Raw genomic sequence first — 69,863 nt, forward strand, 5'->3', positions numbered from 1 at the left:
ACGAGTTACCTCCATAATTTTCTTGATTATTTTTGGCTCCACAAATGCCCCCACACCTGCTGGGTTGCTCGCTGGAAAGGGCAACAGGTGTAAAGATCTTCTCTTGTTTTAGGAAATATAGGATTGTTTCCTATTTTGATTAGATTCCCTCTTTAATTGGAAATTAGATCCTTCTAGGAAAGGGAAATAAATTACTTCTAAAGTCTATTTAAGTCTACCTTAAGTAGATAATTAAATCAACTTCAGAGAGCAATTCATTCTATCCTACAAGAGAGAGAAAGCTAGAGGATATTTGTTCTCCTCCTATAGCAATCTTCTACACTTGCCCGTGCAAAGGACTGTCTTTTGTTGCTTTCTTCGTCTTCACGCCATACCAAGGTAAGAAAAAATTATTTTTTCCTCGTCTTCATAATTTTTGGTTGCCTCGAGGCTTGAAATTTGGCTCGATAGGGGTCGAGAAGGTGTGAGAAATGGCTGGGAGAGGCCACGACACTATTGTCGTGGGGTAGCATTAATTGATTGTCCTCTTCTATTTATGAAGATTTGGAATTTGGCTCAACTCCTAAAACTTCTCCAGATATAAAGAAGGTGCAGGTTGCATTAGATATCCCTTCTGAGTACCGTGATTGGCATTGGCTACTTAGTCATCATCGCTGGGAGAAAGGTGGGATGCCCTCGAGAAAGGAGATAAAGCAAATCAAGGCGGAGGCATTAGCTCGTCTGATTGTCGTCATGGAGCCTACTGCGAATGTGGAAAAAATAGGTCTTCCCCACCTGCTCAAGAGATGCCGGCTAAGAAAAAGCCAAAGACTTCCTCCATTGCTCGTGAGGGTCCTGATAAGTTTGTGATTGACTTGACTTCTTCCAAGGGGAAGAAAGATAAGGCTGCTAGATCTAAGCCAGTGACACCTGCCATGCCCAAGGTGGCTAGTACGATTACTGATATGATTGCTCAGTGTAAAGGTTCTGTCGTGCCCTCAGTGTCGAAATTTATGCCAAAACGTCGGTCGGGGGCTAAGTCCAGTTCACCTTTGGAGATACTTGTTACTATGAAGAGCGACAAGGTGGACTTTGTTGCCAAAATGGCACCAAAACCCATTCCTCTCGCTACTAAGACTGATTCACTTGCTGAGAAAAATGAGACTATTTGCGTAAGCAATTGTGAAAAATCCACCAAGCCTATTTCTGGGGAAGCTGCTAAGATTTGTGCGCTCTTGAAACCATATATGCTTGAAGATATGGATGTGTGTGCCAAGCTTGTTGATGGCGTTAAAGGGGTTGTCTACCTAAGTTCCTTAATATTATTGGGTACTGCAAAATAAACAGGAGCATCGTTTACCAAAAAATAAAAAAATACAAAGGAGCATCACACCAACTATTGGTATCCGACAAAGAGAGAAACTATTTATCCATCTAGTGTTATTTCTTTTCGTTGTGTCCTATTGTGCCCAGGAAATCCTTTAATCACATCCGTTCATCGTATGTTATGTGGTCAGAAATTATTGTAAATTTTTTTATTTAAAATTGAATATAAATAATACCTGATAAAAACTGACCGCACGATATACGATGAACAAATATGATTGAAGTATTCACGTGATCCTCACAAAGAGGATCATCTCTCCTATTGTGCACATAATCAAAGTACATAAATTTCAATTGAAAATTCCCACAATACACTCCACTGTTAGGAACAAACATCCTAGAGGGATCATATACTAAAAGTTAATCCCTACTGAATGAAACTAAGGTCATCTCCAACCGAAGGGTCTAGAGGGCCAGAGGGCCGAAAATAGCCCAAAAATCATCTCCAATCCAGGGCTAAGCCAGAGGGCTGTGGAATCTGAGAGGGCCCTACAAAATCGAAGAGTGCTAGAGGGCTAGAGGGCTGGCTACATGCAGCCAGCTAGCTTGGGGCTGGCCAAAAAAACTGGAAATCTTGTCGGTTATAACCGATAAGAATGCTTTGATTATTATTTTTTTTTACCGTTTTATTATTATTTTTTATTTAAAATTTTTTTCCTATAACTTCTACTTTTCATATTTTTTTTAGATTCTATTTTTTCCCTATAACTTTTATTTTACAAAATTTGTTTCATATTTTTTTTAAATTCCATTTTTTTCCTATAACTTTTATTTTACAAAATTTGTTTCATATTTTTTTTAAAATTCCATTTTTTCTTATAACTTCTATTTCACAAAATTTGTTTGATTTTATTTTAAATTCTATTTTTTTCCTATAACTTCTATTTCACAAAATTTGTTTCTTATTTTTTTTAATTCTATTTTTTTCCTATAACTTTCTAAGCCATTATACAACATTAAATTAAATTAAGTAACATGAAACAATATTAAACAATATGAAACAATATTAAATAACATTAACCAACATAAAAATTATACTACATAAAAAAAACATTTAACAACATAAAACTTAAACAACATTTAAGTTGTAGTTTTTAAATAATAAATTATGTTTGGCTCTATGGCCCTCGGTTGGAGACGGTTTTTTGTGATAGGGCTAAAACGAGCCCTCTGGCCCTTTGACCCTCGGTTGGAGACGGAAGCAAATATGGCCTTGTACTGTTTATTAAAATATTAATATCTTGGGGAATCTTGGAGGGCCAGAGGGCTACATTTTAGGCCATCTCTAACCGAGGGCTGGCCAGAGGGCTCGTTTTAGCCCTCTGGCCCTCCAAGATTCTTCAAGATATTAATATTTTAATGAACAGTACAAGCCCATATTTGCCTCCGTCTCCAACTGAGGGTCAGAGGGCTAGAGGGCTCGTTTTAGCCTTGTCACAAAAAACTGTCTCCAACCGAGGGCCAAAGGGCCATAGGGCCAAACATAATTTATTATTTAAAAACTACAACTTAAATGTTGTCACATCCCGCCCCGAGGGGGGACCACTTCCCGACCCCGCTCCACCACCGTAGCACGATATCGTCCGCTTTGGGCTTACCATTCCCTCATGGTTTTGTTTTGGGAACTCACGAGCAACTTTCCAGAGGGTCACCCATCATGGGATTGCTCTAGCCTCCTTCTCGCTTAACTTCGGAGTTCCTACGGAACCCAAAGCCAGTGAGTTCCCAAAAAGCCTCGTGCTAGGTAGGGATGAGAATATACATATAAGGATCACTCCCCTGCGATGTGGAATATCACAATCCACCCCCTTAGGGGCCCGACGTCCTCGTCGGCACACACACGACCAGGGTTAGGCTCTGATACCAAATTGTCACATCCCAGCCTGGGGCGGATCACTTCCCGGGCCCGCTCCACCACCGTAGCACGATATTGTCCGCTTTGGGCTTACCATTCCCTCACGGTTTTGTTTTTGGAAACTCACGAGCAACTTCCCAGTGGATCACCCATCATGGGATTGCTCTAACCTATTTCTCGCTTAACTTTGGAGTTCCTACGGAACCCGAAGCCAATGAGCTCCCAAAAGGCCTCGTGCTAGGTAGGGATGGGAATATACATATAAGGATCACTCCCATGTGTGATGTGGGATATCACAAATGTTGTTTAAGTTTCATGTTGTTAATTTTTTTTTTAATGTTGGTTAATGTTACTAATATTGCTTAATGTTGTTTCATGTTACTTAATTTAATTTAATGTTGTATAATGGCTTAGGAGGTTATAGAAAAAAATAGAATTAAAAAAAATATGAAACAAATTTTGTGAAATAGAAGTTATACGAAAAAAAATAGAATTTAAAATAAAATGAAACAAATTTTGTGTAATAGAAGTTATAGGAAAAAAAGAAATTTAAAAAAAAAATATGAAACAAATTTGTAAAATAAAAGTTATAGGAAAAAAAATAGAATTTAAAAAAAATATATGAAAAATAGAAGTTATAGGAAAATTTTTGTAAATAAAAAATAATAATAAAATTGTTAAAAACAAATATTCAAAGAATTCTTGTCAGTTATAACCGGCATGAACACATTTGTATTATTTAGTATAAATGTATTACTGTCGGTTATAAGGCCATCTCTAACCGATGGCTGGTCAGAGGGCTCATTTTAGCCTTCTGGCCCTCCAAGATTCTCCAAGATATTAATATTTTAATGAACAGTACATGGTCATATTTGCCTCCGTCTCCAACCGAGGGTCAGAGGGCTCATTTTAGCCTTGTCACAAAAAACCGTCTCCAATCGAGGGCCAAATGGCCATAGTGCCAAACATAATTTATTATTTAAAAACTACAACTTAAATGTTGTTTAAGTTTCATGTTGTTAAATGTTTTTTTTATGTTGTATAATTTTTATGTTGGTTAATGCTATTAATATTGTTTAATGTTGTTTCATGTTACTTAATTTAATTTAATGTTGTATAATGGCTTAAGAGGTTATAGAAAAAAATTGAATTAAAAAAAATATGAAACAAATTTTGTGAAATAGAAGTTATAGGAAAAAAAAATAGAATTTAAAATAAAATGAAACAAATTTTGTGAAATAGAAGTTATAGGAAAAAATGAAATTTAAAAAAAAAAATGAAACAAATTTGTAAAATAAAAGTTATAGGAAAAAAATAGAATTTAAAAAAAATATGAAAAATAGAAGTTATAGGAAAATTTTTGACACACCCCGACTCGGAATGTCCACTAGGACCCCAAATCGAGCTGTGTTGGCCGACACCTGGAAGGTGACGAAGCCATAAAGTGTGATAGTGTACAAAATGTGCATAAATTTGAAACTAAAAGTGTCTAAATACCAGAGTGCGCTATGAATGGGAGCGAACCCATTTCACACGCGATGTCAGAGCATAAGTAAAGTACATTAGTGTGGATAAGAATCATACCCTTAAAAGTAGCCACCAAAACTAAGATTAGCTATATATATCCTCGTCGATACGAACTCAGCAGTTTAAACCTGAAGGGGTACAAAACAGAAAGTGTGAGTAAGCTGTAAAACCAAATTTCCCAAAACTATTACCTTTCAAATAGTAATAACCCCTCACTGTAATTCCCTTATCGTTTTCTATAGGACAGTACAACATATATACATATATCCAAACCATACTCAGAAATGACCAAAACCACGACTTGCCATCAACTCCACCATGCATTAATAAGTAGGCCAAATGAACTTAATCAATACAAAATGATATGTCAGTCAGAGTCATCTAAAATGACATGTACAACTTATCCATATCTCATCAATCATGGCTAGCATATAAGTCGGAGTCACCTATAGTGACCTGTATGACTTATCCATATCTCATCAATCATGGCTAGCATATAAGTCGGAGTCACCTATAGTGACCTGTACGACTTATCCATATCTCATCAATCATGGCTAGCATATAAGTCGGAGTCACCTATAATAACCTGTACGACTTATGCATATCTCATCAATCATGGCTAACATAGAAGTCGGAGTCACCTATAGTGACCTGTACGACTTATCCATATCTCATCAATCATGGCTAACCAATAGCTCAAAGTATACCTGCACACGAGTCGGAACCATATAAAGTGGTCTGTACGACAGAACTGGGTGTAAATAAATACGCTCAAGTGCTACGATCACGTGAAGACTGTGCGAATAATCGCAGGTCACCTACGAGTCGGAACCACCTAAAGTGGTTTGTACGACAGTCGGAACCACCTAAAGTGGTTTGTACGATAGGACTGTGCACCTACCTTGAATCCAAGGTGAGCGTAAGGTGCGGAAGGTGAACATCACGTGAAGGACTGTGCCCTGGCCATGGGCGGGAGCACTAACATCGGGGTGCAGGTTTATGAGCTATACTATATCTCAACACAATCGTACTCACTACCATCACTAACATCAACATGTACTCACCTAAAGCTTACCTGGGTATCCTGCGTTCACCTTTGCACTTGAAGGCATTCCCAATAATTATATGCAAGTAGTATACATATGGATATACCATGATGCAATCTAATACTCAACCATGTTGTAGCATTTTCAATTATAAACAATACGGTGTGAAATGTACAATCAATAACGCCCTACTCCCTAACTACTTATTTTCAGAGATAATTATCCATGACAATCCAATTAACATTAATTAACTAACTAATTCACAAAACTAAAACTTGCCTTTACCAATTTCGTTCGCATTACTCAATTTCCCAAATAAGGCTTTTATCTCAAATATATTATGGATGCATTTAACGTCTCGTTAGACTGCCTACGTACCCTAAACAGGGATCAAATCATTCGTAGTTCATATAGTACTTCAAGCATTCACAATAATTATATATGAAAGTAATATACCTAATCAATTTAAAAGTGTCGATAGAACTCTCAATAATATGTACGATAAAAAGGAAAAGATGCACTCACCCGGAGTCCAGGCTACGATTCTCTAGCGCACGCATCGAGGCGTCCTGAATGATTGGTCCCTGTGACCAATTATCAAATCACATCTCAAAATTCTTATCCGTAGAATACATAATTCACATAAAACACAACCTCAAGGGCATTCTAAAATAGTTTGAGACCCATTGACCACATGTCAACAGTCGATCAAAGATCGACGGTAAGGTCTACAACCTTGTATAACTCGACCGGGAAGATCCGCATGTCAGATTTTCAATCCGTAACTCCCAATGATCCACAATATGTTTCTAGAACAACATATTAAAATTTCATTACGATCCAACGGTCGGATCTCCGCCAATTGCCTAAAACAAGTGGTCGTGAACTTTTATTTTACTAACTTACAAATCCAATTCAGGAAGATCCGTACGTCGGATTCTCGATCCATAAATTCCTATGATCTTTAAATATTACGTAATATAATGTATCCAATTTTGGTGACGATCCAACGGTCGGATCGTTGATTCACATTTTTATCAAGTAACGTATCGTAACAAATTTAGGTTCCAATGATCAACCTACGTCATTCAAATAACAAAACTGAATTCAAGACATTCGACATAGCTTAAAAATAGCATTGGCGGCCCACTAGCCACGCGCCGCCGCGGGTGGCGGTCGGCCGCCCCGACTCGTCGGAAAATCCAACTATTTCCAAAAATTCTCAAACTTCACAGAAATGAAGATCTCAGTGAGTGGAGCAACTTTCACACCTGACACGAAGTTCAAAAGTGGACGGAAGATGATCAATTTTGCCCACAAAGCCGGCGGGTGCCTAAAACTTCCCGATATTGATTCGTCTTCTACAATGGTCCAACGGGGTCAAGGTTGGTTGAGTTTTGCTCATGGGATCATGGGATACAAATCCCAAGTGGTGACATCGGCCATCACTTTGCCGATTTGCTGGAAAATCAAAAAGGGTGCTCGGAGCACCGTGAGAACCGCCAACTTTCGTGGCCTCAAACCGCCACATACCGTGGTTAATCAAGGTGGTTTTTGGGTGGGTTTTGTAGAGGGGAATGAGAGCTTCAAGATGGTGGTGGCGTCGAAAAACTCCACCGGAGTTGGCCGGAATCGACCTTGGAAAATGGGTGGTCGCGAGTTGGAAAAACCCACGGGAAAGCTGAGATTTTTTTTTTTCTTTTTTTCCTTTCTTTTCTTCTTTCTATTTCTGATTGGGTCTCACCCTCTCCCTCTAATTTAATTGGTTCTTTCCTACTTGTGCCTAAAATCAGATTGGCCACTTTCCCACAAGGTGGGAAATTCAAATAATTTATAACTAAATTTTAAATAGCCATTTTCAAACGTTCATAAATATACCGTTATAATCCGGACTCGCAAACGGCTTTCGCCTATGCGTTCACATCCACGAGTACTACGAGAATATGTTAAAAGAATAAGTCATACATCTCTCTAGACGATGGTCAACATAAGTCAAAATCTTTGCCTCTATATCATTTTCGTAAATTTACGCTTTTAAAATAAAATAAAAACGTAAAATTTAGAACGGGTTGTCATAATTTTTGTAAATAAAAAAAGATAATAAAACTGTTAAAAAAAAATATTCAAAGAATTCCTGTCGGTTATAACCGACAAGAATACATTTGTATTATTTAGTATAAATGTTTATATTAGTAATACAATGTATTCATGTCGGTTATAACTGACAAGAAATCCAACATAAGCAAAAAAAAAAAAAAATGGCCAGCCCTGGGCTAGCTGGCTGGCTGGATGTAGCCAACTCTCCAGCCCTCTAGCCCTCTCCGATTCCATGGGACCCTCTCAGATTCTAGAACCCTCTGGCCTAGCCCTCGGTTGGAAACGGTTTCCTCTGGCCCTCTAGACCCTTCGGTTGGAGATGGCCTTAGCCCTCTGGCCAGCCATCGGTTGAAGATGGCCTAATTGGACTAACTATTTGACTCTCAAAACTTAGATACAAATTTATACCGTTAATGTGCTTTCTTGCATGACGCCCACCATAGCAATGGCTCATGGAGACTAACTTTGAAGCCAGCGTCGTTTGTCCACTTCCAAGCAGAGAGGAGACCAGCTGCATCCCCTGTGAAGAATAGTCCTCCAGGACCTACCTCAACCGTCCTAACATCTTTGCGTCGCAAACAATCCGCCTCTTTCGGTAAATGAAGGCAATTTGTATAGCCGAACAGAATTATCACTGTAAGAGCAAAGCAAGATAGGCTCGACTTCTGAGTCTGTCATTCCAGAGAGATCAAGAAAACCATGCTCTGCACTGTGAGTGTAGATAACTTGCAAGTTGCCTTCTTTAGTAGCAGCCCAAACCTTTATTGCGCAGTCCAATAAGCATGATATTAAATACAGGTCCCAGCAGATAAGAGACATCACAACATCAGAGTGCTCGTTGAGTGTCATGACACATTGTAAGGTTTCAAGTTCCCACACCCTGATTGTGTGGCCGACAGAACCCTAGTAAAGCCGGTTGCCTCCGACAATTAAACATACAACAGCACGAGTGTGGCCTTTCAGAGTTGCAGCAGGACGAAATGGATTAGTTTCAGAACCACCTTTCCATACTAATATAGCACCATCCTGTGTGCCGGCAAAGAGCATTTCATTGCCAACCACCATAGCATGTACTTGGCCAATAGCTGCATCCAGGTTGAATTCAACATTCGTTTGAATGTTCCAAACCTTAACAACATTTGGTGCACCATTAAAAACCCAGGGGCCCTCTGTTATTAAGCAATCTGCTTCACCACCAAGATTAATCACACTGCCACACTGACCAGTATGGCAGTCCCAAACTCTGACTGAGCACCTTGACTGGCTGAATAAAGCTTGTTATGTCCTTCAGGATGTGCAATACCAGTGACGGCCGTCTTGTGCCCTTGGAGCCTTGACAACCTGGAGAACCCCTCACCACGAAACCACTTATGCAAATACAGGCATCGGTCGCCTTTCACACAATTTCCATCTACCCAGAACTTGCAGACTCTTTCTACAGATTTCTGAATAGCGTTACTTTTCTGAGCACCTTTCTGAGTAGAACTGCACGGATTTCCATTTCCAGTGGCAGTTCCCTCCTTTGTCCACACAAGACCCCTAGGCTTTGAAATGTGAGGTTTCATGGCTGAAGGCGATGCATCCGGGTGCGAGAACCTACAGAAATTCTTAGTGCATCTTCCAGCAGTCCAAGAGGCTTCATGGCTGAAGGCATTGCAAACAGTTTTACAATGTCATCCTACTGGCCGAGCATACGGTGAGTATTTATCAAAAAATAGCCAAATATTAGCTCTTAATTTCAAAAATGTTAATTTTTATACAAACTTTTCAATATATTCAAAATATCACTTAAACAGACACAAGTACCTTTATACGATTATTCTCTATTCTATCATGTTAACATTATTGTTATCCAAAAGGCAGTGGATTTATGGGTCTATCATTGAACCGTCTTTTTTTGTTTCAATCGTAGCTTGGAAAATTATTATTATTTGGAAAATTATGATTTATATTATATTCTCTTACCCAAGTTCACTGATTTTCATATGACAATTATAAATTTATTGTACGGTTTGTGACCACTTTAAAAGCCTTCAATTTTGCGACATCGTTGGATTTTGATAGAAATTGAAAGTTTATGACTGACAATTTATTATTTCTTTCTTATAAATGTCTCTCTTTATTTCACATAAGGGTCATTGTAGATTTAAGTACATCTAAAAGTTAAAAATGATCATAGGTTCGATTCTCACAAAGAATGTCAAAATCTTTTGTTTAAAAAGAAAAGGTTAAAAACGATCAATTGATAATCAACCATGACCAATTGTTATAAATCCGTATTTTTATTCTGACACTATGTTTCAACGAATAAAAGTAAATAAATAAGTTGAAATCATTGAAAAGAATATTAAAAGAAATTGTGAAAAATGCTACCAAAATCTGGCAACGGTTTGCCCAAATGACCTAATTAAAATAAAGACAGCTAGCTAATAAGAACGAATGATAAGAAATTAAAAATAAACCCTTAATTTTTTTTTTTTTTGTCAAACGATAGATTTTATTAGATTAAATGTTATATTAGTTAATGACGGGTTTGAATTCATGCCGTCATGGAAGAACTTAACACCTTTCCACCACTGTAATATAGTCCATCCGACTACACCCACCATCACCCAATGAGAAGAATCAAATAAAAATAAAATAAAATCCTTTTACTTTGTCCACCTTACAAGTCATTCGAACGGAGAGGTTTATGTGGAGATGGTCAGGCCACCAACTAATTAATTCAAGTAAATTAGAATTAATATTGTAGATTCTCTGTGTTTTCATTCGTCTATTTTATTATATTTTTCTTTTCTTAAAAACTTTTTTATTTTATTTTATCAAATGATAGATTTTGTTAGATTAACCATAATGAAATTTGAACTCATTCCATCATACAAAAACTTAACACCTTTTAACCACTGTGGTACGTAAAAGGCCACTTCCTTTCCTTAAAAACTTGTTGAAGATATAAACATTTCATCCAAGTGCACGAGTCCTCACTTAACGTAACCTACTTTAAAACAAGTCAATTTAATTTTGAGAAATTTTATTTGAACCCATATAACCTTTTTCTACACCCAACTTACTCTCTACACCCATATTATTTTTAATTAAAGAATTAGTATCTCTTTAAACCCAAATTTACTACCTAAACTATCCTCCCAAACCCAATTCAAAATGTAAATTTATCTTTACACCCATTTAGAAAATAAATCTCAAATTAAATAATTTGGTGAAGTTTCTATTGTTTATGGGAATGAAAGCTTTTTGGAATTCGACTTCTGTGGACAAGTTGAATAATTTGGCGAAGTTTCTACTTGTTTATAAATCTTCCATATACCTAACTCCTCAATTTCTTGTTTTTTTGAATATCTTTATCCCCCGTGATTTTATTTGCATTAGTGCCTTCGTTAATGTAGTACAACAATACGCCCATAGTTGATATAGTACAACACAATGGCATGTAAGAATTAATGGAATTGCTTTAGCAGCAGAAGATACTTCAAAGGTTGTGTTTTCGAATAAACTGGGTCTGCGTAAGAAAGAGGGACTTGTTCCCATAAATTTTCAAAGAAACTTCACTTTTGCGGCAAAAGATATGTCATATTACATTATGTCTTTTCTCAGAAACATATATAAGATTAGACTACCAAAACCTGATGCTAATATGAACCGAATCCACTGAAGTTTATGAACCAAAAACCTATCTTCCAAACTCTATAAAAAATTGAAATCAAATGTAAACAAATTTTGCATAAATTGCTTCATACCTTAGTTTGAGGATCCAAAACTTGAAAATCATTATCGATCGATAAAAAGAACTTGTTTTTCTCTATAAGAGCTCTTAGGGTTTTAGTTGAAATGAACGTAGGATAAATAAAGAATGATGGTAGAGATTAATTATTAAGTGTGAGTTTATTGATAAATTGTAGTTTCATTGTTAATTTTATCTTGGGACTTGATGGTAATTATGTAACAGGGTAAAAAAGATAATTAACATTAAAATTTTAAATTGAGTGTAGAAAGAGGTTATAGGGGTTCAAATAAAATTTCCCTTTAATTTATCCAAAGTGAAATCACTATGGTACATACTAATATGGCTTTTCAGCCAAAATAGCCCACGAGATTTGCATAACTCATCACTTTGGTCTCTAAGATTTGAAATCAATAGAAGTGGTTATTGAGTTTATTCATCATCAATCATTTTGGTATTCCATGAATAATTATATTTAATAAGGACCAAGTTGACAAAAATATCCTCATTTTAATAAACAATAGGCCAAATGATTTGACAAAAATTGAGGGTATTTTTGTCCTTTTAGCCTAATTTAATGGAGATTCTTCATGGAATGATCAAAATGATTGATGTTGGACAAACTTGGACTAGTTATATTGATTTTATATCTCAGGGACCAAAGTGAAGAGTTATGCAAATCTCAATGACCATTTTGGCTAGAAAGCCTACTAATATTAATCTTCTTGCATGTGGTCTAATATCCTAGCGAATATGGTACTATGTTTGTACTCATGTGTCTCGTGTTCAAAACTCTCTCCTAAATTATTGTACTAATTTCGAACTCTCCACCTTGTCCAAATAATAGCAAATTTCTTTTTTATAAAAAATATACTAGTATTAATCTTCTTCTTTTATTTATTTTTAATTCCATACAGGAAGCGGACAACATGTGGAGCCTAAGCATATAGACAAGATGTTGGATTTTCTTTAGATTCTTGTAACAATGTGCTTTTTACCTTTTTAAATTGTCTTGGTAGATAAGACGTTTATGTTTGATCTATGTTTTGGGATCAAACCCATTTCCCTAATTGAAAATATATGTAATAATTACAATACAAAAAATGTATTTTCGCTTATGATATAATTTTTTTTTTAAAAAAAGAAAAAGATATACAGATAGCATTTTAAGTACTATGGCCAAACCAAAAGTTTAGGACATGTTTGGTATCCTACTAAAAAACTTGAATTGTTTTTAAAACTAACTTTTAAGAACATTTCTTATAAAACAGTGTTTTTTTTTTTTTTTCAGGTTTCAAAAACTTGTTTGGCATTGAACTTAAAAACTATTTTTTAATCTAAAAATTTGTAAACTTGTTTGGTTTAACTCTTGAAAATAGTGTTTTTTTTTTCCCTAAGTATGTATTTGTTTTAAGATATACAAAACATATGAAATTAAACCTTAAACATACCATTTTTATATCCATGTGCTAATACAACACATATATGCTTGATAATCAAATTAAACTTCAAGTCTTAGATAATAAATATTACATTAAAACATTCTAAAAAACCAACAAACTTTGAGACTGATTGTTATTGACGTAATCAAGCCATATTGATTCGGCTATGTGGTCTTTAACATCATTCATAACATTGTCGTCATTCAAATGCATGTTTTCCCCTTCTTGATTCGTCCCCGAGCTTTCTTCATCTAACACATCAACATCATTGTCTTCAAATTGTTGAAACAAAGTATCATTCCTTGATTACATTCTAATGAAATTGTGCACGGCATAAGAAAATGTCTTAAACACCAAAAGACTGATATTCACTTTTACACACTTCCTGCTTAAAAAGAAATTCTTTATCATTTTGTGAAGTATAGATTATTGATGTTAAAATTCAGGCAATTACTAAAGATAATAGACCAATATCCAATCTTTCTGCATAAATATTAAGTTCACTAAATTTGGTGTTACTAGGTCAAAGAAACAACATCCTCTTCTTATGCCAATACATCAAGTTTCTCAATACATTAACTTTAGGTGATGGGGATCAACTACCGAAGGTTATGGACGCTCTATCAGAATTTTAGGGGGCAATTAGGTAACTACTGCAACAATAATATTATAATACATACATGTAAGAAATTCTTTTTCTTTGCAGTTTCCGTTGCATATGTAAACTTGGTGTTCTAAAAATTGAAAGCAATATAGTACATAGCAATAATATGAATGGCGAGGGTAACGATAAAAGGTCAAACCAACACCAGCATTTCCAATGAACAAAACGCAAAGGTATACAATGTTGACTATAGCAGCAAGCATGCAACAACATACTGAAAGCTTACAACTTTGCAGATGGTCATTGTGACTAACAGTAACAGTGACATAACAAGTCCGATACTACAATTCCACAGAAGACAAACGGGTGGAGACTATACGAAAGTAGTTTTCTTCAAACCACAAGTGAATATATTTACATTTTGAAAGTTGTTAAAAGTTCAATGCCAACAAAAAAGACCTTTTAACCGAAACAAACAAATAACCCACTAGTGTACCCAAGAATTAACCAATTAAATTACCCAGAAAACCAAGAAAAATCATATCAATACATTTTTTTTAACAAAATTGAAGAGAAAAAAAAAATTGTAGGGCCTCCAAGTAAATTCCAGATAAACCCATAATTATTCCAAGTTCGAGATTTCCATAGCTCGAACCGAAGGTGGCGTGGCGTCTCCTACTCCAAAACTTGATCCTTGATAAATTCAACTTCCTTCTTTGATCTAACAATCGAAAAAATAGGTATATTAGGCATCTTGTCATCTCAATGAAACACCCTTATACGCTATATACCACGTTCATATTAGAAACAGAAACCCAATTTCACACAAATCAATCAGTAAAACCTTCAATAACAATACATGATAATAATTCCCATTTTTACAAATTTTGTAACACTTTCCCCCAATTTTCCCAATAGTTGCCTAATTCTAAAGAAACCCAATAAACCCAGCTGCAATAGATCTCCGAAACCACCAATAAAAACACATAATTGACCAATTAACAATCAAACATTCATGCAATTCAACACAAATAGATAATACAGAAAACAACAGAGAGAAAGTAGAGAGATAGAGTTACAGAAAATTAAATCCGAAATTGGAGTCACAATTACGCAAAGCAAAAAGGGTCTCTTCGAATTGGATTGAGGAATTGCAGTCTCAAAGACCCAGAAATTCGAAAAAAAGGATTACATGTTCATCTTTATTTTTGGTCGTTCGTCGTTGGTGAGGCGCAATGCCTGCTCGTGGACTACGCGACGCAGCTCAGACCTCCATCGCGGCACATGATATGAATTCATGAAAGGAAAAAAAATCCCTAAAACTTGACTTTTGTTGTTTTCAAATTATAATGGGCTGTTTTTAAAATTTTTTGAGTCCAGTTTTACAAAATAGGTCTACCAAACAGGTATTTTTTTTATATCTTAAAACTTAAATATTATTTTTGAGTTAAAAACTTTGGACTCAAATCCAATACCAAATGGACCCTTATTAACTCTTTATTTTTCTCTAGTTGGCACTCATATCCTAAATTGTTGAGGCCCGTTCTATACTGAATACTGACAAACAATTATAAATTTTATGAAATCCAATCACTCTTTCCGATAATATTTATATTTATAGAGAAATAATTTGTAAACAATTTATTATTTTCAAAATACTTACCAATATGTAATTAATAAATATCGTATTATATATTGAAAAAAAAAAACATATGAAACTGTTATTTACAAAAAAAAACAAAAAAAAAAGCAAGAAAACTATTAGGAAGATAATTGGGCGGGATTTGGATCCTCACCGGATTCCTTTCTTGGGGATCCTAGGGACCAACGAACACAGACCGTTGATAAAAAATCGTGATGTCCTAATTAAATGCTTTTTATATTTTTAAAAGTAAAACATCATCGTTTTGCATGAAAAATAAAAAAAATAAAAAAAATTATAACCGTACGATTTTCAATCAACGGTCTGTATTTGTTGATCCCTAGGAATCCGGCGAGGATCCAAATCCAATTGGGCGTATCACCCAACGGGACTGGCTGCTGTTTCTATTCAACAACAAGGTTCCAACTTTGTTCAAATTTTTGTTGTTTTTTTCTTCTGATGGGATTATTCTCGTGGGACTCGCACCAGATGGGTTTGTGTCATATCATAATTCTCATGGGCCCACGTGAGGTTTTATTCAAAATGTTGATTTACTGTTAGAATGTACCACATATGGTACTTTTCAACTATTTTGCAATTAAAACGTGTCATCTATATGAATATTTTCGTCAATTAACGGGGATGATTAAAATCAAATATGCTTCTCAATAATATTGCCTGAGTAAATATTGTGCCAAAATTAGGGGTTTGTACAACCCTAGTTGGTCAATTCCCTTCATAAGAGTTAAAAAAAATAATATTTGAAAAATATTAAAAACTCATTGCAAATGAAAGATATTTTTGTATAATTTCATTTCAATTCTTCAACAATCCTTAAATCAAACCTGAAAATCAACTTATCTCATTCTCTTTATGACCTGACTCCAATGTCGCTAAAAAAAAAGTCTTTTGTCTTTGTACAAATTGACTCCAGCAAGCTTAGGAAGTGAATTGGCAAAAATATCCCTCCACGTGAAGGGCGTGTGACATATTTTAACGGAAACATGGATAGAAAGTAATGTAGGTGGTAGATTCTAATAGTTAAGAGAGTCTAGGTATTAAAAGTTCAAATAGCATTGACGCACATACTTGCAAGTTCATGTGGTACTTGAACAAAATTTCTTTATATAAAAGTTGTTGAGTGGCTTTGATTAAAAAAATTATTGAAAATTTTTAATTAGTTTTTCATAAAAATTACCAAAAAATAACGAAATAGAAGACAAAAAAGAGTGTCAAAATTGTAGGGTTGTTCAATTGTTTTGTTCCTTCCAAGCTTCCAACACAACCACGTGCAAAAGTACAGAGACGAAAACACCATAAATACGAACCTCAACCGGTGACCAAATCATTATTTAATTATCTCCAACCCCGCGACTTCACTCCTCAACCACCGCCGGCACATTCCATCTTCAACGCTCCTTCACCCGCCACGTGTCCCTCTCTGCCACCCCACCACCGGGTCCCACCTCCTTCCGTAGCTCACCAAGTCCAACTATAAGTACAAATCAAACTCCTCTCCCTCTCTCTCTCTTCGCCGTCGCTCATCGGCGATTTTATTTATTTATTTATTTAAGCGAAGCAAAAGGAAGGAAAGAAAGAAAGAATCTTGAGATAATTTCCGTGAATCCGTTACCGACAACACGCTCCAGCTGCAGATCGGCTAACAGGAGCTTTCTCTGACTGATCCAGCATTGCTGACCGTCCGATCGATCTTCCTCCTCCTGATTTCCGACGTTACGAAGCAAAAAAGGTTTCATTCCTCAATTTTCTCGTTCGTGCTCCGAAATTCGCGGTTTCTGGAATTTCTGACGGAAATGCGAGGTTTTTTGCAGTGTCCATTGCGTGGATGCGTGTGAGTAATCGGAGTCGAGAATGTCAGGTCCGCTAGATCGGTTTGCCAGGCCTTGTGAGTCATCCCTCTTCCCTCTCTCTCTATAGTTCTTTATCTCTCTAGATTTTTGTCGGTGCGGCTGTGTTCTTGTTGCTGTTGAATGTGTAAGGGCTTTTTGTGTGGTCTTGAGGGGACTGATTTTGGATGGTTTAGTTTTGTTTGCTGAATTTAGGGTTTCTGTTTGGTTGCTGAGAAAATCAGCCGAACTGAAAAGGAAATCTGAAGAAAGTTTGAATTTTGACTTTCTTTTTCCTCTCATTTGTGTTTTAGTAAATGGGTGCCCATTTCTCAGGTCAAGACATCAAATTTTACAAATTTGTTGTATTATGTTTGTGAATGTTTTGCACAAACCCTATTCTTATACTTGTTCTCAAATGGTTTTACAAATACGGACAATTCCGGCGAGTTTTTTATGTCAATCCTGTTGTTGTGATGCAGGTTTTGAAGGGTTTTATGGTAGTGATGAGAGGAGAGAGCGGAAGTCTGATTTTGAGAATTCCGAGGATGAGCGGAGGACTAGAATTGGGACTTTGAAGAAGAAGGCGATAAATGCATCTACCAAATTCAAACATTCTCTGAAGAAAAAGGGCAGTAGGAGAAAGAGTGATGGCCGAGTCAGCTCTGTTTCCATTGAAGATGTTCGCGATATTGAAGAGCTGCAGGCTGTTGATGCATTTCGACAAGCACTGATTTTGGATGAATTGCTCCCAGAAAAGCATGACGACTATCATATGATGTTGAGGTGCTCAGTTGTTCATCTTGCACCATTATATATAATCATGCGTACGAATACTTCTGGAAGTTCATAATTTGATAGTATATTAGATTTTGACTGCAGTAAACTGTGCCTTTGAGTGATATATTAGTTTTTTGTTAAGATAAATGGACCAATGCTTTAGATTGATTGGGTTTAGTTTTTATTTTCTGGGGAATAATTGGGGAATAGTACGGTACCATGACAAAAGTAGAGGATTAAGTCTCTTCAGTGGTCCTTATTCTACTTTCTGATTCTGCTAGTTGGAACTTTAGCTTGCATGAGCTCACTCAAGTGTTATTTTCCTAATTGAAATAGGTGCTCTTTAAATGTCATTCATCAGATATAAGGTTTTGTAAAAATTCGTTTGGAGGTAATAAACTAGTAGTTTCTTGAAATATGGTTAATAAGTACTGTGAGATGGGGATTCACTGATTTAAACTTGAGAACATGTCCTGAAGATAGGGGAGCGGATCATTGTAGGTACTTTTGCGTTTATCTGATCAGATGGACATATTTCTATGGTATTAGGAGTGTGGGAGAGAGAAGGGGATAACATGTGTTATAGTTATGATTCATATCATATTTCGTCATTGTAGAAAAATGTGCTTGTAAATGAATTGTACCAGAGGCTTCTGTAATATCTGGTATTCTGATTAAGCAAATAATTTATTCTTGTGACTAGCTGGTTCTCAGTTCTTAGTCAGTGTGGATGGTTTATCAAGTAAACATCCTTCGTGGATTGTGATTCCCTTATCTTTATCTTAAGCCCATGCTGCTTGCATGAGCACTTCAAGTGTAATTGGTTGCTGCCATACTTTAAAAATTGTTTATGCAGTCTCACATCTTTGTTTTGTTTAGTTTGATGAAGTTCTGGTAATAATGATTAATATGGTTTCCCATTTTAGACATTAACCTTTAGATGTTACATACTTTCAGGTTTTTGAAAGCAAGGAAGTTTGATGTTGAAAGAGCCAAGCATATGTGGGCTGATATGCTTCAATGGAGAAAGGATTATAGTGCCGACACTATCATGGAGGTAACTGCGGCTGATAAAATTTGTTTGATTATGCATACTTTTTATTTCTCATTTTATTTACCATGATGTTTTTTTCTTTCAGGATTTCGAATTCAAAGAGTTGAATGAAGTTCTACAGCACTACCCTCATGGGCATCATGGTGTGGATAAGGAGGGAAGGCCCATTTACATTGAAAGATTGGGTAAAGTAGACCCCAATAAAGTAATGCAGGTTACGACTATGGATCGTTATGTGAAATACCATGTCCAGGAGTTCGAGAAAAACTTTGCAATAAAATTTCCAGCTTGCACCATTGCTGCAAAGAGGCACATAGAATCAAGCACTACAATTTTAGATGTTCAAGGCGTGGTATGTTACCTGTAATCAACCATTTCTATAATTACTTTTCATATTAAGTACAGTCATAATATTTAATTATTGTATGTTTGTTTGTTTTAATTGTTTCAAGGGATTCAAGAATTTTACAAAGTCTGCACGAGATTTAATTACGCGGTTGCAGAACATTGATAATAACAATTACCCTGAGGTATGCAATCGTATTTGCTTAGAACTTTATGTCATAGCTACTTTTTTATATGGATTGTAAAGTCAATTTTAACACCACCTTTGGACCTTTTATCTGTTCATAACTGGTGCAGACCCTGTGTCAAATGTTCATCATTAATGCTGGTCCTGGATTTAGGCTGCTGTGGAACACTGTGAAGACTTTTCTCGATCCTAGAACAACATCAAAGATTCATGTATGGAGAAATTACTTATTCCTTGTATCAGAACTTTTAACGTTTGGGGTTCACTGGAATGTCATGAATTTACAATATTTCTTTGTTTGATTGTATACAACATTTCAGGTTCTTGGAAACAAATATCAGAACAAATTGCTTGAGGTAATCGATGCCAGGTGAGCAGGCTGCAGTGTATCTGTCATCCGTAATGCTATATTTTTGCAATCTTAACACACATAGAAGTTCAGTATAATGTACTTGCTCCAAATGCAATTTGAATCAAGATTGTTGTTCATGTTGAATCATAGTTGAATGTGTGGTTGTTAATGATAGTCTGGCAATACAACAGTGTAACCTCTCTCTGTAAATATAGATACCCAAAGACATATATATGCATGTATATGTACGTATGTGCATCTAATTTCTATTATTATATTCTATAGTTACAGTTGTCTTTCCTATGTTAAATTTATAATTGCACATCTCTCAATACTTACAAAGATTTTTCCAAGTGTGCAGTGAGTTGCCAGAATTTCTGGGCGGTAACTGTACCTGTGCAGATCAGGGAGGTTGCCTTCGATCTGATAAGGGGCCATGGAAAAACCCTGAGATATTGAAGGTTATATCTTGCCCTCTGGATTTCCTTTCTGCTGCATATTCTTTTTACTTTGATGAGGTATATTGCCATATTTTGGTTACTGAATTGAGCTTGCTTGTGCTCTTTGTTACAGATGGTTCTAAACGGTGAAGCACGACGTGCAAGGCAAGTTGTTAAAGTTCTAAACAGTGAAGGGAAGGTTCTTGCTTATGCTAAGCCACAATATCCAATGGTAAAACTTCTATAGTTTTCAATACTGCACAATAAAAAGTGAGATTATTTTTGCATTAGTTTTTACATTTTATGAGGGGCTTTCTTTTGAAGCAGGTAAAGGGAAGTGATACATCCACTGCTGAGTCAGGATCTGAAGCAGAAGATATTGCGTCCCCAAAAGCTTTGAAGAATTATTCACATCTTCGATTGACTCCTGTTCGTGAAGAGGTAGGTTTAACCTTTTATTATGTAATGTTACTACTATGATTAATTGATTCATTTTTGGAGTCTTAGAATTTATATTGACCAATCATGGAGAAAAAGGAGCTTATTTTGTACAGGTAATTGATATGTCTCTTAAGAGTTGTTGGGAGAAGTTAGGAGAGCATTCTTGTTTGCTTTTTTTGATAGAACAATCTTCTAGATGGGATAGAAGAAATAGAACTTGAGCATTGGCCTTTATACAGTTTAATTTGATATGGAACTCTTACTACATTAGGTTGGTTGTCATCTCTTCCCTCTTAGAGCTTCTGCCATATTTCGGAAGGTTAAATTAACTTGCTAGTGTAAATTATTGCGTGGATTTTCTCATGATAGCTTAATACTTGTAATAGTATTCAAAGGAGAAACTCTAATGTTTAGTGTACTGTGTACGAAAGGAGACTGAGATTATTGACCATTTGCTTCATTGCTCTTTTGCTTTCAATCATTGCAACAAGCTGTATAGGAAAGTTATTTTCTTGTGGGTGATTCCGACTTCCAGCATGTGAAGCACTGTGATGGTGTTTGAAAAAGAATTGTGATTCGGGTGGATGGACAAAATTGACAGTTGTGGAATTCTAGTGTAATAGGAGGTTTGTTAAAAACAAAATATGGGAAGGACGTGTTATGCTTGTGGCTAAATTGTTTTGTTGCACAGTTTCCCTGAATCCTGGGAAATTTCATATTTGTTATTCCTCGGTGTTAATTGGAGATTGTTTTAGCTGCTATGCCGTGTTAGTTGGATGTATTGTTAGCTGTTTGCTAGTTTGATGTTGAAGGTTTTGTTTGGACCTTTGGGGAATTGCTTGTTCACTGGTCTAGCTAGTATATGCTGGCTACCGAACCTTCAATATAATACTAACAAAGAAACAATACAGGTTGCTTGTTCACTGATCTAGCTAGTAGATGCTAACTACTCAACTAAAAAAAGCTACGCTTAAAAAATAGTTTCATTTGCTCTTGAATTGGTTAAGGGCTATTGGATCACCAAGGGCACTGAAGATGTGTAATATTATGTAATCAGCAAGAATCTCTCTCTATTGATGGCTATATTCATTTGTGTCAATTATGTATTCTTTAATGTGCTATAATTAATATGCAGGTTAAAGCCATTGGCAAGGCAAACTGCGCAGGCCATTTCTCTGGTTATGATGAATATGTTCCTATGGTTGACAAAGCCGTTGATACTAATTGGAAAAAGCAAGTGGCCCTCCAGAGAACTCATTCTTCCAAAGGTCAGCATGTCTAGCTTCGTCTTTTCTGCCAAGATATAACATTTCTTAATTTATCCTATTGTTATAGTAGCAACTCAAACTAGTCCACTATGATAAGACTTCACAGCCTCATAATAGTTGAAATTTCATTACATTAATTTACTTTTATACTGATGGTTATATCTTGTGCCGAATTTCAGATGACGTACGCTATATTACTTAAATATTATTTTAGTTTCTGCCTTGTAACACTTGTTACTATATTTGGTTGAACTGTTATTTTCTTGTTTTTCTTTTAATTGTTTTGGTACTTGGCCTTATATAAAACAAGAAAGTGAAATTATCTTTCCCATTCAGGGACACTTCCAGTACCTGACACCCCGAAGAATCCAGAAGGAATCCAAGGTCGGATTTTGGTTGCACTGATGGCCTTCTTCGTGACTTTCCTCACTCTCTTCCGCTCAGTGGCTTCCCAAGTAACTAGGAAGCTTCCTGATGCATTGGTCAATCACGATCGAAATATTCCGGAAAGCACTTCTGATGAAGCAAACAAGGAAGAGGGTCGTCCTCCTTCACCAACAGCACCAATTACAGGGACAGATCTTCTCCCCAACGTACTGAAAAAGCTGGTGGAGCTTGAGGAGAAGGTTGGCATGCTTGAAGCTAAGCCATCCGAGATGCCTTATGAGAAAGAGGAATTGCTGAATGCTGCTGTTTGTCGGGTGGATGCCTTGGAAGCCGAGTTAATTGCTACTAAAAAGGTATAGAAGCTTTATTTGATTTGTGGTAAAATTTCAACTTGTCGATACTATTGCATGAGTGCCCTACTCGATTTGTTATTTATTTTCTTTAAATTTTTTGATGTTTGCATCTGTCCACATGACATATTTAAGGGGATTGCTTGCATTTATTTTGCATCTCATTGTGCATATAGGGCTATTTATGTTAAGGCGCCCATGACGGCATGAGTGCTTCTTGGTTGTCACTTGACTTAGTTTTGGTAATTCAGAATGATGCATGTATTGACGGTGTTTCTTATGGAGCAGGCTCTGCACGAGGCTTTAATGAGGCAAGAAGAGCTTCTGGCCTATATTGACAGGGAAGAAGACGCCAAGCTCCGGGTACGTTAACCATACAGTCTATCTATGAAAATGTATTTCTTCTTTTTCGTTTCCGTGGGTTCGGTTCAAGAGTTTTAAGACGTCTTCTTGCTCCTTGTCATCAGAAAAAGAAGTTTTTTTGCTGGTAGAGGTGGTTGCTGTTGAAGAGAGACAAATATATCAACCGAAATGATGCCCATTCTGTCTACCGAGAACCATACGGAACTGACCGTTGAGTTTATTTTCTTCAAAGAAGTGTGTGCAGTTTTTATTTGCTTAATCCGATAACGTTTCCGGGAAATGTTGGAAATGTTGGGAGTGAGTTAACTAACCACAGATTTTATCATATTATGGCTTATGTTGTGCACGTTTCATCTACAATAGATAGAAAATTAAGCAAGTGCCCTTTTCCACTGGTGAAAAAGAGTTGAGCCCTTACATGACATTGTGGGTTCGAATCCGTCGGTGATTAATCTAACAACTAATCTAATAAAAGCTATCATTTGACACACAAAATAAAAAAGAAAAAAGAAAAAAATAAAGAAGAGAATGTGAAAAAATAAGTGAAGGACCGTTCGAAAAAATAAATGAAATTATGCTGATGTGAAAAATGATTTACTTTGAGTTGTTAGACAATGTGAAAAAAAAAAAAAAAAAAAAAATCATGCTATTATATAATTTAGTTGTAAATTATGATAACTCGGCTGCTCATTACAAAATGCATGATTCAATGCATTGAAATTAAACTATATTATACATTGTATTTAGATTTTTGTTTTTAAGAACTAAAAATTCTATGCATTTGTTTAACCAAATAAAATTCATGATTTACTTATTTCTCCAAAATAAATTGTACATTGTAAAGCTAAAGCGGTGCCATGTTTACGCAAAATATGGACAAACTTTGAAAGAAAGGCACACTGCACAGTAATGTACAAAAGCTTTATAAATTACAGTACCAAACTAGCAAACATAGTACCGAACGCATTCCACGACGCATCCGTAGGGGAGCTGACAATCGAACCACCGCCGCCACCAACAGCTAACCCTCAACGTTAGTTCATCTGTTCATCCAGAGCTTCAAATCCAATAGCCGGAGCGATCACCGCCTTACCAAGAGAAAGGGTTCTGCAGTCACAGTTCAAAAAACAACCATGTCAAAACACTTTTCCACGTCTGATATTTGTAGTGACATGTTTACGCAACGGGCATCGATTTTGGTACTTCTTTTCAACCATCTGCACTCCAAACTGAATATTTTATACGCAAGTGAGAAGTGCAAAAGGCCATAAGTAGAGCTGGTTAAGCACTAGAAGGGTAATAATTAGGTCACTTACAAACTTCTTCTTCTTCTTCTTCTTTTTCTCAAGGTTCGCTATAAGCTCGTCCTGTCGAACAAGGGTGTCCTCGAGCGCCTGCAAAAAGCAAAACAAAAACAAAATGTACATGTTCACGTTTAGTTAGTTTTCTCTTGATATAGATTTTCCTGTTTCGGTTTCATTTTTCTTTTGGAAATGCCAACATCAACGCCAAAAGACATGAATGTCAAGACGATTTACCTTCTTTGTTGATGACAGCTCTTGTTCCAAGGTGTTGACACGGTTGAGAGCAGCATTCAACATCTCCTCTTTGTCAGGTGGCATGACTGCTGGTTTCGAGCTGAGAGCATACAACTTCTCCTCCAGTTCGGCCATGCGCTTCATCATGTTCATGTAGTCAGTGCTGGAGATGGCAGGCGCAGGCAACGGTTGGCCTTTAACCACCACTCCATTGTAGTAAACAGGGGTTCCATACCGGGCAGCATCAGTGAGTTTTCTTGGCATGCTTCGTGTGAATTGAATCATGGCGACAATTCCCATGATGAAGGCCATGAGTCCAGACAGTAACTGATTGGTTAGTCCATCAGGAACCTTGCGAGTATCATGCACAGGGAATCCTTCTGTAGGAAATTCATCATAATGAACTGACTTAGGCCAATTTGCATCAACAGTCTTGTCAACCATCGGTGCAAAGTTGTCATACTCATAGGCCTGATTGCCCTTGTCTGCGATTGAAACCTGCAAAATACAAAGCAAATGAGAACATCCACAGATAAACGCGACATGGTCCATGGAACAGCACTATCTGCACTATTTTTGAAAGGGGTATCAAAAACTGAATAGAGATCGATATGATAATGAAGGTCTGCTAAGCTTACCTTTTTAAGTGGATGAGAGGGTCTTCGATGCTCCACTTGAAAATGCACGTCAACATCTGGAACAGTTTTTGATTTGAAGGAATCATATCTCTTCATGTGGTTGTAGCATACAAAAATCAAACAGATATTAGGCAATTGATCATTGAAAAAAATAACCAAAAGAAGACAGTTTGAAGAGAGGCCATAATTACACCAAAGCTCAAAGATCTGAGTACCTTTGAGGAGGCATTCTCATCTTCAGAAATTATCTTCTCCTCAATGCCGGATAAAGATTTCCTCGGGCATTTGGCCTCACCATCATGAACCATCTGGCTCATCGAAGCAACTGATTTTAATCCTTTGTTCATATTAACATAGAAGATACTACAATCAGACAGAAACAAAACGGTAGTAAATCACCTTCATTATGTCTGGATCATTCCACGGGCCCTTATCCGAGCGCATACAACCACCCTTATCAGCACAAGTACAAGTGCCACCTAGAAACTCTGGCAGCTCACTGTTGCAGATTTTAACGAAAACACTTTATGACAGAATATGAAGCTAATACGATATTACGTTACCAAGCAAATATGTACAGCACAATGTGAATCAGGAATGCTAACAATATAGACTTGGAGATGTAAGAAAAATTGAACCGAATTCCAAGGAAATATATCTTGCCCTAGTGGAAACTGACCTGGCATCAATTATTTCAAGCAGCTTGCTCTGGTATTTGTTTCCGAGAACCTGATGCGTAATCATCAACTCGTTTAACACCATTACCATATCAAAATCGTAAATCAGCATTAGGTTACGGTAACCAAAAGATGAATGCGTACATTGATTTTTGCAGTGGTCTTTGGATCAAGAAAAGATTTCACAGTGTTCCATAAGAGTCTAAATCCGGAACCAGCATTGATGATGAACATACGGTTGAGGCTCTACAATGAAGAAAGCTTTCGATCACGTCATAAAACAACAAAACTGGTTTTCTTGCTAGGCAAACCAAGAAAGCTTATTGCACAAGAATTGCAATGACATTTACAGGATACCTCAGGATAGTTGCCACCATCAATGTTCTGAAGGGTCTGGATGAGGTCCCTTGCAGATTTGTTGAAATTTTTAAGCCCCTGCACATCAATTACACGAACTCAAGATTACTTGTTTTGCAATCAAAACAAGGGAAAAAGAAAAATCAAAGTATCTAGCTATGTTTACTAACCACTCCTTGGACATCAAGAATAGTGGTGCTTTGATCAATATGCTTCTTTGCTGCAATGGAACATGCAGGGAATTTACAGACAAAGGTCCTCTCAAACTCCCGAACATGGTACTTCAAGTAACGCTCCATCGTTGTCACTTGCATCAGCTTGTTAGAATCAACTTGACCAAGTCTCTCAATGTAGACAGGTCGTCCATCCTTATCAACTCCGTGATGTCCTTGGGGATAGTACTTCAAGACTTCATCAATTTCCTTGAAATCGAAGTCCTAACAAAATAACCGAAGGAGAAATTTAGGGCATCTGGACAGTAGTCAATAAAGGCATAAGGTAAGTTCGAAAAAAGAAGCGTTAAAATACCTCCATGATGGTGTCAGCACCAAATTCCTTTCTCCACTGAAGCATATCAGTCCACATTTGCTTTGCTTTCTCAATGTCAAATTTCCTGGCCCTTAAAAATCTTTTCCACCATACAAGAAAATAGCAATTTAGTCAGAATCGTTTAGAGAAACTGGATACCTCTAATCGTTAATGCTAGCCAAAAGATGGAATATAAGTTGCCTTAGCATCATATGATGATCATCGTGTTTTGCAGGCAGTAGTTCTTCCAAGATTAGTGCTTGGCGAAATGCGTCCACTGCCTGTAGCTCCTCTGCATCAATGTTATCCTCGATTGGGACGGACATCACCCTGCTGCTTCTTCGTCCCTTCTTAGTAAAGGAATGCCTAAACTTGGTGGAGGCATTGATTGCCTTCTTCTTAAGAGTCCCAAGCCTTGTTTTCCTCTCATCCTCGGAAGTTTCTTCGTGAACTGCAGAGAATAATTGCAGACAAAGATTGAGATAGAATGAAAATGTAGGCACAAATGTTTGATTGTTAATTATAACTTACCAGGTTTAAGGTGTCGGTCGACGGATGCAGGCATAGGGTCACACATGGTTGATATCTTGCAAGGTTGCTCTACCGCTTTGAGAAAGCCAAAGGATAGGAGGGTCAAGCACTTATATATCACAACTTGCTCAAACTAGGGCCCTCGGAGGATATACCCTACACCAATAACTTTAATTCACCCAAAAATGAAAACAAAGTTAGAACACCAAACCTTGAATTAATCTTGTTCTCATGCATTTAAAGGGTACTTATGTTCGATACAAATACTTATGTTGCCAAACTATGAATTTAGACCGCATCGTGAAAGAATCAACCTGATTAGTGTTTTAGATTTACAGTTTGACAAAATAAGCACCGAGAGTATTGAAATTAACGGTTGAGAAATTAGAAAAGAGGAAAAACAAGAGATTGGGTGTGTAGAGAAGAGAGGGAGGTTGAGAGAACGAAGAAGAAGAAGAAGAATACCTTTTTGGCAAGAAATGTAGGGAGGAAAGAGAGAAAGTGGTGAAGCATATATATGACCCGAATTAATCTCTAGAATTGGACGGCCAGACAGACAGAGAGGATGACATGACTTATTTAGTAAAGAAAGATTGACACCAATAAAAGGGAGATTTTGTTTTCATTTTTTCCCCATTGACATGGTCGTCTCTGTGCATTGCATTGCTTGACCAGTTTTTGCTGTTTTTGGTGGCCTGCGGCTGCGAAATGCAAGCCACTCCGTTCAATATCTTTTCCTTTTCCCGCACAAGTTAACCAACTTTTCCCAACTGTCATCCTTCTTTTTCCACGCAAAACCTACTACTATTTTTGTTTGAATATCTATATACCAACTTTTTTGGTTAATAGTATATTTATAAAAAAAAAAAAATTATAGAGTTGCGATTTTAGGAAAATGACTTAATTTGATATGCTGATTTAATCAAACGAAAAAGTGTAGACGTGGGTATAGCAGCATTGGTGAAAGTGAATGTGATTTTATATCGTATTTTATACTGTTATATTTTCAATGTGAAATTTTTGTATAAGAGGCATAATAACCACCAAGAGATGATCGAGTGGTTGTCAACGAATTCCACGTTTGTATTCTATTGGGCACGTTTTGGGTTCGATTCTTGGCATTGGTAGATCACACGATGGTGGTCAAGAAAACACTAATATACATGTGTGAGTCTTCCCGGTCTTTTAAAATGTAGACTATCGTGGCAATTCACTAATATGTCTCCTTTTTAAGTAAAGAGTAGAAGGAGCATAACTCGTTGAAATTGCTAGAGTCAAAACTGACACCTTGAAATTATGAGGATCTTTGTGGAACCTTACGAAGAAACTAGCAACTGAAATATTGTATTTGTACTTTGGTATTATATAAAAGAAGGAAAACTCTGCGATATTCGTATTGAAGCTAGTGTTAGCAATCCATTGACAATTAACCAAAGGCGATGATGAAATATTTTCATGTCTCACTGGGGAGAAGAAATAATTCAAACTCGAGAGAATCATTTAAAAGAAAATACCAATAAATTAAGACCTAATTAATTAATGATTTTTTTTTTGAACAAACGATAGTATTTACACTAAGGAGGTAGGGGAGTGGGCTAAACCTTACAATAGGTTTGCCATAATAATGTGGTTCAACTTTGCATTTGGTGATAATTGAACCTAAAACCTCTTACTTACAAGTGAAGAGAAATACTACTAAACCTTAGTACTAAGTGGCAATTTCATTTCAATATAAATGGAAAGATATGTTATTACTATTGAAGGAAGCTCATCGGTTATACTTTTGCTTATGCTCCTTGGTGTTTTATGCTTTTATTATACTAGTTACGTGGAGCTTACTTGCCTAATATAAGTCATAAAATATTAGATTTATCTCAAATCATATTGAAATCCTACTTTTAAATTACACAATCACATTTTTAAACAGTATTGACTACAAGAATTATGAATATACAGATTAAGGAAACAAATGGTGGGATATATATGAGTTAGTTCCCTAGACTTGCATACACACTCAATCACCCCCTAAAATTGTTGTTAAAAATGTCCTTTTTACTACTTTCCTCAATAATTATAAGGGAACTTCAATACAAAGGGCTTCTTCAAACTTTTTATTAACAAAAAATTATTTAATAATTTTAATTAATGAAAATGGTTTAAAATTTAATGATAATGACTTAAACTTTAATGAAAGGACGTTTAATATAATAAAATATAAAATAATAAAAAACTGGCATGCAAGACCCCTCGCCCCATCACACACACACACTCTCTCTCTCCTCTCCCTCACTATTTCTTAAAATGAACATTGATTATTTCTTAAAATGAACTTGGGTACTAAACTATTTCTTAAATTGACTATTTTTAAAATTGAATACTAGTACTATTTCTGAATTGAGGTTGGCGTGCGTCTTGCATGCGCTTTTGGTTGAGTTTTTGTCCCCCCACCCTCTTCTCTTCCTTTGTCTTTATCATTAAATAAAGTTACTATATGACTTTTGGTTAAAATTCAAAATTTTGAAGTCTTTTTCATTAATTTTTTTAATTATAAAGCATCTCTAACGACTAATCATATTAATTTGACATACATATTATACATGAAAACGAAAATGTTGGCTCTTTTGGAGGTAGTTTAATTTGTGTCATTTGCTTCTAGGGTTTATTCTATTTGTAGTCATTAGTTGGTTGTTGAAGTTTGGAAGAGAAAGTCAACCACTTTTCTTCTTTCTTATAAGATTTTGAAGTTGGGCCCCAAAAAAAGAGTCAAGTATACATCTCAGTTGTCAAGTGTGGTTCTCCACTAAGTTTTCATTCATCGTGGTGGTTTGCAATTGTTTGCCCGCTGCTGAATTAATTAGGGTAGGAAATTAAAGCGTTCATGTGCCAATCATGGACTTACGTCAAATATTTGAGCTATGTGATGTGATGCTATAAGATGCTTTCATGTTGACTTGTGGCAATTTTTGGTGACACTATGTTACAAAAAATATAAGGTTACGAGTTAAGACTTGTTGGTTAGGATAGTGACTCTCTTTCTTACACCCGAGTTTTAATCCCTCTTTATGTATTAGAGTAGTTTATGTACGCTTTTGTTCGCCAAAAAAAATATTGACAACATAAATATTAGATATCGACCGCGATTGGAAAACTGATTATTTAAGTAATTGGAGATTGAAAAATGATCTTTTTTTTGCCAATTTTTCAATATGGATGTACTTATGTGCTCACAAGCATCAATGGTAGAAACTTACTAAATTTCTAATATGCAAATTATTTCACCTACATTATTAAAAAGTTTCTCTAGATATTGTTTCACAACTAGAAAAAAATTATATGAATTTTGGATACGAAGAACCATATATCAAAAGATGGGGAAAAAAAATGAAAAAAAAAAAAAACTGAGGAAGGTAAAAGAATTTTGTTGGAGAAAACCAACAAGCAAAGGAAAGAGAAGCGACACGAGATCTGAAACTGTGAACTTGAGCTTAAGTACGTACTATTTTTCTTCATCTCAAAAGTGGAATATTCATTATACGAAGATATATCATAATTGCAGAAGCATTACTTGCAATGCACGGAAAGACCGACAGAGGACCCTCCTCCATCCATAATCGCATACTGGTGAAAACCAAACTAAACTAAAATCCCGTTCCGCAGCCGTAGATTCATCTTCTGTATTTCGCATGACTGAGCTAAATTCTGCAATATCCTCTGCAATTGTATTGCTGTCCTTCCAAATACCCCTGCAATGGTTTTCCGACAGCTGTTGCGCCCTATGAAGCTCTAATAGTTATTCCAATCCGTAGATGTGCATGTTTTTCCTTTCCTTAATAGCTGCATCTGCATGCATTTGGTTTTATTTTCACATTATATTTGACTATTTGTCAAGATACTTTCATTTACTTTTTTGAATAATAACACCAATCTTTATTTCGACAACAAATACAGACACATATACGATAAATACAATTTTCGTTAATTTTGTTAAACAAATACAACATGTACATTCAATCTCAACATGTCCTCAAATTCTTGTGGGTTTCAGTTCTGATTTGGTATCGTCTGGGGCTAGAGGTACAATTTGTTACTTGGTGGAGCACTGTATGGTGGATGTCTTGGTCACAACTGCTAGTGAGTCGTGGTCTAGAGGAAGATGTCGTAAAATGCCTCGCAGCCTCTGATGGTAATTCCAAACTACAGGATTGGTTCATACGTATACTTGACCACACGTTGAAGGAACAAAGTGAACAGGCATGGATCAAGAGAAAGTTTTTTGTTTTTGTTATTTTGGTATTTGTGATTGCAGGCTGGGGGAGTGATATATTGTTTCATGTTTCTGAAACATTATAAACCAAAGTCTGTCATCAGTCCCTTGATTTAAGGAGTCCATTTCCTTGATTACTGTACAGTCATCTCAGATTACTGTAAAGTCGCTGTACTGACACCTTCCTGCTGCCCAGCCACCTCTAACCATTGAGATAGTGGAAGATATATATGTTAGAAGGTGAAACAAACGGGGCCTTAATTCCTTGTTAGCTTGTCATTGCAGCGGCTGATCATCATCTTCAGACGGGAAGAATCATCGTCAGAACATCACATTTGCAACGCCAATTTATTTCGTGATGGCACAGATTATGCTGTCTTTATCAATACTTGGCACGAATTTGATGGCAGTGATTTTGGAGTTCAGCCCGACGAGGCTATATCGTATGGGAAAATAAAAGCTTCTGCTTTAAAATGGTCTCAACCATATACTTTCTTTGATCAGCATTGCCTTCTAGATGGTTTTTCTCTTCAATTAAATGTTGAACCAGACACTGCTGCAATTGCTTTCCCGCTGCTGCCTGCTGGTTGCCGAAACATTTGCCAAGAACTTAATGCAAGAGGCAGCAAGCAACCCTAGTTACTCAAGCATGTGTTTTGGGTTACTACTTGAGCTAATTGGATGCAAAGTTCATCCAAAGAACATTTATATCCATTTTTCTCGAATTCACATAGATTGCTCCAAAAGTTCACTATTCATGACTTAACTTGAGAAAGACTTGTGCAGAATCATTCACGGAAACAGCGAAGGATTAGCAGCTGGTGCGGTGAGGCTCTGAACTTGACACCCAATTTTGTTCATAGCGCTTAAGAAGCTCCGCTGCCAATTCCAGTTCACTTTCTTGGCAACCAAGGAAGAGAGAAGCGTTTAGGAGAAGAGAGGAATCAAGAGGGGACGTACAGACAGCGTGTCAAACCAAGCAAGCAAGAACAAAAACGTGAGCGTAGAGAAACTAAAAACCGCATCTAATCAAATATTTGGTACAAGTTTTTGCCTTTTTACAAGAGTTGAAACTGTGGACTAGACCCTAATTACTATTTTCTTTTATCTCAAAACTGAAATTCTGTTTATATGAAGATATTACAATTGCAGAAGAATTACTTGCAAGGTACGGAAAGATCCACAAAGGACCCTCCTCCATCCATATGTTCTCTCCATAATCACATACAAGTGCAAACCAAATTAAACTAAATCCCGTTCGCAGCCATAGATTCATCTTCTGTGCTTTGCACGACCAGGCCAAATCCTGCAATATCCTCTGCAAATTGTATTGTCTTCTTTCCAAGTAGCCCTGTAGTGGTTCTATAGTTTTTTTCGTTTGCTGAAAAATACCCCTTTAATGGTTTTTCGTTAGCTGCCAATGCCGCGCCCCATGAATCTCTAATAGTTGTTCCAACCCCTAGGTGCATGTTTTCCCTTTCCTTGATAGCTGCATCTATATACATTTGATCTTATAAAACAACTCAGGAGGAGGCTCTTACTTTTTTGAAGGAGTACTCTGCACATTCCGGAGGGTGGTTTTCCGTTGCTAATTTGGAGCACCTCAACTAATGACAATGCCTGCTGTTATAAAACATTGGCAAGGTAGAATTCCAGTCATTCCAAGTAGTGAAACACAGATAACAAATGTCTATTTCATCCCTCCAGAGAACCACACAAGCTGGAGCCACTAAATCCACCACACTAGATAAATACTTTTACATTGATCATGTCACCAACAGAATAAGCCCTGCAATTACAGTCCAAAACACAAGAAGGTCAAAACATAAACTTGCAATAGATCTGATATACAAATAAACTTGAACTGGCTAAGCAATTATTATGTAATTAGTTACATACAGATTTCTTTTCCTTGTCGACGGAGGCTAGAAGCTCCTCTTGTTTATGGCGGGCTTCCTCAAGTGCCTGAAAAAATGAAACAAAAGAAAACGTGTAAGTTTTCTTTTCCTAGCTTCAATTTTAACTGTAATAATAGAATTGAAAAATATCAAGACATTACCTTCTTGGCTTCTGTCAGCTCTTGTTCCAAAGCATTGACTCGGTCAAGAGCAGCCTTTAGCTTTTCTTCTTTCTGCGTCTCAACCTTGAAAACCATTCGCACAAAAAGAAAATGTATATTGTTATGTTTATTATTGTCTTGATTTCAATCTTTCTTTTTCTGGTATAAACTTCAATAACAGAATTCAAAAATGTCAAGATGACTACTTGCTTGGTTGAAGATAGCTCTTGTTCCAAGGCACCGAGTCGATTGAGAGCAGCATTCAGCCTTTCTGCCTCTCGCTCAGTTCCCTTGCTAACCATTGGATCAACATCGTCATATCCCATCGGATACATTCTCGGAATTGAAAGCTGAACAAGATGAAGCAAATTAGCAAGCATATCAAACAATAAAGCCCAGCAAGTGCCAGGTCCAGAATTTTATATCTACAGAGGCAAAGTTGAACTATAATAAGACTAAAATGTTGAGAGAGAGAGAGAGAGAGAGAGTTTGTGTTAACTAATTAACGTATGCAAAAAAGATAAAGGGCGGTGCTTACTTCTTCAGGCACAGAAGAGAGATAGTCCCCATGCATTTCAGCCTCTAAAAACGTATCTGAGCAGAAAGAATCCATTCTCTTCATGTAGTAGCATGCCAAGAGAAAATAGAAACGTAAGGAAAGTCAGGAAACTGAACATTTATGAAAACAGAGGCAAGACGGTTTGAAAAAGGCCATAAACACACAAAAATGAAAAGGAAAACTTGAGCCAAGGTCTGAGTACGTTTGTGCAAGCCTTCTCATTTTCAGAGATTAACTTCTCCTCTTCAGAGACTTTCTCCTCCTCTGCAGAGATTTTCTTCTCCTCTTCAGAGATTTTCTTCTCCTCAGAGATTTTCTCCTCCTGCTTCTCCTGTTTCTCCTGATACTCCTGATACTCCTGATTCTCCTGTTTCTCCTCTTTCTTCTCCAGATCGCCTGACGTGTTGCTCGTGCATTTGGCCTCACGAATACTCTGAACCATCTGCCTCAACAAAGCAACAGATTTAGAGATCTTTTGTGCACATTAGAATATGAATTAGGATAGATAAAAGGTATCACAACAAATAAATTTCAATTACTTGCTGATAATGTCAGGTAGTTTACCACTATCCCCAAAGGAAAAGCTGTTAAATTGTTGGACAACATTTATTTAATATTCCAATACTCTCCCTTACGTATAGACTATCTCCAGCACTAATATAGAGAGGTAAATGCAGGCGTTCGACTAAGGCTGTTGGTTTACCATATTTCCCAAAGCTTAAGTTGTTACATTACGCGTCAAGAATTATTTCATATTCTAACCGTACAAAATCACCTTCATTATTTCTGGATCATTCCACGGGCCCTTATCAGAGACCATGCAGCTACCCTTATCGGCACAAGTGCAACTACCACCCAAAAACTCTGGTAGCTCACTGCAGGTTTAATAGAAAAAAGAGTATTATAAGTTACAACAGGAAGTTTAATTAGCTTTAGATTGAACTAGATATATACTAAAATGTTCCTAGAACAACACTTACCTAGCTTCAATTATTTCAAGCAACTTGCTCTGATATTGATTTCCCAGAACCTAATTCATAATCATCAACTCATTTAGCAACAGTACAAGATCAAATTTTAAACCAATTGACTAGTTTAAAGTGAACAAAGGACAAAAGCTTACATTGATTTTTGCCGTGGTCTTGGGATCAAGGAAAGATTTGACGGTGTTCCATAAGAGCCTAAATCCAGAACCAGCATTGATGATGAACATACGGTTCAGGGTCTATGTTAAACAAAAAGTTCAATTAGCGCCACAGAATACAAAAACTACCTTTCATGATAGGAAAGCAATCCAAGAAGCTTGATTCACGTAAACTTGAAATCATACAGCTTTTTACAGGATACCTCAGGATAATTGTCACCATCGACCTTCTGAAGGCGCTGAATGAGTTCCCTTGCAGATTTATTTAAACTTGTAAGCCCCTGTGGATCAAGTACACACATAAATACCACATGTCATGTTTGACACCATGCTAGTTAGATCTAACCAGAAGATCTCCACCAATTAATAAACAAATTAAAGTATCAGTCTATCTATGGAATAATTGGGTATCTCCAATTGTCCTGAATTAAGAGAGTTTTCACATACCACTCCTTGGACATCCAGAATTGTGGTACTCTGATCAATGTGCTTCTTTGCTGCAATGGAACAGGCGGGGAATTTACAGACAAAGGTCCTCTCAAACTCCCGTACGTGGTACTTTATATACCGTTCCATTGTTGTCACTTGCAGCAGCTTATTAGAATCAACTTGACCCAGTCTCTCAATGTAGACAGGCCGCCCATCCTTATCAACTCCATGATGCCCTTGTGGATAGTATTTTAAGACTTCATCGACTTCCTTAAACTCAAAGTCCTTAGTGAAAAAAACAAAAGGAGAAACTTCAGACAAATAATAGCTACTCCAACTAAACCATCTCCACTATATTCCAACTTCAACATAAGCATTAAAAACTACCTCCATAATAGTGTCAGCACCAAATTCCTGCCTCCACTGGAGCATGTCAGACCACATTTGCTTTGTTTTCTCAACATCAAATTTCCGGGCCCTTAAAAATCTGCACCATCATACAACAGTATAACAAACAACCTATTCATAACAGCATGTAGCAACTGAGGCATAAAAAACTGTTATTGCCAATCAAAACAGAGAATAAGTAACCTTAGCAACATATGAGTATCGTCATGTTTCGAGGGAAGTAGTTCTTCAGATACAAGTGTTTGCCGGAATTCCTGAGCTGCCTTGAGCTCCTCGGCATCAATGCCATCGTCTATAGGGAAAGACATTACCTTACTGTTCCTTCGACCCTTACTGAAGGAGTTTGTAATCATGTTTGCTGCCTTCTTGAAAGACACAAGCTTTGTTTTCCTCTCATCCTCAGAGTTCTCATCTACACATGAGTAATAAAAAAAAATTGACCCACAAACACAGATGTCTCTCTTGTTCTTTTCCATTTTCTCCTACACATTAATCTTCTCTGTATCGCTCCAATTTTATCGGATGTCCAAACAAAATGCAAAAACAATTCACATAGAAAACACAAAATTCATATGACTTGGGAGAAACCCAATCAGTTATGTTCTATGACAAACCAAATCAATCAAAACTCAAACTACGAAATTATAAATGTAACCCAAAACAATTTCAATTCGAAATTACTAAATGTCAACTTGTAAAGTAATGGGTATATTCTTGAACATTTTTCTCTATAAATATATAAAGAAGAGAAAATAATGGCTTTCAAGTTTCAACTCACCCGGCTGTGTTAAGTTTTGATTAAGGAAATCAAATCTTGATATTCTTCTGTAAAAAATGTATGGGGCTGAAAGCAAAATTCTGAGTCCATGACCGCCAAACATGGTGGTTGACGGATCCCAAAGGCAAAGGGCCCTGACTATTTGGTGGAAAAGAACATGCCTGCACTCCTCCCCTCCTCAGCCTCAAGAAGGAGACTAAGAGATGGAGGGAGGCACATTTTCCTCCACTAGAGGTGGTCTGGAGGCCACAAAGGTGGCGCGTGGATTTCACAGGCCGCTCCCGGCGCATGGAAACGATGTCACAGCAGCGGCAACACAATCCCACGCGCGCCAAATAGGAATCTTTTTGTGTTTTTTATTTTGGAAATCAGTACAGCGGGCGAATATCTCTTGTGGAAAGGATATATCGAGTTGTAAAGTAAACGCTTGTTTGTTTTTTTATTTTTTATTTTTAGCTCTTTTGTTTTTTGCTATGATCTAGTTGTAATGTTATATTCTCCAAATTATTGTATTTTTAATACACGTCATACATTGTTTGGATGTGATAATCTAAGACTGTTTTTAGAATGGAGTACGATTTTTTCTCTTCTTTTTTTTCCTTCTTTTCTCTTCTTCTTATTTGAACAGTTATTATTAAGTCACGTCAACATTTTATATTATTTTTTTTTATTAAGAGAGGAAGACAAAATGAAAAATGTGAGAGGAGGGAAATAGGATGGCAGGAGAGAGGAATAAGATAAGAGAGAAACCTACTCCTTTTAGAATACCTAAAACCGCTTTTAGGTCACTAAATGTGCAGGTGGTTTTATTTGATGGTAAAACTTAAGTATTTTTTGTCATATAAGCATTTTTATGAACAAGCGAATGTTAAGTGACACTTGAAGTGCTTTTTCAAAAAACACTATGATTTTTTTATATACAAACTCAACATCTTTCTAATAGAAAACACTTCTAACAAAACTTTTTTTTATGTAAAGAAGTGTTTTCGATAAAAGCATTACCTGACAAGCCTTAATAAGATGGAAAATTTAAGTTCTAAGTGCTAAAATAGTAAGTACAAGACCTTCAATGAGGCAAATCCATAAGCATTTAAATAACATGAAATGTTTTGTCTTAAGATATACTCTAAGATGAGACCAATGTTTGAAATATCCTGGATATGCTCGATATTTTCACAAAAATATTAAAAAAAATCAGGGAACAATATGGAGGGAGAAAAGTGTATGTTTCACCGCATATCCCAGATACTTTCGGAAATCAGTCAATTTCCTCAATATTTTATGTATCCTTGCAGAAATTTCAGAAAGAATTTTATAGACTAGTGGTTGAGTTTTCTTCTTTGTTTCTTTTCACATTTCCTTCTTCGTTTCCTTTTTCTTTTTTTTTTTAATTATGTGAATTTAGTTTTCAATCTATCATATATTTGGAGATTGGTGCAATTGGAAAGTACTACGTAGGAAGGCCTAATCAAAATGAAAGATGAAGATTGACTATCATTTTAACTCCATGAACTTATGCATTCTATATGGTATTAGTTTAATTCAATAAAACTTGATGAAAGTTTCAATTAAGTTATGTATAATTTATTCGTTCTAGTAAAATGTTTTATTTTGATACTTGTCATTAGAAAGAAGTTTTCCTTCTAACATATCACGTACTTGTTTTTTACACAGTATCTAATTATTAATTCTTAATTCATACATGTGTTGTGGCTTCATATTACATTCCCTAAACAATAATTTCATGCTTTCATGTTTTTTTTTAATCAAATTTTCATCATTTCTATGGAAGGCAACCAATATCGATATTTGATATCGGATGTATCTATCGATCTTTCTGCAACATATTGATATTTTCATCGATACTGATATTTTAAACACTAGATGAGACTCGATAGAAAGCTAATCTTAGAGAATGTTGACAACTCTATGTCACCTCTATAATGGTAGTCCTATGCAAGTTTTAGGCAAGCGTTAATGATTGAACAAGAATTCGTATAGTGTTGTCTTAGCATACCTAAGATGAGACTTGATAGAAAGCTAATCTTAGAGAATATTAACAAATCTATGTCACATTTATAATAGATGTGAATTTCAGGCAAGCGTTGATGATAGGACCAGGATTCGTATAGGGTGTATGCCCTGTGAGGAATAGTTATATTCCCAACCCTAATAATTATGCTTTATTTAACCTAAAATATGTCATCAATATGATATCAGTCTTTACTTTAGCAAGTTTACTGAGAACAATTTTATTTTGATACAATAATATATTTACATTACCTGATAAAAGAATAATTAGTATCAAACTCGTTATCTATGAATACGTTAAACACAAGACACTACAAGATTTTTTGGGACTCACCACCAGTAACATTATTATCGACGCAACCTATATAATTAAGCACATTTAAGTAAGTGAGGTATTGGGTAAAGTTACCAAGAGGAAGCTCAGGAAGGTGATGTTAAAAATAAAATGGTAGAAATCAATAACATGCATATTATCTCTTAATTTAACCCTAAGAAAGAGAGTAGGTAGGTGAGAAATTACAAATTACAGTTTCTTCTCTGCAATCTTCTTGCCATTCTAGTACTGTTTACTAGTTTTGCGTTTCTGCTCCAGGCAACTAAATCTTTGACCAGAACATCAAGATAAACCCTAAACCTAATTATGCAATGTACATGTACTATTTGCGTATTTATATTTAAATCTCTAATATATACAAGATGAAACCCTAATTCTAAGAACTCCAGAACGATTTTGTGTAATTCAACATTCAGAAGATCACACACACACACACACACACACACATATATATATATATATATATAACCATCAATTACGTAAGGGCTTGGAATTGGATATATCTATGTCACAAGGTGCTAAAACTAGAGACTGTCGGGGGATATACCTCTACCGATAACCTAATTGTACACCAAAACAAACACAAATAAAATATAAAAAAAATACAAAAATCCAAACAATTTTGTTATTAGCATGCTTTCAAATCATTTAAAATGATACTAACATGATCACGACGGAAAAAATGGGTAACTAACCATGGAGGTTGAAGATTTTGGATTAATCGAACGCAGGAATTCAAAAATATGAGAGAATTAATACCTTTTGACAAGAATGTAGGGGTTAAGTGGGGCTAATAACTTCAGTGATTGAGCACTACACCCCCACATCCACGGACAGAGTTCGACTATCGCCCTCCTCCGCCCTTCTTCCTCCTTAGACCTTCTTCGTATCCAAAAAAAAAAAAAAAAAGGGATGTAGAGGGTAAGAGATAAAAATAGTAGGCAGACATATGATCCGTATTAATCTCTGAAATTGAACGGCCAGAGAGGAGCAATGAGGATTTTGTTTCATTTTCCATTGACAAGGTCTCTTCTGTGTGCCCGCTTTTGGGTTTCCGTTGGCAAAGAAAGAGAGTATGCGAATAAATGCGAAAATTATGGAGATGATTCTAAATTAATTATTTCTAATTTAACCAACTTTTCTACAAACGGCATCCACCTATTTCGACGCTAAACTACCATGGAAATTTTGTTCCCAAATTCGGATGGGCCGTTAGATCAGATAATGAACATCTAACGGTCAGAAATAAAACACCGAAAGTGCAGCATTACGAACTAAACGCAGTCAGTAAAACCAGGTCTCTCGTAGCAGTCACTTCCTTTGTTCTTCTTCACCTTCAGGTTTCTATGGCGGCTGCTGCACAGCTCCCTTTCCAGACCTCATCATCCCTCTCCCTTAAACCCCTGAAGAACCCTATAGCCCGAAACCCATTTTCCCAAAACTCCATTCTGCCCCTCCGACCCTCCACCTCCCTAAAACCCCTTTTCCTCCGAGCCGCCGTTGTCTCCCAAAACCCGTCCAAATCCCTGTCCCAAACGACCCCGTTCGAGCATTGCTTCTCCAAATTCTCCGATGGGTTTCTCTACTGCGAGGGCCTCAAGGTCCAGGACGTCTTAGATTCGGTCGAGCGGCGCCCTTTCTACCTCTACAGCAAGCCGCAGATCACCCGAAACGTCGAGGCCTACAAGGACGCGTTGGAGGGGTTGAGCTCTGTCATCGGATACGCCATTAAAGCCAACAACAATCTCAAGATTTTGGAACATTTGAGGCAATTGGGTTGCGGTGCTGTTCTTGTCAGTGGGAATGAGCTCCGGTTGGCTCTTCGAGCTGGGTTCGACCCCACCAAGTAAAAATTCTGCATAACCCAGTATATATGTATATATATACATATATATATATATATATAATTGTTTGTGTGAGTATTTGAATTCATGGTTGTAAAATTGTGTAAGTGCAGGTGCATTTTTAATGGGAATGGAAAATTGTTGGAGGACTTGGTTTTGGCTGCCCAAGAAGGTGTTTTTATCAATATTGATAGTGAATTCGACTTGGAAAACATTGTTGCCGCAGCGAGAATTGCTGGCAAGAAGGTCAATGTTCTACTTCGGATCAACCCGGATGTAGATCCTCAGGTATGGCATACATAAACTGCAATGTGATGATATTCATGAACCACATGAATCATGTCAGCGAGGAAATTACTAGTTAGACATATGAGATGTTCGGTATGCTTTTTAGAAAAATTAGGAAGTACCATGATACAGATATCCCTCCTCAAATCACCCCTAACACACCAGTTCCTCCATCTTTAATATCAAGTTTCTGCTATATTTGGATATTATTGTAAAGTTGTACTGTGCATTTGAACTTTCCATTGATTTTAAATCATTGATGTACTGTTTTAACATATGTGTTATTTTCATAGGTTCATGCTTATGTTGCCACTGGAAACAAGAATTCGAAATTTGGTATTAGAAATGAGAAGCTGCAATGGTTTTTGGATGCTGTGAAGGCGCATCCTGATGAGCTAAAACTTGTTGGAGCCCATTGTCATCTCGGATCTACCATTACCAAGGTATGCTGATTACTTGTTCATATCCTTTTATATTATCAGTAGAATTTTTCCAACTAGGATAAATTTATCAACCATGTTTGTTTGTGGTCATTCTGGAACACATTAAGAAAACCCATAATCAACTGGTTTGTACTTTTTTTGTTTTTTTTGTTTTTTGTTTTTTTTTTGCTGGTAATAACTGGTTTATACTTCATAATTATAGAGTTACAGCTTTCAAAAAAGAATATTTTTTTTTAAAGCTGATCAGCTAATTTTCTTTCTTTTTCCTGTTGATTGACTTATGATTCTTTGTTTTTTTGTTTTCTGCTATGCTGTCTGTATATGTTGATTGTTTGTCGATATTCTATGACAGGTGCACCCACTTCTCTTATTACAAAATCTAAGTCTCTCTCTCTCCTTTTCTTTTGCCAGGTGGATATATTTCGGGATGCTGCTGTTCTTATGGTTAAGTACATTGAAGAAATCCGTTCTCAAGGTTTTCAAGTTGATTACTTGAACATTGGTGGTGGACTTGGGATAGATTACTATCATTCTGGTGCCGTACTTCCGAAACCCAGAGATCTCATCAACACTGTGAGTACGATATCATTTGAATCTTGTTTTCGAACTTAAGTATGCAATTCATGTGTGCATGAGTGATGTGGATAACAACTTAATGTAGTATTACAAATAAGGAGTTATTAACACTGCAGTACGTACATGCATGTTAGGGTGCTCTTTGAAACCTCAACTGTAGACTACCGACTATGTCCTATCCTTGGGACCCTACAGATGTTAACTTCGATATTTTTATGATGGGTCTTTAGAATTTTGAGTCCATGTATGATAGTGGCATCTACAATTATTACAAGAATGTATAGCCTCTTAAGGAGTTGGCCCACGAAGATTATGTAAGTGCTACAAGGGATTAAGTAGCCCATATCGATCTGTTAGATTTTTGTTCCCAAATGATCAATTGTCATACCAATATGCCGGGTCTCATATTTACCTTTTTTTTTTTTCAAAACGCTTAGACTTTCTTCAGGGTCTTTTTAGGGCTTGCTTCCTTATGGGTATTGTATCAAGAAAATTAACAGTTTTTTCTGTCTATTGATGTAATGTCACTAATATTTTCTCAACGTTGATGCTGAGGGTGTAGGTTCGTGACGTGGTCCTATCACAAGGTTTGAATCTTATCATTGAACCTGGTAGATCACTTATTGCAAATTCTTGCTGCTTGGTCAACCGAGTAACAGGTGTCAAAACAAATGGCACCAAAAACTTTATTGTGATCGATGGAAGCATGGCTGAACTTATCCGTCCCAGTCTCTACGATGCTTACCAAGTAAGTTTTCAAGTGTAGTCGACTGCTAGTGTTTTTTTTTTTTATGTCACTTCATTAATGTTAACTGGAGATGATGGACAATTTGAGAAATAGCCTATGGCGTAGACTCTTGGATCTTTTGTGTGCCCTGTATGCATGCAAGTGATTTCTAGTGGCTTGCTGTGTTCCCATGTCACCTTGTCATGGAAACTTTGATCAGCTCCTTTTCATTGAAAAATGACTGAAGTATCTGATCATGCTTCTGTTAGACCATTTACCTTTAATCAAATATCGTATATTTCAGTGGCCTTATCTGAGATTTTTGTTGTTTCTGATTAGCTATAATGTTAGACTCGAAATATCATTGGCAGCCTCATAATAATTTATCATTGAATTCATAATGCCCTTTAAGACTTGCCATTTTGTTTTTGTCTTAGATCTCAATTGACTTGTGGGAACTTTCTTGCAGCATATAGAACTAGTTGCTCCTACAGCACCTGATGCTGAGATTTCGACTTTTGATGTGGTGGGCCCTGTCTGCGAGTCTGCAGATTTCTTAGGGAAGGATAGAGAACTTCCGACTCCACCTAAGGTAATTGTAAACTGTTTATTGGAGGGTCAAAGCTATAATCATTTGTTGTCTTGTATAACTAGGAGATCAAACAACGATGTTCTTCTGAGTTATCCTGTTCTGGAGGTTTCCTTTTTGGATTTTGGTGCTTGATTGCTAACCAGAGTTGCCCATTTCAGGGAGCTGGTCTGGTGGTTCACGACGCAGGCGCTTATTGCATGAGCATGGCTTCAACTTACAATCTTAAAATGCGCCCTCCGGAGTATTGGGTATGTAATTGTTACTGCAAACAGCCTCTACGCGTCCACACCACTATCTATGCTCTTTACCAGTAACTTATTTCTAAGAGATTTTACAATGCTTTCAGGTTCAAGAAGATGGATCCGTAGCCAAGATCCGTCATGCAGAGACATTTGAAGACCACATGCGATTCTTTGAGGGTCTTTGATTGCAAGAGGTTGGTAGTCAGCGCTAGCTAAACAGGCCTGAATTTCCCCTTAATTCCTGGTTGTTTGTTGTAACACTGGAACTTATGTGTTCGGATACAAAGTAAGCTCCTTAACGTGATGTGTAGCACCTTATTTTGTTGTTTACGACTGTAGCTGTCTTGAGAGGAAACAGAATAAAAGATTGATAAGCAGTGAAGAGTTTATGTAACCATTGCCAACCTTTCTTAACTGCATAATCAAGTTTGTGCCTCCATTCTAATGTAGTTCCAGTTGCAGCAGGAGCTTGTGCACCGTACTGTAGGACATTGTAGGTTTCTCCATCTTTGATCGTGTAGCCCAGCTACCAAACCCGTTCGCGGGCGGACGTTGATATGTTTGTTACTTGATGAGTTCTCTTTTTTAGATTCAAGAATTCGGGTCAGAATGAATTGTTGTGCATTAGTTGACGGAAAGAGACGAACTTTTCTGTGACTTTTCGGTATCGGATACATGGATCACTTGTTACTTGAACAATATGTGGTTTAAACTACGTTAGTTTACACATCAATTTGGAGTTGAAGGTTTGATAGGTAACAGCTATGGCCATTGTTGTTTGTGTATGAATCGTGTAGGCTGTGCATTATTTCTTTTTATTTAATGTTTTGATTTAAAATACTATATTTAACTAAGGAGCAGTCGAAAATGACCAACCATACAATAATAGGTGAAGTTGGGGGACTCCATAAGCTATTAACAGAGTTTAGGACCAAAGCTAAGCTCGAGTTCAAATTCAGAGAAATTGGGGTTTGCTGCCCCAATTATTTGTCTTCTTTGTGTGTCATCTGTAATCTCGTGAGACGTGTTCCTCCACTTAGAGAAGCGTCTATGTCAATTTTTATGTCATAGTGGTGTGATGGCCTACCAAATTCATCCACTTTGATTCCGACATTCCTTATGAGATCTTACATATTTTTGTGTTTATCAGGTTAAGCCACACATGATGTTATTAGTCTATGAATTATAATATAAGCCGATGACATATAATGATATGTCACAATTAAATACATGTGTTATAATTTATATGTAATGAAACGCCACATGACTGAGTGTTTTTTTACCCAAAAAAATAGAGTTCCATTTGGAACCTTTTTTATTTCGTTATATATTATAGTTGTCATTTGGAAAGTTTTCATTTCACAATATTACTACTATATTCATGTTTATTTTTGGTATTTAGATCAAATAAAGCAAAATAAGAAATAAAAGAACAAAAATAAACATGGGTATACTATATGAGACAGAGTATAAATCATTTCCCTTACACAGATTTGAACGGTCAGTATCATAAGTCATGGGTGAAGGGATGAAAAGTGTGTGAGGTCGGATGGGCGACATAGAGCGAGTGTCTAAGCCCAAAAACCCCGACTACTTTGAGGAAGAAGTTCCCTTGCTGACACACTCCGACCCGGAATGTCCACATGTACTTCGAATCAAGTTGTGCTGGCCGACACTACTACGAGGGTGACGAAGCCATAAAGTATAGTGATGTAGAAAATGTGAATAAATTTAAACCTAAAAGTGTCTAAATACAAGAGTGCGCATGTGAGCGGGAATGAACTCATTTCACACGTGATGTCAGTGCATAAGTAAAGTACAGTAAAATTAGAATAAGACTTATACCATAGGGAGTAGTCTCTGATATCAGAATTTGCTAGAAATCCTCGTCGACATGAACATTGTCACTAAAACCTGGAGGAGTGAAAAACAAGGGTGATTGGGCCTAAAAACAAAGCTTTGTAAAAACATTTTCAAAACATAATAATCCCTCACAGTAAAACAAGTATAGTTTCCAAAATATACATACTACGTATAGTAAGAAAATACTTACCGTAACCTGCAATATCTCAAGAATTCAATACGCCACAATATTTAGTAAGTAAGCACATGACGTCCGTAATCACATAATCTCGCATAAACAAACATATCATATCGAGTGCTCATCAACACATACTGATACACGAGTTCATGCAAAGGTATTCTGACGTGAACAGAACTGGGTGTAACAATGATATACGCTCTAGTACTACAATCACGTGAAGATTGGTGCTATGCGCAGCACATACGAGTCCTAATTGCCTAGAGCAATATAGGACAGGACTGGCACCTACAATGGATCCAAAGTGAGCGTACGGTGTGATGTGCACATACACGTGAAAGACTGGTTTTGACACGAGCGAGTACTAACACCAGTGCAGCAAACGATGAGCGTATAACATAAATATAGTCATGCCACATTGATTCAATAATTCTAGTCAACATAATATTATTCATAACCATAAATTTAATTAAGGCATCCCATAAGATTTATAGTGATTTCCCAATTCTCATCGCTACGTCATTTTCTATAAATGTTAATTTAATTACGATAGTCATATAGAAAATTCATTATTAGATGTATATATGGAAACTAAACAAATATATGTATATATCAAAGAAAAGTCTCACTCATATATCTTGTCATTGAATCAAACTCGCCTCACGAGTGTTGAAGAACATTGCAATGCGTTTCACCTAGAAATGAAACCATTTACGTAAATATAACGTACAAACATAATTATGCGTTTCATACAAAGTATGGCTAATAAATGAACTATTTTAAAACTGTCGAATTTCGCACGTTGAGAAACCTAAGGAGGGACATCTGGTTCCTCTATGCGCTGCTGCACACGCTGCCATAAGGTGGCTACACTTGTAGCCACGCGTCGCACGCACCACCATGCTATGGCTTCCCACGCGCGCCCATGCGCCTTCTTCACGAAACTTACAGTTTTTGCAGGTTGTAAGCTTAACTTTCAAAGCTCCAAACGAGCTCATTTCTTAACCGAAATCCATGATTTGAAAACCTAAATAAAGTTAGGAATACAGGGAATAGATCTATACCTATTTGAAGTCGTGTCATGATCGGAATTCGCCTGAAAAGTGGTCGGATGGCCAAGGTTCAAATTCTAGAAAACTAGAAAAACTTCATTTTGTCTTTTCAGTCACGAAACCCTACCAAAACAAGTTTAAAACCCTAAGATCTTCCACAAACATCAAAAAGAAAGGGAAAAAAAGTGTTCCCGAGGCCTACCTTGGTCGGAATCGACGAGAACTCGTCGAAGAAGATGATGAACAGTGGCAATGGCCACTGTGCAGTGCAAGCTCCACGTCTAGGTTTGATGATCACGATCCAAGCTTGACAAAGATAGGTAAGGACAACGCACAGTGGTGGTCTGATGGTCTAGCTTGCCGAAGCAGTCGAATGGTGGTGGTTTGATGTTACTGTACACCTATGAAACACTGACATAGATATGGATACGGCGATACGATTCGACACGACACATCAATACGAAAAATCTCTAAAAAGTAGGATACGATACGCCATAGATACGACAATTAAAATTATATAATAATATACAAATATAAAAAAATATATAATTTAGAACATATTTTGATAGCACAAGAATTCGATTTCATCATCCAAATTCATGTTCATTGATTTGTTGGGGAAGAAAAGTTGGAAATCTAATTCCCTTGATATATATAGAAGAAGTGTGAGAGTTGTGTTCATAGTTTCAATTAGAGGTTAGCTCTTCATATTCATCATATTTCAAATAAAGCTCCGTCTCTAATTATTTTTTTCCTTTTAATTTCTTATTTGAAGGTGTAAAAATATCCTAAAAGCATGATACGTGTATTCCAAACGTGGGATACGTGTATCCATGAAGTCAAAGTGTATCAATTGACCATGATACGTATCCGACGGGTATCCGAGAGTATCCGGCAAATATCGTATCCGAAAAGTATCTGATATGGAATACACGACCAAAGTGAAGTATCCGTACATGGTTTGCAAAGAGAGTTTGAGGGATAGTTGGGGGAGTATCAAGTTGGTGGTGACTTGCTGCAAGTGGATGGCCTGGTGGTTCATACGAAACACGTTGGAGGATGGTGGTGGCAGATTGGGTGCCTTGCAATGAAGGTGGTGGCTGGATGTATCGCCTTTCGGTCTCTCTATCAACATAGAAGAAGAAGACAATGGGAGAGAAAGAAAGTTTTAAAATAATAAACCTAGTAAGAAAGAGTGAGGTGTCAAAAAGAGTATGGTCCGAGAGTTAAAAAAAAAAAAAAAAGAGTTTGAAAGAGAGAAGGATCGAGATTTATGGAGAGAGAGGACATGGGACATGGCAGGAGTGGGGTATGGGCCCCACGTGGCTCACAAAACAAGCCACAAAATATCTCTAAACATGAAATTACCAAATCGCCTTTCGTGTTCGTAAATCCGTAAAATCTCCATCATAACTCCAAATTCGATTCTGTTTGTGCCCACGTGTTCGTATTATTGCATACTACACAATTACACTAAAAGAATGAGTCATACGTCTCTCTAAACGATGGTCAACAGAAGTCAAAATCCTTGCCTCTAAAGGCATTTTTGTCAATTCCCTCATTTAAAATTAATAAAATCGTAAAATTAAGGAGGGTTGTTACATTTGCCATTTTCTAATGAAATGCTCGACGAGCCGATGAGTAAAGATACTCAAGCACTCAAAATGCAAAGTTACAAAGGGCTTGCTGATTAGTATGACCACATGGACAGGTTTATTTACGCTATCGAGGGCCGAGTGAATAACAACGCCATTAAGTGTAGGCTATTTCCAACCATCATCAGAGAAACGGCTTAGGATTGGTTTAAGCAGATTGCCATGGGGTTCATTACGTCTTTTTCGAGGCTGATGCAGGTTTTTCTTGATGCATATATGATTATCTCTAAGAGGCAATACACATTGATTGACCTCGCCTCAATAAAGCAAGGCCCAGTCCTTGAGGGATTACATATACTGATTGAATAATGAGTATGTCAGATGAAAAGGATACGACGAGGCAACAACGTACAATGCCCTCATATGGGGATTTGTCATACGAGACTTTTACTTCCATCTAACTCGAGATTCCACGAAGCAACTAGCTACTCTCGATCCAAGTAGCTAAACAAGACAAGGATGCAAATCCCTGCCTTGACAAATCGCTTGAACACACTAGCTAAGGCAAAACAGGAAGTTGCGTCTAGTGGAACGCCAACTCCCTTTCACTTAAATAATACAACTGGTTTCTGAAGAAGGAATGATGATACTAAGTAGTGCTGGTATCACCAAGGCCATGGTTGCCTTATCGACAACTTCACGGACCTTAAGGATGATATATAAGCGCTCGTTTGGCAAGGGCAACTCACATATTATGTAGCTAATAGGTCTACGACCCAATTGAGCGCTTTTCAAGAGTCAGGTGCCCATGCAAATTGTGATCCGAACATCATGAAGGTAATTTATACTCTGTTTAGGGGGTTTACCTTGTTGGGGGAGAGGGTTTTAACAGAGTGATAAAGGTCTATGCTCGAGAACTGTGTTAAGCATTGTCACATTCTTACTCGCTTGGGACTGTGGGCCTACTTGCGAAGATAAGAAGACCCTCGAGGGAGCCTGTAGTGTTCAACGAGGAATGTGGGTTTAGAAACTTACAACCCATGATGACCACTTGGTTATCTCGGCTGAGAGATAGCCAACTGTGAAGTCACTTGAATTTCATTGACAATGGTAACTCGGTGAATGTAATCTTTCTCTCGACATTTGACCAGTTAGGAATTAACATGGATCTTTTGCATAGGAACGTGACACCTTTATAACATTCGGGGATAGTATGCTACACCCAATTGGGGAAATGAGTCTTACATTGTGAAACTGGAACCATCATAAGAGGGCGAGTTTGACGACAAGGTCTATGATTGTAGATTTCTTTTCCTCCTACACCGTGATACTAAGACGATCGTTTCTTACAAAAATGAATGTGACGATCAACCAGAAGATGTTGGTAGTGAAATTCCTGACCACTGCAGGGGTAGGAATGATTAGAGGTGATGAGGCGTTGACAAAGGTATGTTATGCTTTAGTGGTAAAAGTGAAGACCGAGGTGATGATTGAGTGGTTTGTACGAACGCTTGAAGGATCACCCGCATTAGACCCTAATAGTTTCTAAACAACTCGATTGCTACGTTGAACATAAAGGTCACCCCGAAAGTATTACTCGGGAAATGGCAAAACGATGGTTTGTAAGGAAAGATCTAGTTTGAAGTGCTTGCTCGAGCATAGGTATCACCCATCAACTAATGCTGGATTGGGGAAACCCAAGGATGAGGGTTCGTTGAAGGCATATATAAAAGGGTAGGAATCTGTTGTAAGGGGGTTTAACAACTAGGAAAATGAAGAGCTCATGTAATTTGCCGAGTGCTACTTGTAGTCTTGAAATGAATACAATTCGAGCAATACAGTGGATGTACCCAGTTATGAATCGTGAACCACTTAAATCTCTTAGTCTATTCCATTTTTGTCCATATCCCAAGCCTACCAAAGATTTATTATTTTAATTTGTTAACCTGCAAATGTTGAGCGCCGTGCACTAGTGCCATCATAACTCGAAGGTATTTTTTAGTGCCGAAAACATGGGCACATACGCAATATATAAGAGCAAGTCCACCCTTAAAAAAATGCGCCATCACCTAGCCCATTTAATCCGCTCAGTGAACAGTGATAGACCCCAATGAACAGTAATAGGCCAAATGCATCTCTACCCCTAAAAAATGAGCTGGCACAAACGATCTTCACCCCTACAAAATGCATTGGCACCCAGCCCATTTAAAATATTATTAAAATTTTTATAAAATAATACATAAATAAATAAAATAGTTTTAACTTCGGGTAGGATTAAATAAAGACGAAATTACATAAAGTACTAACAATTAAGATGAAATTAAATAAAGTACTAAAAATAAATACGAAATTATACAAAGTTTGTGGAGCTAGGATATGTACCGCTAGGATCTTCGTTGCTAGGATCTGTGTAGCTAGAACCCCCTCGACTTGTTTCCACGTCTTTTACACACCTCATTCGCACCACATCTCTTTTTTTCGATGTCCAAAAATATTTTGAATTCGGAGACAGTCCTACTAGAGGCTTGTTCATAGTGTCACGATTTGCTTGTGCCATCATTTCTTCTCTAAGCATCTCGTTTTCTCGATTAAGTCATTCTCTAATCATTTCGTTCTCTCGATTAACGATTTCTCTTTGTTTCTTAGTCACTGCATCACGTCTCTCAGTAGCTGCTAATATTGCTACCATAGCAGCATTTTTTTCCTCATCTTTAGCCTCTTCCTGCGCCATGTTTAGTTCACCTTGGCACGCAAGTTCGTCCATATATGTTGTGTAGTCATTTTTGGAAGAACTCCATTTTTTCTTTGCTGCGTTTTTACCTTGAGGCCTTAGGGATGGACGAGTTGCCTGGGTCTCCGGCACTTCTTCGGGCATCCCTTCCGGTACTTCTTCAAATGTGTCTTCTTCCTGTGCGGCTGTGTCTTCTTCATGTTCGACCATGTCTGCTTCTGGTGAACTGTGTAGACCCATGCCGTGCATGACACCTTCTGGACTGGTTGGCACAATTATGTATCTGGGGCAATCTTTCATATAATTTGCCAAATGATTTGTTGTGGTTCTTTGCATTGTAGAATGCTTGTGCTTGTAATGTCTATAAATGTGGGATAAGACCATATTATAAAATGCGGGTGCAACACAAATAAATAAATTAAAATATTGATGATGGTGGAATACATATAAATAAATAAAAATATTGTCACCTGATCCGCTAAACTTGTCCCAATACGCAGATTATCAGAATCATGAGAGATAGCGTTTTTCCAACAAGTAAAGGATGCGTTGAGTTTTTTTCCAACGACCTTGAAGACCTTGACTACTTTTGGTGTCTTTTCCATATACATTGCAAAACGCTTTCGTAATTTTACTCCACATTTCTCACTTATCCATCTCATTACCTGTAATCGGGTCATGAGTAGTGTGAACCCAACATTCACACAACGTAACATCTTCGATGAGCTTCCACATAGTTATTTTTTTCTCTCAAAAATTATATGAAAGCTTTGATAGAAATTGTTGAAAATATTGAAATGTGGTGTAAGGTGGAAGATCAATTTTTAATGAATTTTTTTATGAATTTTAATTTTGTTAATTAATCTAGACCGTTGGATTTGAAAAAGATTCAAATCCAACAATCTATACGTTGACACGTGGCCAACAGTCATAATCCTGACCGTTGTGCTTTTTTTTTTTTTTTTTAATTTTGGGGTAAAAAATGTGGATTGTTGATCTCTGAATCAGACGGTCCAGATTGAGCCACGTCACTAGCTTTTGGATGTCAAATTCCAAATTTTTTTGACCGTTAGAAATCCAATGGTCTAAAAAACTAGCCATTGGAAATCCAATAGCCTAGAAACAAACACGTGGCCTCCCCCATCATATCCCTAAGTGTGCCTGCACTGAAGGGCCACCCCCACGTTTTCTTGTCGGGACATGCGACCACGTGTGTGTTTTGCACACGCCTAGCACAAAAAAAATTTAAATTAGCTTGTGACGTCATGCTGGCGTCAATATGACGTCAAGCAGGCCATCCCATAGCTCAATCCATTTTGAGCTAGCCTGAAGACCAGCTTGGATTGAGTGCTGTCCTATCCACATGGGCTGGAGGGGATTGGCCAGGTGCTGGGTCAAAAATGATGCTGGGTGCCGGCCTAACCGGTGAACTTGCTCTAAGGAGTGGATAAACACTTCAAAAAACTTTCATCTACTTATATAATAACCTGCTGTACCGCCGCGTATCCGCCACGTTTGAAAATCTCTCCACAACCAGTCTTTTGGCGGAACTCCGCGTCAACTGCGCTTTTGGATTTCTGTGTTTGTATAACCTGTCACTCAGTCACTGTACATTCCAGGAGAGAGAAAAGAAAGAAAAGGATTGAAAGCGAAGAAAGTGGTTTCAGCCCTAAAGCCTCCTCGTTTATTTCCTTCTCTCCAATTCGCTCTCTCACTCCCTTCTTTCACTCCCAAACTCTAAATTGCCGCCGCTCTTGGCTGCTCCCACCACTGCAAGATTTCGCGCTTCGCTTTAGGATCGGTCAGTTGCTTCTTGCATTCCATTCCATATTTTTTTTTTTGAGACATTTTATCTGATTAGTTTTCGTATTTAATTTAATTTAGTGTGTTTTTTATTTTTATTTTTGTTTTGATTTTTGTGATCTATTGTTCTTATAATTAACTTAAAGTTTGTGTGTCGCTTTACTTATTTTCTCATATTTTTCTTAGCATCATAGGGTTTGAACTGCTTGAAATTAATGGCATTTGTGTTTTTTTGGACTAATTATTTTCTTAGGTCTGATCAGGATTTCTCTAATTGTTTTTCACATTTGCGTGCAAGTTTTACCTTATGTTAAAATTGCAAAGGTTTCTGTTTTTTATTTTAATTTTAATTAATTAATTAATTAATTTATAGTTATAGCATAAAAACTCCTTTAAATCCACAAAAATCTTAACTGAATTCGCCGCCTGACTTGCACAGATTGATGTCGAAGTCGGCAATAGCAGTGGTAACTGTGTTGCAACACTCATGTCTCTGTTAATCGTTTATATGTTTGATTTATAGCTAAACAAAATGTTGATTTATACATGTTGATGGCCGAATTGTTTGAAATAGATGATAACGTATACAATGTACCCGATAATCCTTTGCACTTGTTCCGATCTCATATGTCGTGTTGTTTTCTCATTCGGGTGTTGTATGCTCGCGTCTGCACTTTTGTACTTTGTTTCTTTGTTAATTTTTAATGTATTCATGTTACATTGTAGGGTTTACTGCGCTTGCACAAAAATTGGCTGTGCAGCTCTCCTTTTAGGCTGTTTTGGTCTAAGGGTTCAACTATGGCTGCTGAATTGTTGGTGAGTGCGAATGGAAATGGTAACACCCAGCCCAATCCACAGAGGACTTACCAAGTTGTTGTGGCTGCGACCCGAGAAATGGGTATCGGAAAGGATGGGAAACTACCTTGGAGACTGCCCTCTGATCTCAAGTTCTTTAAGGACGTCACTGTGACCACATCAGATCCTGTGAAAAAGAATGCAATTATAATGGGTAGAAAAACATGGGAGAGCATTCCATCTGAGCATCAACCTCTACCTGGCCGCCTTAATGTTGTTCTGACTCGTTCTGGGAGTTTTGATATTGCTACTGCAGAGAATGTTGTGATATGCGGAAGCATGGCATCTGCTTTGGAATTGTTAGCTGCTTCTCCTTACTGTCTGTCAATTGAGAGAGTGTTTCTCATTGGAGGTGGCCAGATACTAAGGTGTGACATTGTTGTTTGGTTCTGTATTGCAAATCATGTTTCTTCTTTCTATCCTTTCTTTTTATTAACATTTCTGTATCCAGGGAAGCTCTCAATGCGCCTGGCTGTGAAGCCATTCACATTACAGAAATAGAGACAAACATTGAATGTGACACTTTTATCCCTGCAATTGATTCCTCTGTGTTTCAGCCGTGGTATTCATCCTTTCCCAAGGTTGAAAATAGCATTCGTCATTCTTTCACAACTTATGTTCGCGTAAGGAGTTCTGCAGTTGAATCCCTTTGTGAAAACAGTGATCTGATCTCTAATAGTAAGTCAGGCTCCATTAAATGTGAGGTGAAGAATTTCTCTTTTCTGCCAAAGATGATTTTTGAGAAACACGAGGAGCAGATGTATCTAAGGCTGGTACGAGAAATACTCTCAGATGGCACTTCTAAGGATGACAGGACAGGGACTGGTACTTTGTCAAAATTCGGTTGCCAGGTAATATCAAACTAAGATTTTTGAGAAAGACCCGTTGTGCTTCATTTAACAGTTGCTTGATTAAAATGGACAAGTGATGTTTACTCATTTTCTCTGTATCTCCACAGATGCGGTTTAACCTGCGCAGAACTTTTCCACTTCTGACAACCAAGGCATGCATATTCTTCTTTTTAAGATTTCTGTTTCTCTCTCAACCTACCATGTGCTACTAAATTTGTTCTTCCACATAAGGGTTTCTTCAACTTTTATAGATTCCATTTTACTCTCTTGGCATGTGGTTAGATTATTAGGTATTTGATTCTTTTCTATTTCAGTTGATAAACTGACACACATTATGACTATTTGGTCCATAGAAAGTATTTTGGCGAGGGGTTGTTGAAGAACTTCTGTGGTTCATCAGTGGTTCAACAAATGCCAAGGTATTATGATTTTGTTGAACGTTTACCTTTTGAATCATATGTATGTTTTCCTTGTTTCATTGTCATTACATAATATGGGGACTTAGAATTGAGCGAGTTGATTTTCAATCATGTTGAAAGTTGATTTCTGTACAAAGTCGAGAATACTGAAAAATGTGTGTTTTCTCCACCATAAATTGGGAAAACTGATGACTGATTTTGATGTTTTCAGGCTTTGAAAATGTGTAAAATTTGTATGAATTTACAGAAGTTGAAAGGGATCATTTGAAGCTTCTTACATTAAAAATATGTTCTCATAATTTCTATTTTTTATTTTAGCTTTCCATGAGTACGGATAATGCTTGCCTTTATAGTTTGTCAAAAGCAAGTTTGGCGACATAATTCCCATTGATTTGCTCATCCCCACAGAGAAGTTTAAAGAAGCAGGCTCTTCCTTGTATATCTAATACGGATGTTTGACTACTTGGCAGGTCCTTCAGGAGAAAGGTATTCACATATGGGATGGAAATGCATCTAGAGACTACCTTGACAGGCAAGTATTCGACTGCCCAATTGTGTGTGAGGAGTTCTAAGTTTCATGCAGTTTTAAGTGATTTTTGTATCTGCCACTTCAGTGTTGGTTTAACTGACAAGGAAGAGGGCGACTTGGGACCAGTATATGGGTTCCAGTGGCGACACTTTGGTGCCAGGTTTGTGAACTTCAGTTTAGGTTAAGTTCTATATTTTTGGTTTACATAATGAAGTCTAGCTTCAAGTTTCCCTATTTCTGTTCCATCATTCAGGTATACTGACATGCATGCTGACTATACCGGTCAAGGATTTGATCAGTTGCTAGATGTTATTGACAAGATTAAAAATAATCCAGATGATCGGCGGATTATACTGTCAGCATGGAATCCTTCTGATCTCAAAGTGATGGCACTCCCACCTTGTCACATGTTTGCTCAGGTTTGTCTTGAGGTGGTTTAGGCTTTTATTTTATTATCACATCTCTTTTGTTTTATTACATCCTTCTTTCTCCTTGCAGTTCTATGTAGCCAACGGAGAGTTATCATGTCAAATGTATCAGCGTTCTGCTGACATCGGCCTTGGTGTTCCATTTAACATTGCATCATATGCTCTTCTGACATGCATGATTGCTCATGTTTGTGGTACGCATTCTAAAGAATACTCTTTTGGCTGGCACCTTTGCCTTCGTTGGCTGACTGATGGATTTAAGAACCTTGCATCTGATATTGTGTCTTTAGAGTCTGTCCATAATATGGTTTTATCTCGTGCAGGTCTTGTTCCAGGTGATTTCATTCATGCCTTAGGGGATGCTCATGTTTACCGCACTCACATCAGGCCTTTGAAGGAGCAGCTTGAAAAGCTGCCCAAGCCTTTTCCAGTAAGTTTAACAATGTTTCATAAATGATTGTTTTGGTTTCAGAAGCAGACTTTATTACCCCCTCTTGCATTTCTACCTGTTATATATATTGTTTATTTACAACTGACTACCTCTATTTCAATGCAGATTTTGAAGATCAATCCTGAGAAAAAGAATATAGATTCTTTTGTGGCGGCTGATTTCAAACTGTTAGGTTATGATCCTCATCAGAAGATAGAAATGAAAATGGCCGTATAGGGCTCTCTCAAATTTTCAGTAGAGAGCTCAGACACTAGTTTTTATATCTAGGCGATGCTGCTGTTAGTTTTGAAGGCAAGTTACATTTTGTTTTTTGTTTATGCTGATGAGTCTTTTATTCTCTAACCCTGACTATACCTCGATACTACCTTGCTAATTCAAATGGGTTTACATAGCATGCGGTTGGAATTGTATGTAAGTTTGAACCAACTTAAGTTGTACAATTTGATTATCTTATTCCTCAAATTAAGACATTTCGCGAGACTGAAGCTTTACGTTGTGTTTCAGGTGCAGGATTTGAAGGTTCATGTTGATGTAGAGTTTCAATACAGATGAATAACTGGTATTAGGACTATAGTTGAAGCTTTGCATTTGTAGTAATCGGGAATCCTTTAGTTTCACATACACTCAGGTGGTTCTAAGGTGATTTAGGATACTTTCGAACTTTTTTTCTTCTCTGATTTTTGAGCATGCTTTGGCGCTTTGGCACTTTGTCACATGGATGGAGGCCCATCACTTAGCTCTCTTAATTTCTATGAACACTGTGTTGTACTTTTATAAGAAAATAGAATTGGGGATCACATGATTTATCTTGGCGTGGTATACGTGGTGGATTGTGTTCAAGTTTGGCTCGTTTTAGATTTTTTTTGTTTTTTGGTTGATGGCTCGTTTTAGTTTAAATGCAGTAGTTCAGTACTAATGTTTGATAGCCAAGAAACAGTTTTATCGACGTATCGGCTGCCAATGTCCGGGTTCCCTATGTAATTGGACGTGATTTGTTTGCAACTCAGCAGTCTCTTGTTCTGTTTCCAACTTTCCAGGAATATAAAAACCACAAAGACGAACTCTTGAACTAACTTAATCCTAAACCAATTTTTCGGCCCGCCTTTCACCGCTTGGGTTAACTAGAAGGGCCTGGTATGGTATGAGAAAGAACTTTGGTACGCATTTGAATTTTGCTATAAAACCCCCGGCTGCTACTCAGACGAAAGAGTAAAATTAGGGTAAGAAAGTAGTGGATTACAGATTTCCTCAAAGTTAATAAGTTACCGGAGGCCTTCATCTTTTGGTGCCCCATCTTCTCATCCTTGTTACTCTCGGCTCCCTCGTTTGTTACTTTGCTGTCTTATTTTTCTCAAGAAAGAAAACCCAATTGGAGGTCTTTCAGTGCAGTTTCAGGCTCCTCATACATGTTACGAACCCCGTGCGGGTTCAAAATGTTGGCCTCAACTTACTTTGGAATTACAGAACATGCGTTTTACCCGACTTGCCTGTGCATGTCGAATGGTGAACTGTATGCTCTCATCTGTGGAATCAGCATGAGAAGCAACTCTCTAATGTCACCTGAGCTGAGAAGAGGTAGAACTCCCCTGCATCACCACATGAAGCCAAGGAAGACTCAACTAGTATCATAAACAATGGAGCCCATGTTTGGTTAAGCGATCTCCGCATCAGGGGCTTCTAACTAAGCAGGGCATTGCAAGGGGAAGTTGAGCTAATCGGGTTTCGGAATTGATGAAAGAAAGTTTATGTCATGTCTTGGACTATATTGACGAACGGCAATGAAGACCATCAACCTCCAAAGAAAATCCATTTATGAACTGGTACAGTAGAAACAAAGCGTTTGATGCCCGCAACTCGCATTCAATCCCTTTCTTTACTTCTAAGATATATACGAGTTATCTTCGTCTCTCATACCTAGAGTCTCACATCGCAAACTCACTGAAATATAACATAAAACTTATAAGGACTTGCACTAGGCTCTTTTATTGCCGAGTCTAGTAGCGTAAACTCGTAACTAAGCAGAGCATTAAAGTGATTGGTTGTATGGGGTGATTGAGTTTGACCCTGAGCCCTAGAGGCAAACCCTATCCACCATGGGTAAAGTGCAAATAACAGTTGATTTGATAAGTTATAACGCTCACTCGAAGGCCCTTAGCACTAAGGGTAGTGCTTAGCTCAGCTCCTCATCCCTACAATCAACTTTTTGTTCATTCCAGAATATTTTGAGAACGTAAGGTGAACTTGTTTCGACGAGCCACAAAATATTTTGAGAACTTAAGGTGAACTAACGTCCTAATGCCTGGCTCGGCCCCTCATCACGCAATCAAAGATTTGTTATTCCAAAATTATTTTCAAAAACTTAAGTAAACTAAGGAAAAATTAGTATCCGGTCCCTAGTTTCTAATGTTCATTGACTAAGACCTTATTAGTTTTTAAATTTTGATCAAAGTCCCTAGCATTAATATATTAATGAATTACATGTAAGTTACATAATTTTTATAATAAAAATTAGTAATTGATTTAGAGTTTTAATACTCACACCCTTATTAAACTCCTAATTAATTTCAATTCTAACATTTTCAAAAAATAAAAAAATAAAATTAGAATAAGTTTGTATCCATTAAATTTTTATATAAAAAATTATATGTACCCATTCTTAAATATACCAATTTGTTATATGAAAAATTACCCTTTTTTAATATAAAATGTACCCATTTTTATATAAAATTCATTCAATCTTTTCTCTAATCCATTTTTTAAACTTATATGGGTACATTCTATTTTGTTGATTTAAGAATGTATCCATTTCAAGTTTAATAGAAGAAATGCTTAATAATTATTAAGACTAATATCATTTTTTTTTTCTTTTTTTGTGTTTTTGAAAAATGTACCGATGTTTTGGTACAATAATTTTTTGGTTAGTTTTTTATGAATGTACCCATATATACACATAATATATTAGAGAGTATAATTTATCTTTAATATTTTTAATCTCATAAATTATACGTTTTATTTAAAATCTCATTAATATAAATAACTACAAATTTCATTTTTAGTTTAAAAATAAAATAAATATATTATTACATTTATATCAGGGACTTCGATAAAAAATTAAAAGTCACAAAGGTTTTAGTCAAAGAACATTGATAGTTAGAGACCGCATCCAAAGTATTCCATAAACTAATTACACTTTGTGAATCGTCCACGAAAAATTCATTAAGAAAAACACACAGTGGCTCCTTTCAAACTAAGTTGTAAAAAGCAGTAAAATTGCGTATCAGATATCTAACAATCATAAAATATTTACACCCTTTAAATGCCACATGGTCCATGTAGGCTTTGTGCGACGTGATTTCGCATGAACGCCGGGGGACTGTAGAGACAAGTGTTGTTGCAATTGCAGTTAATGGCCACACAGAAGATTGATCTACCCTCAATCGCTGCTCATGAACATGATCGAGGAAGCTTCCCTAGTACTATACATAGAAACAAAGACCTCCAAGTCAGGACTTCCGTCAAATTAAAAAACTCAATGGTTATTCAATCCAAATCCCAGTTGTTTTAGTTGGACGTTTCTCCCAACTAAGTATCCTCTTCAAGCACGAATGCTTCCTACTTAGCCTGGTCCGGTATCGTACATGGCAGTCCAATACAACGTTATCATGCAACTTACGGATTAAATAATTTTTTTTTCTTTTCAAAAACTGAAACCTTGATGCAGAAAGAGACTTTGTAAGTACATCTGCAATTTGAAACGTTGAGCCAACAAACCAAGCTAGAATGAGAGAAGCAATAATCAGCTCATCCGTGAGGCTATAACATGTTATAAATCTTTCCCTGATTTGTAACATATGCACTTGTTACTCTCATTACTTTTATAACCATTGTTAATTATGCAGTAATAATTTTTTTTTTAAGTCCTATTTAGGTGTCTGCTTTAAATGATAAATAGATTTGGTCAACTTACATACTTTGTTCTCTTGGCCAGGTTCAACAAAACCTTCTGGTTGGTTGGTACATGTAAATTGCTTCATCTAAATCTCCATTACAAAAAGGGTGAAGTGCCGATTTAGTCCCTGAACTATCACCTCAGTGAAAATTAGGTCCTTGAATTGTTTTCCCAGTAAAATAAGTCCCTAAATTCATTAAAAATTGCTAATTTCATCCCTACTATTATTTTCAAAGCTATTTTATCCAATTTTTTGTCAACTTAAGTCATTTGACACACTTTAGAGTGTAATACCGTCATTTTGTCGCCTAAAAGCCCTTAATATTTCATATAGGGTGCAAATTTAACGTCTAATTTACCCCCAAAGTTAACTCAATGCACCATTTCTTTATGTAAAACTACCAATCTACCATCCAATGTGAATCATATGCAAGTAACGTGACTTAAATTGACGGAAAATTGAATATAGTGGCTTAATTTGAATATAATATTAGGGTTGTAATTGGCAAATTTTTATAATTCAATGACTGATTTTTCTTAAAAAAATAGTTGAGGGACCTAATTTTCACTCATGATAATTCATGGACTAAATTGGTCGTTCACCCTTAAAAAAAATTGTTTTCACATCCATTTGATGAATAATCCAATCATGAATAGAAGCAACAAGAATTAGCAATCTAATTTGATGAATAATCAAATCAAGAATAGAAGCAACAAGAATTAGCAATCTAATGGATGTTACTCTAGTAACTGGAGAAAAAGTATCAAAGAAATCTAGATTAGCTTTTTGTTTGAAGCCCTTTGGAACAAGTCTGGCTTTAAATTTATTTATATTTCCATCTGGTTTGAGTTTCTTTCTAAGGACCCATTTGCACCTATACTTTTACAACCTGGTGGTAAGTCTACCAGCTTCCAAGTTGTTGAGGCCCAAAAATCTCACCTACAAGCCCAATCATCTTAAAAGCGTAACAAGCGAAGCTTAAATTCATGCAAAAGTGTTGAATCAAGGGTTATGTGGATTTACGATCACGTCATGTCAATAAAATAATAATTTATAAATTATATGTTTGAATAATGATGCCAAGCCCATGCAAATTAATTCACATTTATCATGCCAAGCCATGTTAAGACATTAATGTTGCAATTAAATCACGCCAACCACGCTACATGCTAAAATGGGCCCAAGCCACATATTGGGCTTGCCAAGTGGATCGTGGTGTGGATGGTTATGGAAGTTTATTGGGCTTATGTGGAGCTAAGGTTGTGGAAGACTTTGAGCTGCTTGGGACCACAAAAAGTTCATGCCCATGATCTTTAGTTTCATGTGGGTAAATCTGAGAGAGAACATACTAAGTTTCCCTTTCCCTCGCAAACCAGCTAGGATACTTAGGAAACAACCAAAACCCAAAGTGGAGCTGCCTACAGGATCACGTTCAAAACAAAGAGTCGTGCACCTCATTAATGATGAGATAATGGATCTTTCACTTCCAAGTTCACACATGAACACAAGGAAGGAAAACAAGGAGGAGCGTTGCCAAAAGAGAAGTATGTGGAAATTGACCATAAAGAAAAGCTATAGCTGCGCCCATGTAAATGAGAAAGAATGACTCAGCAAAAATAAGAAGAAATGGGGAAACCAAAGGATTCCTTAGTGGAAGTTGGAAAGGAGCCTTACGTCTATAAAATTGGATGGAAGTCAGCATGAAGGAGGGTAAAGGAGACAACATAGAGGGAGAGGGGATCATGACAAGATTGCACCAGGTAAAGCAAGTTTTCTAAGCGCAGGACACCTTGATTCTTAAAGAAAGAACTTTCCTCACCTTTTAGGGATTTCCTCAAGCTTCCCTTAAATTCCTTAATCACTACGAATATTCCCAGAGCATTAAGAACCCTAGGTTGGCCATTCCCAAAACCATGGAAGCATGCACAAGTTTCTCTCACGCTAAACCAGTAAGCTTTTAGCTTCCAAGCCACTCTTCACACAAGCAATCCCTAACTTGACATTATCATCCAATCTTTGAGCCATTGATTCAACTGAGGTACTTCCTGAGGCACATTAACTCTTTCGAGGTATCTCATGACTTGGTATTGGAAATGAACCAAGGGGGCAAAGAGTTTCCACCAAGACTCAAACCCAACTCGATCAAAATGTCCTCTACATAAATTGGCGACTTCATTATGGACCAGGTCACAACTCTGATTTAATGACTTCAAGATCCAGAAGACACCTCCAGAAGTAGCAACGCCTCGGAGGATGCAGGCTAGGCTGCTTCCAGGCTGAACAAATCCCAGCGCAAGGAGCAGCGACAGCAAAGACAAGAGAACCTGAAAGAGTACGCCGTGCTTGACATTATTGCTGCTATTCATGCTTTGAAGAAGTCCAAAAGAAGGTTTTTGCATCAGTATAGGAGTTAAATAACTCAATCCCGCAACCAAGCAACAAGATGAGTGAAAATGATTGCGCGTAGACAGCCCTTCAAGAGGAGTCAGCCGCTGCTATTGAAATAGCTGAAATATGGTTTTAAGAAAAGAGATAGAAGAGATAGAAGAGATGAGATAGAATTGTATTGATTGAGAGAACGTTTTTCTTCATTAGAGAACATATGATTTACATAGTTCACTTATATAGAAGTTTTACAAACTTGCAGCCCAAGTACTCTTCTTTAACTACCTCCTTATACCAACTAACTCACTCTAGCAATATTCTAACTAACCAACTATATGTATAACCACCTATTTAATCTTGTGACAAGTGGCTTTGTCTTGACCATGGATAACTTCCTCACATGGATCACTTTTATTCTTCTTACATCCCCCCTCAAGCTGATGCTCGAGAACATTAAGCATCAGATTGTTGCAATGGTGTTGAAATAATGGGGCAGACAGTCCCTTGGTTAGAATATCAGCTGATTGATCTGTCGAAGACACATGATGAACTTGAAGATCACCCCGAGTGACTCTCTCACGGACAAAATGGTAGTCGATCTCAATGTGTTTGGACTTGGCATGAAACACAGGATTAGTAGAGAGGGCAATAGCTAAGATATTGTCACAATAGATCATCGGAGAGGAATGTAAAGGTATATGCATATCACAGAGTAATTGGCGAATCCAGGCAAGTTCTGCAGCTGTGATTGCCAAAGCTCGATACTCAGCTTCTGTGGATGATCGAGATACCGTGTGTTGCTTCTTTGATGCCCATGAGATGGGGTTAGAACCAATAAAGACAACAAAACCTGAAGTAGATCGTCGATCATTTGGATCACCTGCCCAATCTGCATCACTATAAGATTGCAGATGCAATGGTCCAGGTTTAAAATGAATGCCATAAGTTGATGTCCCTTTGAGATAACGGAGGATTCTCTTAACGGCAATAACATGAGAAATCATAGGATTGTGCATAAATTGACAAGCTTGATTGACAGAAAATGCAATGTCAGGTCTGGTGAAAGTAAGATACTGCAGAGCGCCAACAATACTTCGATATTGAGCTGGACTGTGATATGGCTTCCCATCATCCTTGAGAAGTCTGTGATATGGGAGACATGGTGTAGCACACGGTTTAGAGTCCTGGAGGTCAACTTTATCAACTAACTCATTAATGTACTTTGTTTGAGACACAAACAAACCCTCTGAGGTGTAACTGATCTGCAAACCCAGAAAGTAATGTAGAAGACCCAAGTCCTTCATTTCGAATTCTGCAGTGAGAGCAGTGATCACTTGGTTGATCAATGTAGAGCTGCTACCTGTGAGAATGACATCATCCACATACAACAGCAACAACACCGTGCCCTTGGAAGACTGTTGTATAAACAGTGAAGGATCAGCCTGTGAGACTTGAAAACCCAAGCTTGGTAAGAAGCTAGTGAACCTGTCATTCCAGGCTCGAGGAGCCTGTTTGAGACCATATAATGATTTGTGAAGCTTGCAAACATAGTGTGAAGGATGTGTGACACTCTCAAACCCTGGTGGCTAGGCCATATACACTTCCTCTTGAAGGAGACCATGTAAGAAGGCATTCTTGACATCAAGCTGCCTAAGAGACCACTGGAATTGAGCAGCTAAGGCAAAAATCAACCTTATAGTTGTAGGTTTGACCACAGGGCTGAAAGTCTCCAAATAATCAACCCCCTCCTCTTGACTAAACCCTTGTGCGACAAGTCGGGCTTTATACCTAGCCACAGACCCATCTGCATGTGTTTTGATTTTGTATATCCATTTGCATCCAACTAGGTTCTTATTGGGTGGTAATGGAACTAAAGACCAAGTCTGTTGAGAATGTTTTTCTTCATTAGAGAACATATGATTTACATAGTTCACTTATATAGAAGTTTTACAAACTTGCAGCCCAAGTACTATTCTTTAACTACCTCCTTATACCAACTAACTCACTCTAACAATATTCTAACTAACCAACTATATGTATAACCACCTATTTAATCTTGTGACAAGTGGCTTTGTCTTGACCATGGATAACTTCCTCACATGGATCACTTTTATTCTTCTTACAGCTGCTACAAGAAAGGATTCTGAGAAGGGACATCCTTCGCCATCCAGGAAGATGTCACTAAAACTCTGAAGACTGAAATTATGATTCTGAGCCGTCATACGCGTCAGTCTCCTCCACATGCCATATCCTAAAAACTATGGAACTCCTAGTTTTGTTCTCGTTGACGGGAAGAAAAGCTGTGAGAACTCGTATTTTTTTTTTGTTATATAAGTAAGTTTATGTGGTTTATAGCATCATCAAGAGCCACTATAACAAATTGGCTTTTAAACGGGGCCTATATTACAATTACCTTATGTCAACCATTCATTTTCCCCGTAACCCACCAAATTCATGTTCATTTATCCTTGTATTATCTTCTAGAATTTTCCCATCTTATTCGTTTGAGAGTTAACCTCCATTATGAGCCATATGTTGTTGACTATGAGGTGGCTACTTTACATTCTTTATTAAGACAGAGTTTTTAGCAGGAGATGGAACCCTAATATTAGGATGAGAGCAAAAGGTGCTCTTTCATTAGTTTAGTTTGCTTACTGGTGGAAGCTATACTCTGACGTGGTCAACCATAGATTATAGCTCTCTCCTTTTATATTTTACGTTGAGGTTTAAGGTGCTTGTGAGCACTTTTCCTGTAAAAGGAGATGGCATGCAGTTGGTCTCCCATATTGCATGACACCTTTTGCATGCATTTACTTGGCCACCACGTAGTAGATTTAAAGATCATCTGTTCTTTACCGTCTTAGGTGTCACAGTTACCTTTCCAGCCATTTGATCACATCCCCCTTTGATAGCCGACTCCTATCTCCTATAAATAGGCATGCCCCATTGTTTTATATCATGCAAAAGGTTGCATGCATTGTGAAAGCAATTCACGTAGATTATATATATATATATATATATATTTATAAATAGAAGAGACAAAAGAAAGAGAAAGAGAGAGAGAGTTAGGGTTTGAGGTGTGTGAAGATGTTATTGGGTTGTTTTGCCTAAATTCGAATTATCGAGGTGAGTGGTTTATGTAATGTGTTCAAAATATTCTTATTTTTTGATAAACGAAAACCACAAGCTATTGACGGGTTTTCTATTTCCAAGTATCTCTCTATTTTCAAGTCAAGCATGCTTGTTTTTGTGAAATGCTTTGATGGGATATAAATAGAATATGTGATTTTACTTGAGATTGTTCATGGAGCATGAGAAATTTAGTGTTGCATCAATCTGAGGGATAACTGTAAATTGCACACGGAGACATTAGCGCAGAAAGACCATTGGGGGTCACGTGGTAAGCTACATATTATGAAGGATAATGAACACGTAAAGGGATGATGTAATATGGAATTATGTGATAGATGATTTTATATGTACTCTATTTTCTAGAGAGTAAAACAACATCACTTGAAAAACAATATCGCTTGATTGGCATATTACATGTTCTACTCACTGGGTGACGATAGTTGTTGTTCACCCTCACCCTTTTATTTTTAAGATGAGTTACTTGGCAAGATAGATATTAGATAAGTTGAGGTTGTGTTAGATGAGGGATTTAAAGATTTTTATTTATTTTTTACACCTTATATGGGTTTTCGGATTATTGAATAAGAGAAGTTTGTTTTATTTATTTTATTTTTTATTTTTACTTGAACACTGAGTGCAGGTTTTTTTTTTTTCACTGATCTCGGGTCCGGGGCGTGACAGTAGCCCAAAGAAGCACATAAGCCGCTTCATCGAGGCTTTAGGCCCTCATGCTGGTGACCATAACCTCTGTCTCATGGAGTTTTTTAAAAGCCTCACTGATCGTGTCTATACTTGGTACACCAGGCTTGCACCATGTTCTATTCGAGCTTGGGAAGATTTGGCAAGTTATGTAAATAGTACTTTTAGCATGAAGATAGGGTTACCAAAACCCAGCTCAACAACACACCACAAAAGCATGGGAAAGATCCTCTAAGCTTCGTCAACCATTTCGGGGACCTTGCCCTTGATTGTTATGATCAAAATGATGAGGAAGTGCTTGTGGAAATTTACTTCAGCAATATTGTCCCGGGCTACAACGTGTATCTCGAGAACATTGGCATAAGCTAGTTCTTAAGGCTCTTGGAAACAGTAAGAAAAACTAGTATGTCGATCAAACCTACTACCGGAAGGTCTTGTAAGAATGAAAAGAACCAGACTCATCAATCTCTAGCCATTGATTACAAGCCTGGCTACAATTCGCGAAAGAAATGAAATAGATGGAGACAAAGAAACATAACCACCATTGTCATGTGGTGATGAAGAATTCCACGCCATCCTCGACATCATGTTCGCGACAGAGTCATCAAGCCACAAGACCCTATAGGTTTCCTTTTAGAGAGGATAGGAAAGACCCAAGGTGCTGTCGCTACCATTACTACATCAGACATCCTTCCATTCTTAGTCAAACTCTGAGAAGGATTCTTTATGCAAAAATTCATGAAGGAACACTAGAGCTGCCATGCAAGAAACAAGCCATCGATACTGACCCTTTACCAGAACGTAGAAGGAAAGAAGTGGTAGCTGTGATATCGTGGTCTGAAGATGATGATGCATATCACCCATGGAAGAGGAATCCAAGCCACTAGAAGCCATTTGAGAATCTTAGAAGCCATTTGAGAATCTTCTGGGAACATAGAAAAGGTCTACTGGTGCAAGTACTAAGCGACCGACACGCTATGGCCGTAAAGCAAGGGATGGGATGATGGAGATGGAAATATTATAGAACTCGTTCTTAATTTTTACAATGAGATCTTCACCATCGAGATGCTAGAAGAATATGCTGCAAGAACCTCACTTGGACAACAAGCTTGCCAGGAGATGGCAACCGTAACTTTGCATGACCTTCCTAACACCGAGACTGATGCAGTTGAGTGCCACCTTACCCAGAACCAAGGACCAACCACATCGCAAGTCCTTTAAAGAAACATGAAGTTCAAATCCCCTTTTGATCAACACAAATATGGTCCAAGAGCAAAGACAGCCGATGTCGAAGCCTTGATGTACGTATCCGAGAATTATGACCCTCAATGCTTCACCGTCCAGCCACATAGGCCATTGTCTTCACATACGAGGATATGGAAGTTGCTTTCCCAGACCATCAGAGACTGTATTTGGAAGGCCAAATCAACAACGTTTTCACTCAGCAAGCCCTAGTTGACATAAGCTCTAATGTCATAATACTACTTTTGGCAGTACTCACACCTACAAGTTTTACGTAATTGATATCAACATAGCCTACCATGCTCTCATTGGAAGGACATGGATCAACAAGCACAAGCTCGTAGTTTCCACTTACCATTAGTGCGTTAAGGGAAAAAGTGGTTTAAAGCCAATACGCATGCCGTTCAACCAAATGCCGTTCAACCAGGAAGAAGCCCACTACTCTAATGTTGAGTTTTATAATGCCTTCACATGCATCAGGAGTGATATATCACAGGCTTTAGGGACATCTCTAATAACGAAAGTACAAGTGTTGAATATTGATTGGTTAGGATGTAATAAGGAGAGGTGTAGAGGAGTGCCACATAGGCAAATTAGTTAGGAATGGAGTGTTATAAAAGCTACGGTACAAACGTTTACAATTCATTCAATTCAGTTTGTTCTTCTTTCTTTTCCGCTGCTTATCTTCTTTCTCTCTCTAAAACCTTTCTTTCTCAAGCTTCTTGAATTCTTCGATCTTCTCTGTTCTTCATCTGCTAAGAGTAGAGTTATCATGGTATCAAGAGCCAGCGATCGTGCGTGGGTTTGTGCTCGTCGGAATCAGTGATGGAAGCGTGATGGTCTGCAGATCTGTCTGGTGATTTGGGGCTTTCTATGTGCAATCAGGGCGAAGCAGGAATTTCAGGTTCTGTGTTTGGTGTTTCAGTATAGTGTTTTTTTTTTCGTTCTCTTGAAATGGTTTTTGGGCGATTCTGGTGGTTTTTTTTTTTTGAGTAGTTTGTGTTCCATCATTTTGTTTGATTTGCGAAGATGAAGTTCTAGAGGCCAAAGCCATTATTAGATAGTTGTTGAGCACTGGGTAGTTGAGAAGGCCAATGCCATTACTCTATGCTAAGAAGGAGTCTAAAGGCCAATGCCATTGATTCAAGAAATTTGAGTTAGTCAGGAGTCTATTTCAAGAAAATTATTGTGTTTTTCTGATAATTATTCAAAGAATTGTTAAAAGGTTGATTCTTGAACTATATTTGGTATGGCTCCCTCTGTGAAAATTGAGGGATTGTTGGGCATGTTGACTATTCATCTTGGTGAGCACAATTACACCAAATGGTCATTTCAATTCAAGTCTGTGTTAAAAGGGTACAAACTGTTTGATCATTTTGATGGTTCAGCTCCTTGTCCATCGAAATTTGTGGTTAGTACAGAAAGTGGGGTTACCAAAGAATTGATTGCTGCCTTTCAAGATTGGGAGACCACAGATTTGTCACTATTAAGTTTGTTGATATCAACGTTGACTGATGATGCTATAGAATATGTTATAGGGTGTAAGACTGTTGCTGAAGCTTGGACAAATCTTGAGGAAAGG

The 69,863-nt window shown here is 37.2% G+C and overlaps 6 protein-coding genes and 1 pseudogene across 11 annotated transcripts; 3 read left to right on the plus strand and 4 right to left on the minus strand.

Moving 5' to 3' along the window:
- Positions 1-8,300: 8,300 nt before the first annotated feature.
- Positions 8,301-17,009, minus strand: LOC137728117 (zinc finger CCCH domain-containing protein 48-like; annotated as a pseudogene).
- LOC137727466 (phosphatidylinositol/phosphatidylcholine transfer protein SFH8-like) lies at positions 16,697-23,507 on the plus strand. Of its 3 annotated transcripts, none has more exons than XM_068466322.1 (15): positions 16,697-17,067; positions 17,150-17,223; positions 17,647-17,950; positions 18,902-19,001; positions 19,084-19,350; positions 19,451-19,528; positions 19,641-19,742; positions 19,851-19,900; positions 20,244-20,343; positions 20,456-20,554; positions 20,647-20,763; positions 21,899-22,031; positions 22,380-22,771; positions 23,057-23,131; positions 23,236-23,507. In XM_068466322.1, the coding sequence occupies exons 2-15, from the start codon at positions 17,190-17,192 to the stop codon at positions 23,257-23,259; spliced, it is 1,875 nt and encodes a 624-aa protein (XP_068322423.1). In that variant the 5' UTR covers positions 16,697-17,067; positions 17,150-17,189; the 3' UTR covers positions 23,260-23,507. The 3 variants fall into 3 exon arrangements, with proteins under 3 accessions (XP_068322423.1, XP_068322421.1, XP_068322422.1); XM_068466320.1 differs by having other exon boundaries at positions 16,699-17,066; positions 17,148-17,223; positions 22,368-22,771; XM_068466321.1 differs by having other exon boundaries at positions 16,701-17,067; positions 20,650-20,763; positions 22,368-22,771.
- A 402-nt stretch (positions 23,508-23,909) lies between these two features.
- LOC137727849 (phosphatidylinositol/phosphatidylcholine transfer protein SFH3-like) lies at positions 23,910-27,679 on the minus strand. Its single transcript, XM_068466678.1, has 13 exons — positions 27,401-27,679; positions 27,071-27,320; positions 26,870-26,969; positions 26,512-26,778; positions 26,342-26,419; positions 26,129-26,230; positions 25,987-26,036; positions 25,707-25,806; positions 25,523-25,615; positions 25,308-25,397; positions 24,670-25,167; positions 24,448-24,525; positions 23,910-24,238 (listed from the first exon to the last, which is right to left on the minus strand). Exons 1-13 carry the CDS (start codon positions 27,444-27,446, stop codon positions 24,221-24,223), a joined length of 1,770 nt encoding a protein of 589 aa, XP_068322779.1. The 5' UTR covers positions 27,447-27,679; the 3' UTR covers positions 23,910-24,220.
- Positions 27,680-32,670: 4,991 nt separating this feature from the next.
- LOC137727850 (phosphatidylinositol/phosphatidylcholine transfer protein SFH12-like) lies at positions 32,671-40,300 on the minus strand. 2 transcript variants are annotated; one of them, XM_068466680.1, is made up of 14 exons: positions 40,166-40,300; positions 36,447-36,675; positions 36,243-36,342; positions 35,874-36,140; positions 35,630-35,707; positions 35,406-35,507; positions 35,263-35,312; positions 35,058-35,157; positions 34,485-34,724; positions 34,262-34,339; positions 33,930-34,073; positions 33,724-33,807; positions 33,564-33,629; positions 32,671-33,453 (listed from the first exon to the last, which is right to left on the minus strand). In XM_068466680.1, the coding sequence occupies exons 2-14, from the start codon at positions 36,614-36,616 to the stop codon at positions 33,436-33,438; spliced, it is 1,497 nt and encodes a 498-aa protein (XP_068322781.1). In that variant the 5' UTR covers positions 36,617-36,675; positions 40,166-40,300; the 3' UTR covers positions 32,671-33,435. The 2 variants fall into 2 exon arrangements, with proteins under 2 accessions (XP_068322781.1, XP_068322780.1); XM_068466679.1 differs by lacking the exon at positions 40,166-40,300 and adding an exon at positions 37,042-37,458.
- Positions 40,301-40,699: 399 nt separating this feature from the next.
- LOC137727985 (diaminopimelate decarboxylase 1, chloroplastic-like) lies at positions 40,700-44,851 on the plus strand. Its single transcript, XM_068466851.1, has 8 exons — positions 40,700-41,252; positions 41,364-41,538; positions 41,832-41,981; positions 42,393-42,554; positions 43,120-43,305; positions 43,754-43,876; positions 44,035-44,124; positions 44,223-44,851. The coding sequence occupies exons 1-8, from the start codon at positions 40,753-40,755 to the stop codon at positions 44,301-44,303; spliced, it is 1,467 nt and encodes a 488-aa protein (XP_068322952.1). The 5' UTR covers positions 40,700-40,752; the 3' UTR covers positions 44,304-44,851.
- Positions 44,852-52,994: 8,143 nt separating this feature from the next.
- LOC137728039 (bifunctional dihydrofolate reductase-thymidylate synthase-like) lies at positions 52,995-57,730 on the plus strand. Of its 3 annotated transcripts, none has more exons than XR_011067920.1 (12): positions 52,995-53,338; positions 54,067-54,563; positions 54,647-55,046; positions 55,154-55,198; positions 55,400-55,465; positions 55,936-55,997; positions 56,080-56,154; positions 56,248-56,413; positions 56,493-56,616; positions 56,746-56,852; positions 56,979-57,284; positions 57,378-57,730. XR_011067920.1 is itself a non-coding variant. In XM_068466916.1 (11 exons), the coding sequence occupies exons 2-11, from the start codon at positions 54,139-54,141 to the stop codon at positions 57,087-57,089; spliced, it is 1,581 nt and encodes a 526-aa protein (XP_068323017.1). In that variant the 5' UTR covers positions 52,995-53,338; positions 54,067-54,138; the 3' UTR covers positions 57,090-57,730. The 3 variants fall into 3 exon arrangements, 1 of the variants encoding a protein (XP_068323017.1); XR_011067919.1 differs by having other exon boundaries at positions 56,979-57,164; XM_068466916.1 differs by having other exon boundaries at positions 56,979-57,730.
- A 5,825-nt stretch (positions 57,731-63,555) lies between these two features.
- LOC137728118 (uncharacterized mitochondrial protein AtMg00810-like) lies at positions 63,556-65,430 on the minus strand. The gene is made up of 2 exons (XM_068466998.1): positions 65,332-65,430; positions 63,556-64,716 (listed from the first exon to the last, which is right to left on the minus strand). Exons 1-2 carry the CDS (start codon positions 65,428-65,430, stop codon positions 63,556-63,558), a joined length of 1,260 nt encoding a protein of 419 aa, XP_068323099.1.
- Positions 65,431-69,863: the final 4,433 nt, after the last annotated feature.

Source organism: Pyrus communis, chromosome 3, assembly GCF_963583255.1.
Source record: "Pyrus communis chromosome 3, drPyrComm1.1, whole genome shotgun sequence".
Taxonomy (NCBI): Eukaryota; Viridiplantae; Streptophyta; class Magnoliopsida; order Rosales; family Rosaceae; genus Pyrus; species Pyrus communis.

What these genes read in the sequence shown, in the direction of transcription:
- LOC137727466 (XM_068466320.1), top strand. Translation starts at nt 17,190, where the DNA reads ATGTCAGGTCCGCTAGATCGGTTTGCCAGGCCTT. An exon ending in TTTTAGATGTTCAAGGCGTG is followed by an intron (nt 19,351 to 19,450) that starts GTATGTTACCTG and finishes AATTGTTTCAAG; the next exon opens with GGATTCAAGAATTTTACAAA. An exon ending in TGACTCCTGTTCGTGAAGAG is followed by an intron (nt 20,764 to 21,898) that starts GTAGGTTTAACC and finishes ATTAATATGCAG; the next exon opens with GTTAAAGCCATTGGCAAGGC.
- LOC137727849 (XM_068466678.1), bottom strand. Translation starts at nt 27,446, where the DNA reads ATGTGTGACCCTATGCCTGCATCCGTCGACCGACACCTTAAACCTG. An exon ending in CGACCGACACCTTAAACCTG is followed by an intron (nt 27,321 to 27,400) that starts GTAAGTTATAAT and finishes TATTCTCTGCAG; the next exon opens with TTCACGAAGAAACTTCCGAG. An exon ending in ATGAGAATGCCTCCTCAAAG is followed by an intron (nt 25,398 to 25,522) that starts GTACTCAGATCT and finishes AACCACATGAAG; the next exon opens with AGATATGATTCCTTCAAATC.
- LOC137727850 (XM_068466679.1), bottom strand. Translation starts at nt 37,144, where the DNA reads ATGTTTGGCGGTCATGGACTCAGAATTTTGCTTTCAGCCCCATACATT. An exon ending in AGACCACGGCAAAAATCAAT is followed by an intron (nt 35,313 to 35,405) that starts GTAAGCTTTTGT and finishes ATTATGAATTAG; the next exon opens with GTTCTGGGAAATCAATATCA. An exon ending in CTTGAAATAATTGAAGCTAG is followed by an intron (nt 35,158 to 35,262) that starts GTAAGTGTTGTT and finishes TTAAACCTGCAG; the next exon opens with TGAGCTACCAGAGTTTTTGG.
- LOC137727985 (XM_068466851.1), top strand. Translation starts at nt 40,753, where the DNA reads ATGGCGGCTGCTGCACAGCTCCCTTTCCAGACCTCATCATCCCTCTCC. An exon ending in TCGGATCTACCATTACCAAG is followed by an intron (nt 41,982 to 42,392) that starts GTATGCTGATTA and finishes TTCTTTTGCCAG; the next exon opens with GTGGATATATTTCGGGATGC. An exon ending in TGCGCCCTCCGGAGTATTGG is followed by an intron (nt 44,125 to 44,222) that starts GTATGTAATTGT and finishes CAATGCTTTCAG; the next exon opens with GTTCAAGAAGATGGATCCGT.
- LOC137728039 (XM_068466916.1), top strand. Translation starts at nt 54,139, where the DNA reads ATGGCTGCTGAATTGTTGGTGAGTGCGAATGGAAATGGTAACACCCAG. An exon ending in TTCCACTTCTGACAACCAAG is followed by an intron (nt 55,199 to 55,399) that starts GCATGCATATTC and finishes TTTGGTCCATAG; the next exon opens with AAAGTATTTTGGCGAGGGGT. An exon ending in AGCTGCCCAAGCCTTTTCCA is followed by an intron (nt 56,853 to 56,978) that starts GTAAGTTTAACA and finishes ATTTCAATGCAG; the next exon opens with ATTTTGAAGATCAATCCTGA.
- LOC137728118 (XM_068466998.1), bottom strand. Translation starts at nt 65,430, where the DNA reads ATGACGGCTCAGAATCATAATTTCAGTCTTCAGAGTTTTAGTGACATC. An exon ending in AATCCTTTCTTGTAGCAGCT is followed by an intron (nt 64,717 to 65,331) that starts GTAAGAAGAATA and finishes GGTCTCAAACAG; the next exon opens with GCTCCTCGAGCCTGGAATGA.